The 71,337-nt window shown below is 43.0% G+C and overlaps 2 protein-coding genes, 1 long non-coding RNA gene and 5 other non-coding genes across 8 annotated transcripts; 1 reads left to right on the forward strand and 7 right to left on the reverse strand.

Moving 5' to 3' along the window:
* Positions 1 to 3,284: 3,284 nt before the first annotated feature.
* Positions 3,285 to 5,596, reverse strand: LOC115792446 (complement C1q tumor necrosis factor-related protein 3-like). Its single transcript, XM_030746982.1, has 3 exons — positions 5,357 to 5,596; positions 3,800 to 3,931; positions 3,285 to 3,720 (listed from the first exon to the last, which is right to left on the reverse strand). Exons 1-3 carry the CDS (start codon positions 5,547 to 5,549, stop codon positions 3,443 to 3,445), a joined length of 603 nt encoding a protein of 200 aa, XP_030602842.1. The 5' UTR covers positions 5,550 to 5,596; the 3' UTR covers positions 3,285 to 3,442.
* Positions 5,597 to 23,068: 17,472 nt separating this feature from the next.
* trnad-guc (transfer RNA aspartic acid (anticodon GUC)) lies at positions 23,069 to 23,140 on the reverse strand. Its single transcript has one exon. It is a non-coding gene; the product is annotated as a tRNA-Asp (tRNA).
* Positions 23,141 to 25,133: 1,993 nt separating this feature from the next.
* trnad-guc (transfer RNA aspartic acid (anticodon GUC)) lies at positions 25,134 to 25,211 on the reverse strand. Its single transcript has one exon. It is a non-coding gene; the product is annotated as a tRNA-Asp (tRNA).
* A 233-nt stretch (positions 25,212 to 25,444) lies between these two features.
* trnav-aac (transfer RNA valine (anticodon AAC)) lies at positions 25,445 to 25,517 on the reverse strand. Its single transcript has one exon. It is a non-coding gene; the product is annotated as a tRNA-Val (tRNA).
* Positions 25,518 to 30,781: 5,264 nt separating this feature from the next.
* Positions 30,782 to 30,853, reverse strand: trnad-guc (transfer RNA aspartic acid (anticodon GUC)). The gene has a single exon. It is a non-coding gene; the product is annotated as a tRNA-Asp (tRNA).
* Positions 30,854 to 31,044: 191 nt separating this feature from the next.
* trnav-aac (transfer RNA valine (anticodon AAC)) lies at positions 31,045 to 31,117 on the reverse strand. Its single transcript has one exon. It is a non-coding gene; the product is annotated as a tRNA-Val (tRNA).
* A 1,161-nt stretch (positions 31,118 to 32,278) lies between these two features.
* Positions 32,279 to 34,746, forward strand: LOC115792396 (uncharacterized). Its single transcript, XR_004021024.1, has 3 exons — positions 32,279 to 32,532; positions 33,267 to 33,416; positions 33,717 to 34,746. It is a non-coding gene; the product is annotated as an uncharacterized LOC115792396 (long non-coding RNA).
* Positions 34,747 to 45,941: 11,195 nt separating this feature from the next.
* Positions 45,942 to 59,780, reverse strand: LOC115792041 (probable E3 ubiquitin-protein ligase HERC4). The gene is made up of 23 exons (XM_030746396.1): positions 59,555 to 59,780; positions 59,331 to 59,451; positions 59,092 to 59,168; positions 58,627 to 58,848; positions 58,339 to 58,430; positions 57,880 to 58,010; positions 57,075 to 57,199; positions 55,994 to 56,067; positions 55,792 to 55,907; positions 55,623 to 55,682; positions 54,713 to 54,818; positions 53,914 to 54,109; positions 53,611 to 53,759; positions 53,381 to 53,497; positions 53,089 to 53,187; positions 52,849 to 52,980; positions 49,134 to 49,274; positions 48,796 to 48,962; positions 48,617 to 48,680; positions 48,447 to 48,517; positions 46,759 to 46,942; positions 46,539 to 46,641; positions 45,942 to 46,159 (listed from the first exon to the last, which is right to left on the reverse strand). Exons 1-23 carry the CDS (start codon positions 59,778 to 59,780, stop codon positions 45,942 to 45,944), a joined length of 2,991 nt encoding a protein of 996 aa, XP_030602256.1.
* Between the last annotated feature and the right edge of the window lie 11,557 nt (positions 59,781 to 71,337).

A 71,337-nucleotide genomic window follows, 5' to 3' on the forward strand; every position in this document is an offset into this window, starting at 1 on the left:
CCCTACTACCATCAGTGCCGAGCTGCCTCACAGAGCAGCTTTTTCTTCTTACCTGGAGAAGGAGTATGCAGAGATGGAGAGAAAGCTGAAGGCTGCGCTGAAAGAGGTCGACTTTGTGTCAACTACAGCGGGTATCTGGACTGCTAACAACAGAAGCTATATGGGAGTAACGGTCCACTGGATCAGTAGATCCACATTAGAGCGCAACAAGGCTGCATTGGCATGTAGGAGAATTCGCGGTCGACACACGTATGATGTTATTGGTGCAGAAATCGAAAACATTCACTCTTCATATGGATTACTCAACAAAGTAGTTGCAACAGTGACTGATAATGGATCCAACTTCGTGAAGGCATTTAAAGTTTATCAGCCTGCCACAGAGTACGATGATGAGATGGAGGAGGAAGCATCCATCCCCACAGATGATGATGTCACATTTTTAGATCTGTCAGAAATCCTCTCAGCTGAGAATGAAAGTGATGATGGTCAGCTGATTCTTCCCCAGCACCACAGGTGTGCTTCACACACCATCAACATCATTTCCACAAGTGATGTGGAGAAATATTTAACTTCCCATCCAGAGAGCAAGGCTGTGTATAGGAGCAGCATAGCAAAATGCACTGCTCTTTGGACCAAATCAAGTAGATCTGCCCTTGCATCAGAAGCAGTGGAGGAAGTCAACAAAAGAAAACTCCTGGTACCAACATCCACAAGGTGGAATTCCTTTTTTGAGGCTGTATATAGAATTGCAGAAATCCCCATGAGTGAGCTGAATACTCTGTGCACCAAGCTGGGGGTTAACTGCTTCAAAGACAGAGAGTACCAGTTCCTGCATGAGTACTGCACCATCATGAAGCCTCTGACTGTAGCACTAGACATTTTACAAGGTGAATGCCCTTATGGGACTTTACTACCCACACTTGAAGTTCTGATGCAGAAGACCCTGGCTGTGAAAGATACCCTCTCCAGGATGACTGCAGGCCTTCCACATGCCATAGTGCAGGTATGTTCCTTCTTTAAGCTAGTTAAAATTTCATGCATGACACTATTCATAAACATGGAGCAGAACATTCATTATCATTGCAAAGCAGATTAAAACAAATACAAATGTCAGTGAGTAACCTAAAACAAAATTAAATCCACAATATTGATCCCACATTAGGCATTTTTTTTGTTCAGTGACATAAATACTAGGCGTTTTAGGAATAAACATCAATTATATTTTTCAGGCTATCCAAACTCGTTTTGCCAGTGTGCTGGACCACAAAGATGCCCTTCTCGCAGCTGTCAGTTGTCCAAAATTCAAACTCCGATGGCTGAGAGACGCAGGTAGGAGGGAGCAAGTAAAAGAGCTGCTGACAGCAGAGTGCTGCACAACTGCTCCTGCAGCACAGAGCCCTGCCAGTGTGCCCACCACATCTACCACCCAAGGTGAGATGGATTTCTTCACTTTTGAGGCAGAGCCAGAGGAGACTTACTCTGCAGAAAAGGAAGTCATGGACTACCTAATGTCAGCCTATGACCTTCAGGTTTTGCATCAGTTTTCAAACATAAAAAACATTTTCTTGAAGTATAACACTCAAACCCCATTAAGTGCTCCTGTGGAGCGGCTTTTCAGTCTGGGGGGTTTGGTGCTCACGCCTAGAACAAATAGACTTTCTGACAAGAGATTTGAGAAACTTCTGTTAATGAGATACAACAACTGGTTTAGTCACCCCACTCCACTGTTTCACTCATAATCTGCAAATACAACATAAGATTAGACCAAAGTGTCAAAAGTAGACATGATGTCAGCCTGGTATTATACACCATACACAATGTTTTGTTCTGTAAAAAACACTCCTTGTTGCTCTAATGCTGTGAACAACAGATTCAAAGTTAAGTTTTGCCATTACAGTGTTAACAGTTAAATATGTCAGGTCAAGAGAAACTGTCTTTATTTTATTTATTATTAAAATATGTATTTTCTTTTTCAGGAAATAGTTTTTAAGTTCAAGTTTAAATGTCATGAAATACATTGTTGAAGTTACTGTTAAAAATGCACTTCCAATAAAGTGAGTACTGGAAAAACTGGTTGTCATTTTAATGCTGAGGCGGCGTGAGGTGTTGTTGGCAGCTGCGGAATGTAACTAAAAAAGTAACTTGTAATCTAACTTAGTTACTTTTAAAATTAAGTAATCAGTAAAGTAACTAAGTTACTTTTTAAAGGAGTAGTCAGTAGTCAGTAATCGGATTACTTTTTCAAGGTAACTATACCATCACTGCACACAACACACACACAGGTGGTGTACAGTGAGCTCTTCAGATGAATCTGAAAATAAGTTTTTTCCACTTCTTCATGCAGTTTTTGTTTATTGTTTCCTTCCTGCTGCTGTATGAGGTGTTTATGTAACGGCAGAGGTGGTTATTGTTCGTTCATGGTTCACCACTAGATGTAGCTGTGGTGCTGTTAAGCTATGGAGAACGTTTATATATCACTTTTTTTTTGAGTGCTTTGTTTTCTATTTTCAACATTTTCACTGCATTTATAAGAGCAAAGGATTAGTAATATTTGATATTTGGTAGTAAAAGTGGTAGTAAAACGGCAATCTTGAAAAGTTTAAAGTGACATCACTTCCGGTTCAAAAGGGCTCGGTAGACAGTTGATACAAGCAAACCCGATATGGAGCTAATTAAGAACAGCTAAGATGGAAAATAAGTGTTTCCAAGTCCACCGGTTTGTCCACTTGCAGGCCAAAGTGGTATGTTTATTCTGTGTTTTGTAAATCGTATATTTTGTATAAGCCGTGACAAGTAAGGTGTGTTTATCAGTTCTACGGTGTACTTGTGGTGTAAAAGAGAAGCAAACTGAAGATGCAAGACCACAGTAAACATCAGTTAAAGGAACTCTCGTGTCTCCCGTGTTTGTGAACAAGCCAGCATAGTTCATTGAGCTCATAATGTAACTGATGGTGAGCTCGTCACAGCCCTGATCCCAGTTCAGCTTCACTGTAGACGAGCTTTGAAAAGCAGCTCCTTGTTCTCAACACCAGGTGTGACTTTACCTGTGATAGTAACTCCCAGCATGTGCAGCCTTTGATCTCTGCTCCATGTATGAAACACATGAAGAAATCAACACTGTTCCTTCAATGATGCTTTTATTTTGAAACTAAAGACAGGATAAAATGTGAATTTAAAGAAATCCACCGAGTAAGTTTACAGTCAGTTATCTGACAATAGTCATTACTAATGGAGGAGCAGCTCTTTATACAGACCCGACTCAAAGAAAGGACACAGAGAATCACTGAGCACTGAACTGGATTTATTTAAATCACAGATAACAAGAAGAAGTCGATTATCTGAGTCAGTAGAATCAGAGGTTCCAGCAGGTGATTTACTTCCTGTTTGACTTCTAAAAATGACTAAGCTCCACCCACAGGAAGTCTTGGAGCTGTCACACCTCTCACATGGTGAAAATCAGATGACCGCTGAAGGTGGTGTGATGATTTTGATTGTCATGTATCCTTGAATTAGCCCACAGTCGTACAGACACCTGATCTCCAGCCTCTAGAAGCAGTGAGGCTGCATTAGAGGCACTCACAGCACCAGAGCTTGGATGTTCATATGCCACATAAATGTGGTCTCCATTCCTGAACAACACAGCACCTGTCTCAGTGTTTCCAAACCCATATACTTTCCACTCAAAGTGGTAGACTCCTCTCACTGGTGCAGTGAAAATACCTGTGGGACATTTGTTTTAGTCATGTTAAATCAGCTGTTAGAACATCTGGAACATCAGACTGACATTCAGAGTTGTTACCTGTGCCAGAGTTGTAGGCATTTCCAATGTTTGTGACAACATGTTTGAAGATCAGAGTGACCTGTGTGTTAAAGGGTCCAGTACCTCCATCACCTTGATCCAGCAGAGAGGCTGAGAAAGCCACCTGTTTGACTGAGACAGAGAGAAATGTCAGAAGTGACCATGACAAAAACATGAATCTCCAGTGAAAGCAATGATTGACAGTTGAAAGCATTTCATTGTGACAGAAGAAATCAAACTCTGTGACTCTGTGACTGGAAAATGAAATTTGATTGAATATTTTTGTGAAATCCCTTTTTTTTTTTTTTGCGTGGTCGTTCTCATTTCCAAATATATGTGACTTGGATGTGATCTGTGTGTGAACACCAGAGGAACCTGAAAGTGTGCCGCATGCGCAGTAGAGGACACAATAACGTCACATGTAGCGAGCGTGCTCAATGTTTGCTGAAGTCACACGTTTTCCTTCCCGCGTCCGCGTAACAGGATGCAGAATAGTGACATTTGTCGAGTATCAATGACGTGCAGGTCGGATAAATGCGACCTGGCCGTACACACTCAGGTCACATTTGAAAAGATCAGATACATATCGGATTTAGGACCACATATCCAAGTGTCCTGGGTCGCATTTGAAAAAAAATCGGATCTTTTGTTCAGACTGGCATAAAAAGATCGGATACAGGTCACAAGAGGGCAACAAAAATCAGAACTGGCAGTGTGAACATAGCCTTTGACACTCAGACCATTCTTGTTAACTTGGGGCAATAATGAGAGCATGGGCTCTACTCGGGAGAAACTCGCAGTTTCAGCACCAAAAAATAAACCACTAAAAACTCACAAAGTGTTCTAAGCTGGCTTTTATTGGTGTCTTTGAATGTTTTCCGGAAAGCATTTTGAGCTTTACTCTCAGGCCCCATTTAACGTTTCGGTGTCATTTTGAAGCGTTTCAGCCTTCCATTTACACAGTAGCGTTTCAGAAACGATCTCCGTTTACACGGTGACGCGTGAAATGATGAAAACGATGTAGTTCCCATGCCAGGCCACAAGTTGGCGTTGTTTATTGTTTTGGTTTTTTTTGCAAAGCTTGTTTACGCAAGACGCGCATGCGTGGAGGGACACAGTACACTGAAAAAAAGACCTCGTTGGATCTACACAATTCAATAGTGAACACTGGTTGCACACAGTGTTTTTGTGTTGGCAGTAATGCACTGTGTTATGTTAATGTAACACAAATCAGATATGTTAACCGAACAAAAATATTTTGTGTTTTTCCAAAATAATTGTAATGTGTTTGAATAAAGCAAATTCAGCTCTGCAATCATGTTCCTCCAATGCAATCAGAATCAGAATCAGAATCAGAATACTTTATTGATTATTACTTTATTGCAATTTGGTCACTTTACTTTAACATAACCCAATTTCTTTCACCCAACACAATTTGATCATTTAGATCTAACATTCAAATTGTATTTTCATATTTATGTTACTTTTTTCTCTGTAACACAACAGTGGGTCATATAAAGGTTTCCTGTTCTCTCACTACCTGACATAATACTGTACCTTGATTCTCTTTTTCCAGGTTTGCAATCTTCACTTTCTGTTCAGCCAATGAGGCGGTCAGCTCTCTCAGCACAGCATGGATGTCCTGTTGGTTTGAAATCTGCTGGTCAAGAGCTTTACTATCTGCCGCTGTCTGATTTGTGGGAACACAGCAGACCAGAAGCAACAGCGAGAAAAACACAATGATCTCCATCCTGGCAGTGAAAACTCAACAGTATCTGCATCCTCTGCAAACCTGAGTGAGTTTTATATGTACAGTGAAAGGGGAGGTAACTGTATCACTGGTCTCAGTAACACTATGATAGCAAAAGTAATTCTAGTAAATAAATGACTAAGGTCATTGGTTACAAGGAGAACAAGTAACTATCAATGATTGTCTGACGGTAAAACAGGTCAACACGTGTTCATTGCAAATCAGAGCAGTGTATCTCTTTAAGATCATAATAGAAAAAGTCCCCCAGACCATATCTTTACATTTCTACAGAGGAGGTATAAGGTACCAGCTTCTGTCAAATACATGTCAAGATCTTATCAGTAATAGATAAAGATCTATAGCATAGATAAGATAACAAATTTTCATGTAGATGACGTCATATTTTTAATTGAATGTAGATTATAAATTGATAATGTTGTATAAAGGGGTATATGGAAATGGATGTCAGGGTTGGTGCTTATGTGTCACTAGAGGGGTGAAAGTATATATATATATATATTTTTTATTTTTGGGGGGGGGGGGGGGGGGGGGTTCTTTTTATTCGTAATTAAATATAATAAATAAAAAGCCACAGCACTCGTCATTTAATTTTTGTGAGACATTACAGCGTGTATTTTTTCTTTTTTTTCTTTTCATTTTATGTTTCATTCAACTATGACCGAAACGTTTTGCTGTGGACCACATTGGAAATCTTTACTTAATTTTATTTGTATATGTTTAATTCCTTCTAAAGAAATAAATGAAATCAAGATTCATTTTATCCGATTTTCACAAAGAAGACAGCACCAGGACATCGTCAGTGAGCCTACTAAGACCTTTGATTACCACCAAGAATGTGAGCAAAACTAGGTCAGACAGAAAGGTCAGTAAGCATGAACTTTCACCCCTCCTCCCTTCCTCTCTCCCCACCTCTCTCTCCTCCTACCTCCTCCTCCTCCTTCTCCTCCTCCTATCCTAAACATCAGATTAGCCTCAGTCAGGGTTTTGTTTAATTCCTCTGAGAAAAAGAACAATTAAAAAATAAAAAAAAATGAAAGTAAATGAAAAAAACTGAAATTGATTTTGATGTTTCACATTTGATTGTGTCATGTAGTGTGGGGCACTGGTCTTGGTCTCGACTCGGTCTTGGACCCTAAAAGTCTTGGTCTTGTCTCGGTCTCGGGTTAGGTGGTCTTGACAACAACGCTGCCTGAAACATTGTACCAGATACTAACGGAAACGCCTTCAAACCGCGGCGAGTCGAGTCGACCGGCACTGAGTAAACGCGGCTAAACTGTGGGGTGGGCCCCACTGGTGGGGTGCAGGGTCATGGCAGGAGGGGCGCGAACAACCTGGGACAAAAGTCGTGGATCAAATGTTGAACACGTGATTAATTCTCATGGCGGAACAAGGAAAGGTTAGCAGGTACACTAGCACAGTGACTAATGAAAGTCTCCGTCACCGTCTGCTGTGTACATAAAGCCGTCGTCTCGCCGCTTTGCCACTGACCTTTGTGTGGGGCGTGAAATGAATTCATCCAGTGAAGTTGAGCATGATGGGAGAAGTCTGAGAACCAGTGATTTGGAGAGTCTTTAGAACAACCACACTCTGAACCAAATGATACATCACCCATCTCACTCATTCCTGTTTATAATAACTTTATACCTCAATAAAATTGAAAAAGATGATATAAACAGTCATAAATGGTAAATGGATGGTAAAATAATCTGTTTAGATTACACCATCATATTTACCTTTTCTGTGATATTGAGCATTTTAACCCTGGTGTCTGAGTATTGACTCACTTTTGTTTATCAAATTTGAGGAAAGAACCAAAGTACAGTTCTACAACACACTGACCCCAGGTGACCTGTGATTACTGGGAATACACACACACACTTGTGGGAAATTGTGTGTTCTGTACACACATGATTCCCATCACGCCTACACACACACACGTACACATACGCACACATCTGTTTGTATTTTATTTCATCACATTTCTGGACCTTCGACAAACTGATGGTTGAACTGTTCTTTCTGTCACAACCACAAATCAGTCGATACTTAATAGAAAAACAATTAATGGAAAAGATTCTCAGAAAAACTGAAATCAATAAGATTTGTTAACATACTATGTAACAAACTCTGTGCCAGAGCTGACAGGCTGAAGAAAAAGAAAAGAGAAAAGAAAGAAAAGAAAAGGGGAGAAAGAAAGAGAGCGAAAAAAGGAGAATAGAGAGAAAATAGAAAAAAAAAAAAAGGGAAAGAGCACAATTAAATAAACCAAATAGTTCATCACTTTTTAAACATAAAAATACTAACAATACTTGCAAAATAAATTTGTGTGGGTAAAACAAAACTAACGAAGCATGGTTACACAAACCAACAATTTTGTTGTGTTGTGATTACGTGGGTGTTTCTGTCTGTGTCATGGTATGTACTTACCAATGAGGGCAGAACGCCACAGTCCGCCCGTCAGAAGTTAGAGGTGGGTGGAGAAAGCCCCAGGAAACCCAGGCCACCAGCAACCCATCAAGAGCCATGAAGACCTGCGCCCACTCATTCCAAAGACAACCGCCCACCCACCCCAGCTGACGGGAGAGGGAAGTCCCAGATGGAGCCCCTCCAGTCGAGGAGCAAGGGCCCCCGAGAACCCGAGGCGACAAGAAGCCAGCCCCCCCCCAGAGGCCAGCCCCCTGCGCAGGCTGGCGGCAGAGTCCCAGGCACCCTAGAACTACCCAACACCCCACAGGGGGTTAACACCCAAGCCAGAACATCCAGCCCCACCCAGGAACCCCAAGGCACCCACAACCCAGGGGGGCGGGGTGCGAGGAGGACCAGCGAGGAGCGGCAGGGAGGCAAAGCACAAGGCCCAGACTCAGGTCCAGCCATACATACAAACACGCACACACACGCGCATGCATACACACATACACCTATATGCACAGATACACACATACGCACACACTCACCTATCCAAATACAATGTGACAAATACACAAAGACACACATTCATCCGAAGATGCGGTGAGTGGAAACCCCCCCAGGGATAACAGCAACCCCAAGATGCTGCCAGCCTGGTACCTGAAGAACCAGGTACCAGGTTTCGCAAATGGAATCATGATCCAAATGCATTGTGGTACCAAACATATTTGCTTCTAGAAGAAGCGCTCTATAAGTTCTCTATAGGATACTTTTGTTAATGTTTGTCATTTCTTTTATTTATTCATTCATTTTGATCATTGTCCACAAAATATGACTGTCAGGTCTGACAGGCAGGAAGGAAAGAGTTTGAGGAAGAGAGAGAGGGAAAAAAGAAGGGAAGAAAAAAGAAGAAATAAGGTGACAGACCTAGGTATACATATATACACATATACATACACATGCATGTATGCCTACACACACACACATATGCAGGCACACATATACACGCGCACACACACAGTTCTGTTGTGTTCTGTTTTAATCTATGTGTGTGTGTGTCTCTGTCATGAAACATACTCAGTAATGAGGGTGAGAAGCCGCAACAATGCCACCCCGGGATCTAGAAGTAAACGGGGAAAGACCCAGGGACATCCACAGCCCACCTGGAGGTCAGGAGACCTGCGGCCACACATCTCGATGACATCCACACGCACACCCCAGAGCAGGAAGGAGGGAGACCCTAGGCGGAGCTCCCACGGCCAAAGGGCAAGAGCCGGCCACATACCCTGGGACGCACAGGGGCCCACATCCCAGGGGAGATAGCAACGATCAGTGGGGAGCATGTGACCTTTGGCTTTCATGGATGTCACTTCCTGTAGCTTGGTGCTGTTCCCTTCAGTCCTAGAGGTCCTGCTGAGGAGATCTGAGTCAGTGTGAGTGCTCCTGTTCAGTGTTTAAATGCAGGAAAAGTGCTAAAAAGTCTTTTGGATATTTTTAATGTTAAGTGTTATGTTTTTGTTGAGTAAAGACCTTTATTAGAGTGTATTTATTTGCTGATTATAAACTCCACTGCAAAGGTGTGCAGGTGGAAGCCGCTCACATGAAGCTGCTGTACTGAATTCATTTTTATTTGAAACGGTTCTTCTGAGAGAATAAACCCACCTCAGCAGGAAAATCAGCTCCTCTCCTTCCTCCAACCACAAAGCAGTTTATGGAAACAGGAAGTTTCACTTCAGACCTGCTACATGAGCTTCTCTAAACTTTCCGCAAAACAAATGTCACTATTGAAATCCTGAGGACCAGCACATGACCAGCACTGGCTGCTCTTTTGCATTTGAGTCAGAAATCAAATGGCTGGTGTCAGAGAAGATGATACAGGACAGGACCTGAGGCTCACTGTGACATGTTGTAAGGCTAATGCTAAAGCAACGGCCTCCTTTTCAATAGCACTCAGTGAGGCTGCAGGACTCATTCTGTATACACTGTAGCAGCATCCAGAGCTCCGCTGTGCACCTCTGGCTTCAATGGAGAGTAAAATATGAAGCACAGATCACGACAGAGGAGACCTTTGGTGCTGCACGTGATGTATTTAGGAGCTGGGAAATCTGGTGTTTTCTTTGAAGGCTTTATGACATAATAAACTGTGTCCAGCAAACATGTCTGTGTTTATGAATATGAAAGACACAAAATCTGATTTAATTTGTCAGGTTTCATTTAAACTTGCAGGATAATTTGGGATTATCACGGACTAGAAAAGTCTGACACAACTCTCAACACAACAAAGTAGTTTATATACAACACAAAATCACTACTCATTTAACCCCTTAACTGGCAGCAAAAAAATCACCTGACAAAAACTACATAACGCCTTCTGGTCATTATTGGCTCTGAACAACCCATTTCATAGCCTATTAATCGGCTGCGTCTGGTCCGCGGGCCGAATGAAGTGCATTTATATGGCAGGCTAGACCCGCCCATTTTGACTGACACCTCATTCGGCCAATCATGTTAAGAAATGGGTTTCCCAGAGCCAATAATACTCAGAGGGCGTCACGTAGCTTTGTCAGGTGATTTGGTGCAGCCAGTTACATGATTGGCCGAATGACGTGTCAATAAAAATGGGAGGGTCTAGCCTGCCATATAAAAGGGACTACAAACGGCCCGTCACCGGGCCCTTGCCAGTTAAGGGGCTACAGCTTTTATGGCAAATTTTCAGAGTCAGAAGAATTTATTGTCATTATATGTCAAACATACAACGAAATTAAGAACACCCATCCAAGAAAGGACAAAAAAAAATCAAACAAACAAGGGAGATAAGTGTCTGCGGCCTTGCAGATGGAAACATAGCAAACACAATGGGGTAAGTGAGGAGAAAAAAGGCATCTCATACTTTGTCCTGTACAGAGCAATATATCAGGTTAAAAAAGACCTTCTCTGAAGAGTGGCAACATGGGAGCCTCAAAACAACTCTCAAAACAAAGATTGTCCAACATCATGGTTTAGGGGAAGGATCCAAAAAGCTCTGTCAGAGATTTCAGCTGTCAGTTTCCACTGTGAGGAACATAGTGAGGAAATGGAAGAGCAGAGGCACAGTTCTAGTTAAGGCCCGAAGTGGCAGGCCAAGAAAAACCTCAGATAGGCAGAGGCGAAGGATGGTGAGAACAGTCACAGTCAACCCACAGAGCAGCTCCAAAGACCTACAACATCATCTTGCTGCAGATGGTGTCACTGTGCATCATTCAACTATTCAGCGCACTTTGCACAAGGCTGTATGGGAGAGTAATGCAGAAGAAGCCTTTTCTGCACACACACCACAAACAGAGTGTCTGAGGTCTGCTAAAGCACATTTGGAGAAGCCAGCTTCATTTTGGAATAAGGTGCTGTGGACTGATGAAACTAAGATTGAGTTATTTGGACATAACAAGGGGCGGTATGCACGGCAGAAAAAGAACACAGCATTCCAAGACAGACACTTGGTACCCACAGTAACATTTGGTGGTGGTCCCATCATGCTGTGGGGCTGTGGGGCCAGTGCAGGTACTGGGAATCTTGTTAAAGTTGAGGGTCGCATGGATTCCAGTCAATATCAGCAGATTCTTGAGAACAATGTTCAAGAATCAGTGACAAAGTTGAAGTTGCGCCGGGGCTGGATACTTCAACAAGACAACGACCCTAAACACTGCTCAGAATCTACTGAGGCGTTCATGCAGAGGAACAAGTACAATGTTCTGGAACGGCCATCTCAGTCCCAGACCTGAATATTATCGAACATCTGTGGTGGGATTTAAAGCTGTCCATGCTCGGAAACCATCAATCCTGACTGAACTGGAGATGTTTTGGAAAGAAGAATGGTCCAGCCATCAAGGCGTTGCCGATTTTAAAAAAGATGGAAACATTACAAACACAATGGGGTAAGTGAGGAGAAAAAAAGCATTTCATACTTTGCCCCGTACCAGGGCAATATATGAGGTTAAAAAAAACCTCTGCATAGTATAGTGTGAGCACATATACTGCATGGGAGCACTAGGGTGGGGAGGGTCGGCGGTGAAGGGAGCCAGCGGAAGCGAGTGGGTTCGGGTTACTGTGGAGCTGACCCAGCTCCCCCCTCAGCTAACAGTTCCTGATAAGAGGCGCAATGTTCATCAGCAGCTTGGTCTGGGGATATCAGTTCACAGAGGTCAGAAGGGTGGTGTGGGGGGAGTAGAGCATCTGTTTACAAAACTTCCAGGAGAACAAAATGAGATTGCCGGCTGTTCAAGGCCATCGGGAAGCCAAATTACAGATAATCATAATTGTTTTGGTACAGGCTGTCACTGATTAATTTGCTGACTGCCTTACAGTCTGAATGGTGAATGTCCAATCATCCGAATTTTCTTGGTTCCTCCCTCACCAAGCTGATTCAGCTCCAGATATACTGAGTCTGAGTTTGAGTTTGTACTGCTCTGCATCCCCTCACAGGCAGCCTTACCAAGGCCCGAACGGCTCAGCAGACTTCCCGAATTTCACGATAAGCCAGGTATCCCCAAGTCCAATCAGGAGAAATCCTGGTACCAATAAGCCAAATATATATGCGTCCTCCACATCCTCAATCGACAGTACAGCCAGGCACATTATCTTCCCCCAGGAATCTATAAAGTTGCCAGCCGGGTATGTCGGTTGGACAAGAGGAAAGAGGGTTCTCCTTTCCCCTATCTCCTCGTGGTGAAAATTTGATCAAATAGCGTTGAGAGACCAACTGACCAGATCCATAAATTTAATTTCCAGTTCGGAAAATGTGTGAAGAGAGGCTCTAAAGCATAGCAAAGCAGCAAGCAGGGTAGATAAGGAAGGCTGGGGAGAGCAAAAAAAAGGCGTCCATCTCCACTGAGAGCAAGAGAGAAGATTTTGGTGGATCATAAACCCTGAAATATCCTGGTTTCTCCATTTCCTGTATCTTCTCTCTTTGCCATCTTTTTTAGTCTTGGATTTCGTCTCCTCCGTGAATCGCCACCTTATCGTGGTGGAGGGGTTTGTGTGTCCCAGTGATCCCAGGAGCTGTTGCCCGGGGGCTTGTCCCCCTGGTAGGGTCTCCCATGGCAAATTGGTCCTGGGTGAGGGTCCAGACAAAGAGCGGTTCAGAAGACCCCTATGTCTATAAAAGCAAGGGAACAGTTTACCCTGCCCAGGATAGGGTTACCGGGGCCCCCCCCTGGAGCCAGGCCTGGGGAGGGAGCTTGAGGGAGAGCGTCTGGTGGCCGGGCATTAGCCCGTGGTGCTCGGCCGGGCGCAGCCCAAAGAGGTTACATGGGCCCGCCCTCCTGTAGGCCCACCACCCGCAGGAGGTGCCATAGGGGTCGGGTGCAGTGTGTGTCGGGCGGTGGCCGAGGGCGGAGGCCCTGGCGGACCGATACCCGGCTATCAAGACTGGCTATTGGGACATGGAATGTCACCTCTCTGGTGGGGAAGGAGCCTGAGCTAGTGCGTGAGGTTGAGAGATACCAGCTAGATATAGTTGGGCTCACCTCAACGCATGGCCTGGGCTCTGGAACCAGTCTCCTGGAGAGGGGCTGGACTCTGTTCCAGTCTGCAGTTGCCCTCGGTGAGAGGCGGCGAGCTGGGGTGGGTATTCTTGTATCCCCCCAGCTTGCTGCCTGTACGTCGGAGTTTTCACCGGTGGACGAGAGGGTAGTTTCCCTGCGCCTTCGGGCCGGGGAACGGGTCCTGACTGTTGTTTGTGCTTATGCGCCGAATGACAGTTCAGAGTACCCACCCTTTTTGGAGTCACTGGGCGGGGTGCTGGAGAGTGCTCCATCTGGTGACCCCATAGTCTTGCTGGGAGACTTCAACGCTCACGTGGGCAATGACAGTGAGACCTGGAGGGGCGTGATTGGGAGGAACGGCCTGCCCGATCTGAACCCGAATGGTGTTTTGTTATTGGACTTCTGTGCAAACCACAGTTTGTCCATAACACACACCATGTTCGAACATAAGGATGTCCATAAGTGCACATGGCACCAGGACACCCTAGGTCGCAGGTCGATGATCGATTTTGTAATCGTATCATCAGATCTGCGGCCGTATGTTTTGGACACTCGGGTGAAGAGAGGAGCTGAGCTGTCAACTGATCACCACCTGGTGGTGAGTTGGATCAGGTGGCGGGGGAAGATGCTGGACAGACCTGGCACACCTAAACGTATTGTGAGGGTGTGCTGGGAACGCCTGGCAGAAGCCCCAGTCCGGGAGATCTTCAACTCCCACCTCCGGCAGAACTTCGACAGCATTCCGAGGGAGGCTGAGGACATTGAGTCCGAATGGACCATGTTCCGCACCTCCATTGTTGAGGCTGCTGCTCAGAGCTGTGGCTGCAAGGTGGTTGGTGCCTGTCGTGGTGGTAACCCCCGAACCAGATGGTGGTCACCGGAGGTGAAGGGAGCCATCAAGCTGAAGAAAGAGTCCTATCGGGCTTGGTTAGCCTGTGGGAATCCGGAGCAGCTGACAGGTATCGACAGGCCAAGCGGAACGCAGCTCGGGCTGTGGCCGACGCAAAAACTCGGGTGTGGGAGGAGTTCGGTGAGGCTATGGAACAAGACTTTTGGACGGCATCGAAGCGATTCTGGCAAACCGTCAGGCGACTCAGGAGGGGAAAGCAGTGCTCCACTCACACGGTTTATAGTGCGGGTGGGGTGCTGCTGACCTCAACTGAGGCTATAGTCGGGCGATGGAAGGAATACTTCGAGGACCTCCTGAATCCCACTGACACGCCTTCTGTAGTGGAAGCAGAGTCTGGGGACGAGGGGGATGACCTGGCCATCACTGGGGGTGAGGTCACTGAGGCAGTTAAACAACTCCTTGGTGGCAAGGCCCCTGGGGTGGACGAGATTCGCCCTGAGTTCCTGAAGGCTCTGGATGTTGCAGGGCTGTCTTGGTTGACACGCCTCTGCAATATCGCGTGGAGATCTGGGGCAGTGCCACTGGATTGGCAGACTGGGGTCGTGGTCCCCATCTTTAAGAAGGGAGACCGGAGGGTGTGCTCCAACTTTCGAGGGCTCACACTCCTCAGCCTCCCGGGTAAGGTCTATGCCAGGGTGCTGGAAAGGAGGGTCCGTCTGTTTGTCGAACCTCAGATCCAGAAGGAACAATGCGGTTTTCGCCCTGGTCGCGGAACGCTGGACCAGCTCTTTATCCTCTCAAGGATATTCGAGTGCGCATGGGAGTTTGCCCAACCAGTCTACATGTGCTTTGTGGACTTGGAGAAGGCATTCGACTGTGTCCCTCGGGGTATCCTCTGGGAGGTCCTGCGGGAGTATGGAGTGTCTGGCCCATTGTTGCGGGCCATTCAGTCTTTGTACAACCGCAGTGAGAGCTTGGTCCGTATAGCCGGTAATAAGTCGGATTCATTTCCTGTGGGTGTTGGACTCCGCCAGGGCTGCCCTTTGTCACTGATTCTGTTCATAACTTTTATGGACAGAATTTCTAGGCGTAGCCAGGTGGCGGAAGGCTCATCTCTTCTTTTTGCAGATGATGCGGTCCTGTTGGCTTCATCAGGGGGTGGCCTCCAGCTCGCAGTGGAACGGTTCGCAGCCGAGTGTGAAGCGGCCGGCATGAGAATCAGCACCTCTAAGTCTGAGGCCATGGTCCTCAGCCGGAAAAGGGTGGAGTACCCTCTCCGGCTCAGGAACGAGTTCTTGCCCCAAGTGGAGGAGTTCAAGTATCTCGGGGTCTTGTTCACGAGTGATGGGAGAAGGGAGCGGGAGATCGACAGACGGATCGGGGCTGCTTCTGCAGTAATGCGGACGCTGCACCGGTCTGTCGTGGTGAAGAGGGAGCTTAGTGTAAAAGCGAAGCTCTCGATTTACTGGTCGATCTACGTTCCTACCCTCACCTATGGTCACGAGCTTTGGGTAGTGACCGAAAGAATAAGATCGCGAATACAAGCGGCAGAAATGAGTTTCCTTCGAAGGGTGGCTGGTCTCTCCCTTAGAGATAAGGTGAGGAGTGCGGCCATCCAGGAGGGGCTCAGAGTAGAGCCACTGCTCCTCCACATCGAAAGGAGCCAGTTGAGGTGGCTCGGGCATCTGATTAGGATGCCTCCTGGCCGCCTCTTGGGTGAGGTGTTCCGGGCATGTCCCACCGGGAGGAGGCCCCGCGGCAGACCCAGGACACGCTGGAGAGATTATATCTCTCGGCTGGCCTGGGAACGTCTTGGGGTCCCCCCGGATGAGCTAAAGGAGGTGGCTGGGGAGAGGGAAGCCTGGGCTTCTCTGCTTAGGCTCCTGCCCCCGCGACCCGGCTCCGGATAAGCGGAAGAAAATGGATGGATGGATGGATGGATTTCGTCTTTTTGTCTCTTCATATTTTAGTATCAGTTCATTGGCCTTTCATCACTTCCTGTTTTATTTTGTTTTCTGATGTGTTGGTTTTTACTTCCTGTCTTTGTTTGTGTTTGCCCCGCCCTCCTTAGTTTCACCTGTTGTTTTCACCTTTTATGGATTCCTGTTTTCTCTTTGGATTTTGGTTTCTTGGGAATTCCTTCCTGTTTCCTCAGATTTCCTGTTTGTTGCTGACACCTGCCTGTGTGTCCTGGATGTGGATCTTCTCTCCTGAACATTCATGTCAAATATATTATTTTAAACCACTGACAAGTTCAAGACTCCAAACTAAACCGGTAAAGTGCTGCTGGATTTTGCTGGTACTCTGGTAAGAAGATGGTGGAGCTGTTGTGATGTCACAGCTTCTACCATCTTCAGAGGGATCAGCGTACAAACAGGCAGCAGTGTAGCTCGTTTCTCAGTTAAAAATAACTAAAATCAATAATATAAAGGGTCAGACATCAACAAGAAGAGCCTATTGAGAACCTATAGAGCTCATCTTGAAAGAGATCACAGTTCTGCTTGCAAGATCTGCCAGACATGACAGGCTTTAAAAAAAAAGTCACACAAAGAAAAGAAAGAACCCCAAAAATATACACACAGAAAATAAATATATATGCATCTGTAAACAACAATAAAGGATGGATTTTTGGTTAAAAAAAATGAAATGAAAAATGAATACTCCTCTTATGCTCTTAATTAAGCAAACATTTGAACCTGCAGTGTGGGTAAAGAGGAGACCTTTCAGATGTTAGAACCTGTTTGTAGCAGTCACCTATACCACATGGTCACATGACCTTTGAAAGTTTAATCAAAATTAATTACCAGAATTATCAGAAAACTGATAAAACCTTTAGGAACCAAAGCTTGTTTCTGTTCCTCTGTGTCAGACATTAAACTGATGAAACTGTGATATAACCCATCATATTGTTTTCAACAGAAGAACAAACGTGTCTTTAGAAAAACAGTCTGAAAAAAGTAAACCATCACTGACCAGAGGAGATGGATTACGTCACCAACCTTCCCCCGCTTGATAGTGTGGAGTGAAGTCAAAACTGGTTTCACCCAAAACCACTGATTTTAATGACTCACGCCTCTTTTCACGCCTTCAGTGAACTGAACTCTGTGTGGTTAAATGGACAGTGATGTGGGGTGGTAGCGCTGAGTGTGTGTGTGCGTTGGTGTGTGTATCGGGGCTAGATTTTTCTGTTAATTTATTATTGTGTATTGTATTTTATTAATCATATTTTTATTATTTATCGTCTGAGGCACCTAGAAAAGGAATGCATTTTAAATTTCGTTGGGCAACTTGTGTGTACAATGACAAAGATTCTGATCCTGATCTGATCCTTTGCGCATGTGATTATGCACATGAAGAGTAGAGGGTGACAACCACCTCCAGAGGCCTACACCCACTGGGGTTTAAATACCTGGGTCTCTCCACCATTTGGTTTTAGAAGTGAAGAAGCCTTTTGGATGAGAAGTGAAACGTCTTTGGGAAACAAAAAGAAGTCCACTCGCCCTTTTTTCAAGCTCCAGAGGCTACTAAGACCTGAATGACTGAGAACCTACAGACATCTGAAAGAAATATATTCTGGCTTTAGATTGTGAAAATAAATTGTTCTGTGTTTGTAACAGAGCTTAAATGTTTTTCAGCTTCTGTACTTAAGAAGTTACGAGGGATCATAAATGCTGGAGACTTCCTGACAGTTTTCATAGCGTGAAGGTAAATTTAGCATCATGTATGTTTCAGTTATTGTAAATAAAAACTGGTTCTGAGGGGAAATGATGTTTCACACAACACACACACAGGTGGTGTACAGTGAGCTCTTCAGATGAATCTGAAAATAAGTTTTTTCCACTTCTTCATGCAGTTTTTGTTTATTGTTTCCTTCCTGCTGCTGTATGAGGTGTTTATGTAACGGCAGGGGTGGTTATTGTTCGTTCATGGTTCACCACTAGATGTAGCTGTGGTGCTGTTAAGCTATGGAGAACGTTTATATATCACTTTTTTTTTCGAGTGCTTTGTTTTCTATTTTCAACATTTTCACGGCATTTATAAGAGCAAAGGATTAGTACTATTTGATATTTGGTAGTAAAAGTGGTAGTAAAACGGCAATCTTGAAAAGTTTAAAGTGACATCACTTCTGGTTCAAAAGGGCTCAGTAGACAGTTGATACAAGCAAACCCGATATGGAGCTAATTAAGAACAGCTAAGATGGAAAATAAGTGTTTCCAAGTCCACCGGTTTGTCCACTTGCAGGCCAAAGTGGTATGTTTATTCTGTGTTTTGTAAATCGTATATTTTGTATAAGCCGTGACAAGTAAGGTGTGTTTATCAGTTCTACGGTGTACTTGTGGTGTAAAAGAGAAGCAAACTGAAGATGCGAGTCCACAGTAAACATCAGTTAAAGGAACTCTCGTGTCTCCCGTGTTTGTGAACAAGCCAGCATAGTTCATTGAGCTCATAATGTAACTGATGGTGAGCCTCGTCACAGCCCTGATCCCAGTTCAGCTTCACTGTAGACGAGCTTTGAAAAGCAGCTCCTTGTTCTCAACACCAGGTGTGACTTTACCCACTCGATCCTTATTCTTAAATGCCAACTTCATTTTATTGATGCGGTTTTTCACTTCCTTAGTGATGTATGATTTATTGTTTGGAAAGTGAATAATTTCCTTGTTTGGGATCACATTATCCACACAAAATTTTATATAGTCTGTCATTGTGCCTGTGGCCTCGTTTAAGTCTAAGCTGTGGAATAAGTTCCAGTCTGTACATAGAAAACATTAATGGACTGGATTTACTACACAAAAAATGTAACAAGAATTTCTTAAGACAATATTAACAAAACAAGTGCATCCGGGCCTGATAAGAAGGAAATTCATGGAAAATTATCAAAAGAAAGATCAAATAAAATTGACATAAAAATGTATAAAATTTGCTCTCCCACCAAAATATAAAGAAATACATTTAAAACCCTACATAATAGCTATGTGTCAAACGAGTTTATAAGACAGAGATATAAAATTGACTGTGATAACTGTTATATATGTAACAAACCCCAAACAACAGAACACCTATTTTTTTTTTCTGTCAACCTGTAAAAATGTTATGGAAATCTCTCCATAATCTCCTGACCATTAAATCTATAAACATAGACCCCTTATCCTCTCATATTATTTTATATGGATATATTTCTAAGAATAAAAGAGTTGAATATCTTGTAAACAACATTATAATTATTATAAAATTCTATATACATAAATGCAAATATGGCAAATCTGTACCTTTATGGTCTATATTTAAACAGGAACTCCTTTTTTTGAATCTTTCTTTGGACAAAGTCGATAAACCTCAAGTAAACCTGTCACCTCTGTTAATTTAGCCCACTCTAATTTATTTATGCATGAATGCCCTCTCTTAATTTATTTTCTATTTTGTTTTATTTATTTATTTTATTGTATTTGATATTGTTTCTATTTTATTTTCCTTATGCTTTAAGTGACTTTATTGGCTAAGTATTGTTCTACTTGTCAAATCCACATAGGTTATATATTGTATATTGTTATCGGGCAGCAGGATTATGTACATGAATTTTTTGTACATGTTTTGTGTTCTTTGAGATTGCTGTCTGTTATTGATTTGATTTTAAAAAAAATAAGAGACTGCAGTTCAGGTCATTTCCTCTTACTCTCTCCCTGCTTTCCAACAAATGAAATCATTGTTGGTGGTCATGTTTCCTCTGTGAATGAACTAAAGATGTTCTAACACAGTAGCGCCACCTTGTGGACACATTAAGAGCAAATTTTGAGTAAAATATTTTCAGCTGTCCAGTGAGTAAGCAGAGTTTGTGAGTTTATATCTCCAGGTAGAGAGATAACACAACCACAAACACAGACTCTGAATGATGTTAGAATTGTTGGATCAGCACAGAAAATAGTGTTTAAGTAAATGTTGAAATCTTTTGATTGAAGTGTTTGCCATGAAGAGGAGCTGTGAGCTGTTTCATTATAAAAACACACTCCAGTCACTTCCTGATGCTGAGATAAAAAGAGACGTTTTTTGGCTCCAATATCTGATATTACGATTAAATGTTATACAAATATATTTCTGCAGCAATGATCAGAGCCATGATGATTTCCACACAGTACCTTGGGACTGCAGCTGGTCAGTCTCAGTCATCTGTCGCTCTGCTTCTTTCAGCTTTGCTGCCTGCTCTGAAATAAAGGCAAAATAAACTTTTTATTTCTCTGCACCATCAATTTATCTCAACACCAATATTTTTGTAATAAAAATATTAATTTTAACAAGCAAACACATAACCATGAAGTGACATTGAAATCTCTGTAACACAACAGTGGGTCCTATGAAGGTTTCCTGTTTCTTCTCTCCCTGCCTCACATAATACTGCACCTTGATTCTCCTGCTTTAAGATCCTGATCTCCACCTTCTGTTCAGCCAGTGAGGCGGTCAGCTGTCTCAGCACAGCATGGATGTCCTGTAAACAGGGCTGCTGTGCTGCAATCTGCTGACCGGAGAGTTCCTTTTCTGCCTCTGTCTGATCTGCTGAGACAGAGCAGACCAGAAGCAACAGTGAGAAAAACATGCTGATCTCCATCCTGTCAGTGAAACCTCAACAGTATCTGCATCCTCTGCAAACCTGAGTGAGTTTTATATGCACTGTGAAAGGAGAGGTAACTGTATCACTGGTCTCAGTAGCATTATAGTCGCGTTTCCATTAGTACCTGCTCAGTGCAGGTTGCCTCGACTCGGCACAACTCGCCACGGTCGGAGTCGATATGGCAACATGGGCAGTAGTCTCTTTACATAATTTGTATGAAGACACAACACAACAATGGATGAGATAGAGCTAAGCTAACATAGCTAATGCCAGTTTAATATCATCATCATGCATAAGTCCCCCGTACACTGTTTTAATCTCAGTGTACTTCAAAAGTGCTGCTGTTCACAGACTTCAGGCAACAATTAGAGTAATAATACCACAGTAATACCCTGTGTTGGTTGTGAAGCGCAGTTTCTCAGCTTTCAGAAACCTTTTGAATTTTTCCAATAGGACAAACGGTCACGTAATTACAGTAATTCAAAGTTCCTTTGATCAGCCACCTCAGCCAGCTGTTCACAGCTTGTAGGGCAGTATAGGGTTATAATATGTATGCTATGTGTGCGTCTCTTGCTGCAAAACTACTGCTGCAAACCGTCTGTCTCTGCATTCAACCGATGCTTTGTGTGCCTCCATTTTCTTGCTGTCAGGTTTTAAAAATGGCAGGCTTGATTCTGGTGAAGGAGTCGCCCTCATGACTCCGCTAGCAACGACACTCCCTGACCAATCAATGGCATGCTGTTCTTCTGCACCACATTTTAGGATCACCTCGAATCGCTTGGAACCCCCGGTTGAGTAAGTACGAAAAAATGGGCACACCTTTATACTGCGGCGTGTCGAGTCGGCCAGCGCTGAGTAGATACTTAGGGAAATGCAGCTTATGGTAACTGAGAGCAAAAGTAATTCTAGTAAATTAATGGCTAAAGTGATCTTTGTGACTTCAAAATAGGCTACAAGGAGAACAACAAGTAACTATCAATGACTGTCTGACAGTAAAACAGGTCAACACGTATTCACTGCACCTAAAAGCAGTTTAAATGATCTTCATGAAATGTATTTCATTAATTCAGAAGAAACGTAATTAACCTGGAAACACAAATTATTAATAAATAAAAGTCCTCTGTACATATAGGAATACTTATTATTCATCATTGATGATAAATTAATTACAAAAATGAGCAAAGTCTAACCAGATACTCACTCTGGATGGCATTAACTTGGCCTCCAGTAATACTGAGAGGAATCGTGGAGACATTATCAGTCATTATCTAAAAGCTCCCTGAAAAGTCTTCAGCTGATCCAAAATGCTGCAGCTGGAGTACTGACAGGGACTAGAAAGAGAGAGCATATAGATAGATAGATAGATGGATAGATACTTTATGATCCCACAAGGGAAATTATTGTGTAACAGCAGCGAGAAAAATACAATCTACAGTAACTAAACATCAAAGTGAGAGTGCCAACGATGAGTACTAAACCATACATATAGAAAAGAAATAGATAAAAAAATACAAACATAAAAAACATACGTACAAGAGAGTAGTGCAAACCGCATTGATAAATAATATAATGTGTAATATAAACACATGACTTTCGCGATGTCATTGTAATGTTGTATATGAACAAAGGTGAAAAATCAGACTGTTCGAACTATTGGGGGATCACTTTACTCTCCATTGCAGGTAAAATCCTAGCAAGGATCCTCCTAAACAGATTGGTCTCATCCATCGCCAAAGAAAGTCAACTAGAAACCAGTGTGGCTCCAGGGTAAACAGGGGCACAACTGACATGGTGTTCATCATTAGGCAGTTTAAGGAAAAGTGTCGCGAGCAGAACAAGGGCCTGTACGTGACCTTCGTGGATTTGAAGCCTTCGACACCGTGAGCAGGCAGGGACTCTGGCAAATCATGGAACGTCTAGGCTGCCCCCCAGAATTCCTGTGGATGATCATGCAGTTCCACGAGGGACGGGAAAGGTGAGCAACAATGGTGACCTCTCCAAGCCCTTTCCCATCCTGAAATAAAAGCCACCCTTGACTAAGGTTCAAAGAACGTTCTCCTGTCCACTCTCGAGACCTGAACAAAGAAATGGAGCCATATGATTGGCCAAGGAAAAAAGATGCCTCCCCGTCGGGGAATCGAACCCCGGTCTCCCGCGTGACAGGCGGGGATACTCACCACTATACTAACGAGGAGTGCGGTGACCTCCGTGCAGTACCCAGCTGAGCCACAACATAGGACGGTGGCGCTGCAGGGTGCTGCTCATACTTCTCTAAGGGGTCTGTCCCGTGTTAGCCGGGAAACAGAAGGTCGCTGGTTCGAGACCAGCGGGGCGCAAGCATAAAAACTAACTCTAAACAGAGTGAGGTGCTAACACAAAAACAAAAGGATTGATTCAGGCTGAAGAAGCTGACCATCTTCACTTTCTGCACTGATCCTGCTGCAGTAACCAGTTACCTACAAACTAGATGAAGACTGCTGCTAACCAAAATGATATAAAACTCACTATTTTTAGCTGCATGATTTCAGAGTGTTAATGTAGACTAATGTAGGAATATTCATGATATATGCCACATATATATCTTATGTACATTTACTTCCTTGAGAAATTTGTTTTTGATTGGAAGATAAACATAACTGACTAAAAATACCGAAGCTTCTAATGTTCCGTGTCATCATGAACTTTGTGTCCCGACTGTACAATGAACCACACCGATGAAGACTACACAATGATAGAAACGGACACTTTGAGGTCACCCTGTTGTTGAAATTTTCTGTTTTCCACATTCTGTTTTCTAAATGATGTAACCAAGACTGATAAGCTGTGACTACATGAAACTGTAAGCTGAATTAGAAAGTGCCATCTCACATGGCACGGCATGCAGTCTGACCCAGATATCTGTAAACTGTTTGAAATGGTTTTATTAAATGTAATAATTGCACTACTTATTCTTGTTTTGTGTCATTCCTGTTCGATAAACGAACACGCAGAAACCTAAAGGCTTAAGCAGCACACACACTTATTATTTAAATTCCTTCAATTGGTGACGCCCGACGTGATCGAACAGGAATGTTTTTGATTTTCAGATGTTTTTATTTGTGTTTCTTGAGTTTCTTGGGAATAAGGAGTGAATCTGGCCACCGATAATCGCCGCTTCGAGGTTCCTCGTGACAGTGCTGACTTCCAGATGCTATCAGTGACCAGGAGATCTCCACCTAAAGGTTGGCAGAGACCTTTTCTAAATATCTGCATATTGAATTGTATCAAATTATAATGGTCACTGGTGGTAAGGCAGGTGGGAGGTGTAATTCGAGCCATTTCACACAGGTGTAAGAGTTTTTTTTAAAAAAGAGAGAGTTTAAGAGAAAAAAGTTGAAAAGAAAAAGAGTTTAAAAGAGTAAAGAAAAATATATGATCAACGGTCCAAATTAATGCCCTTTTCAGGGGGTTTTCACGTTTAGAGGGCCTTTGGTTTTTCTGAAATCTAAAGCAGAACATTTGTCTTTTACTTATATCCTTTGGAAAGTTGAGCGGCGTAAACAGTGACGCGTCTGTTCACGGCTCCCGGGAGAAAAGTTGATAGCGTAAACACTGGTGGTCTTTGCGGTTCTTTTCACGAACCTTGATCTCAGAAATCCATAAAAGCAACTAAAACCCTTTAAACGCCTCAAAAGATAAGACATAAAGAATAAAAAGAATAAAGACAATAAAGAAAAAGTAAAAGAATACAGAGAAATGACGCGAATCGACGTAACACCGGTGTGTTAGCTAAGCACCGTAAAACAACTAACTCACAAAGTCCGGAAAAAAGCAGCACGTTAGCTCAGCGAGCCACGCGCGAGTCTGAAACAATGTATTTGTAACAGGTTTTTACGTTAAAATAAAGCAAAGAAAGGATGAAAGAATCGTTACCAGTCAGCTCCGGTGTTACGTCGAGTCGCGTTTCCCCATCAGATACGGTTTCCCCAGCGTCTTTGCGCCGCCCACGCGGCAAAAATCGCGCGTGCTTGTTCAGCGCTCGTTTAGATGTTGGGGAAACGCGACTCGACGTAACACCTGGCTCTCTGTCGGTGGGAGGGTCAAAGAAGACACGGGAACATATCCGGTCCTCCCATTGGATGCAAAAAGTCTGCTCCTCGAAATTGGAGGAAATAGAGCGATATGATTGGCCAAGAATAAAAAGATGCCTCCCCGTCGGGGAATCGAACCCCGGTCTCCGGCCCCCGCGTGACAGGCGGGGATACTCACCACTATACTAACGAGGAACGGCTGATCACCTTGGGCGTCTCGTACGCTGTTTAATTCGGGTTGAGGTTAAGAGAATAAAGTGCGTCAGTGGTTCTAACCAAGTAAACTCATACTCAGAAAAAGTTTACAGTCTATAACAAGACAAAACGAGTTTCATATAATCCCGGACACGTCACGCGGTGCCGTATTAATAGAACGAAGTACAGTTGTACGTCTGTGGTCACCAGAGGTCAGTTCGAGGTTAAAGGAATGTTTCCGCCCGGTTTCGAACCGGGGACCTTTCGCGTGTTAGGCGAACGTGATAACCACTACACTACGGAAACGCTGACAACGAAGAAAACCGAGGACTGTCAGGTGACAGGACGTGAGGCAATCCGTACACAGAGATCCATGGATTGAGTCCAGGTGATGCTTCAAACTGCTGCTTCAGTCTTTTGGAGACAGAAGCTGCAATCAGCATCGGTGTTATGGACCTCAGAGGTCCAGTAAAGTCACAGGGCTGGACTGGGACACAAAAATCGGCCCTGGCATTTTTGACTTAGACCGGCCACAACTATGTCTTAAAGCATTTGGCACGATCTTTCTCTTATTCAATGTGGGCATACCTTTTGCTAATAATACTTTTTTACACTTAGTTTACTAATGCTTAAATTACAAAGCTTTTACTTATCATTTAGCTTTTTAAAAATCTGTTATTTCACTTGTTTGAGTGCTTTTTAGAACATGTTTAACCAGCACAGAGGCTACAAATTCAAACTACTGTGCAGCCTTTCAGCACACCTTTAACCTAATTATCTAAAATGCTGTGATGCAGCCTAAAATGGACACATGCTGCTCAGCCAACACTTCTGGCCTTGACCGTTTGCTATTTTATCAGATTAAGGTGCCATGACCACTAGACCACTGCTACTGCTAGGTGCCACTAGACCACTGCTACAGCACGATAAGCGGGGCTTATCACGCAGTGCCCCGCGCTGCACTCGGCCTCTCTGACCACGACATGATCCACCTGATCCCCGCGTACAGACAGAGGCTGAAGCTCTCAAAACCTGTGGTGAGGACAACAAAGCAGTGGACCCGTGAGGCTGTGGAGGAGCTCCGCACATGCTTCGAAACTACAGACTGGGACTCAATGAGGGCTGCCTGTGACAGTCTGGATGACTACACGGACACTGTAACCTCGTATATCCACTTCTGCGAGGACAGCATTGTGCCATCACGCACCAGGGTGTGTTATAACAGTGACAAACCCTGGTTTACTCCCAAACTGAAGCAGCTGTGGATAGAGAAGAGGGAGGCTTTTAAAAGTGGGGACAAAGACTGCTACAAAGAGGCCAAGTACAGGTTTAGCAAGGAAGTGGCCACTGCTAGATCACATCACTCTGAGAATATACAGCAGCAGATCTCAGAGAACGACGCGGCCTCTGTATGGAAAGGTTTTAGGCAGATTACCAACTACAAGCCTAAAACCCCCCACTCCACAGACGACCTACAAACTGCAAATAGACTGAACGAGTTCTATTGTCGTTTTGATGGTCAGTTCAGCAGCCTTCACACCTCCACCAGTCCCAACTACAATACAGCCAACACAAATATTCACCCCCCAACCTCCCCCACTCCCCACACCTCAGAGAAGCCCACATCATCAAGGACTCCCACCCCAGAGTCCCCCTCCTCCCCCACCCCCACAGTCTTTTGTATTCAGGAGGACCAGGTGCTAAAGCAGTTCAGGAGTGTCAAAGCTCGCAAAGCTCCAGGTCCAGATGGTGTCTCACCTGCCACACTGAGACACTGTGCTAACGAGCTTGCCCCATTGTTCACGAACATCTTCAACTCCTCACTGGAGGCTTGCCACGTGCCTGTCTGCTTTAAAACCGCTACCATTGTTCCTGTCCCCAAGAAGCCAAGGATCACTGGACTAAATGACTACAGACCTGTGGCACTGACTTCTGTGGTCATGAAGTCATTTGAGCGTCTGGTGCTGTCCCACCTCAAGTCCCTCACAGCCCCCCTTCTGGACCCCCTGCAGTTTGCCTACAGAGCCAACAGGTCTGTGGACGACGCCATCAACCTGACTCTGCACTTCATCCTACAGCATCTGGACTCCCAGGGAACCTACGCCAGGATCCTGTTTGTGGACTTCAGCTCTGCCTTCAACACCATCATCCCTGATCTCCTCCAAGAAAAGCTGTCCCAGATGAACGTGCCTGATCCCATCTGCAGGTGGATCACTGACTTCCTGACGAACAGGAAGCAGCACGTGAGGCTGGGGAAGAATGTCTCGGACTCCCGGACCATCAGCACTGGCACTCCTCAGGGCTGTGTCCTCTCTCCTCTGCTCTTCTCCCTGTACACCAACTGCTGCACCTCTGACCACCAGTCTGTCAAGCTTATTAAGTTTGCAGACGACATGACTCTCATCGGACTCATCTCAGACGGGGACGAGTCGGCCTACAGGATGGAGGTCAAACGTCTGGCGTCCTGGTGCAGCCACAATAACCTGGTACTGAACGCCCAGAAGACAGTGGAGATTATAGTGGACTTTAGGAAGCACACAGCCCCTCTACCCTCCATCATCCTGACTGACACCCCCATCACCACAGTGGACTCTTCTCGCTTCCTGGGAACTACCATCACCCAGGACCTCAAGTGGGAGCCCACCATCACCTCTGTCATCAAAAAGGCCCAGCAGAGGATGTACTTCCTGCGGCAGTTGAAGAAATTCAACTTGCCAGCAAGGACCATGGTGCAGTTCTATACTGCCATCATTGAGTCCATCCTCACCTCCTCCATCACTGTGTGGTACGCTGGAGCCACCACTAGGGACAAACAGAGACTACAGCGCGTTGTGCACTCTGCTGAGAAGGTGATTGGCTGTAACCTCCCATCTCTCCAGGACCTGTACACCTCCAGGACACTGGGGCGTGCAGGTCGGATCACAGCCGACCACTCTCACCCTGGGCACAGACTTTTTGACCCTCTCCCCTCAGGCAGGAGGCTACGGTCCATACGGACCAGAACCTCCCGCCATAAGAACAGTTTCTTCCCCTCTGCTGTTGGACTCATGAACAATTACCCTAAGACTGTTACCACCACCCTCCACAAACGCTGATGACCCCATGTCTATGCACCTGTCTGATTGCACTGATGTACATATTAGTGGAATATAGTCTACATTCTTTTATCTTTTAATTAGTCTCTGCACTGTATATTTTGTAATTTTGTAATATTGTGCTATAGTTATAGCTCTAATATCTCTGTATATTTGCAATTTGTATACTTGTATATTGTCTTATAGTTTTTATACTTATTTGTTTTTTTCTGTAAGCACGAAGTACCGCAGCAATTTCCTAATGCTGTGAACCTGTTCACCCATATGGCAATAAAAACCTTCTGATTCTGATTCTGATTCTGATGACTGCCAGATTTTGGGAAGTATGCAAATACCAATAAATATTGATACTAATCAATCGCCATTGCTCATCATTCTCATGTAATAGAGCTCACGTTACCTCCATCACCTCAAAGTCCCTGTATTATCCTAACATTACTACCTGCTTCGTACTACACTTCCCCGCTCACTCCCTCGGTTCCCAAAGCCTGCATCTCTGGCTGCTCCTCCCCGTGTCCGCTGCTGCTGTCTTCACCTACAGCAGAGGGGCCCAAGCCTTGAAGGGGCCCTAAGCAAGATTTGATTTGGGACCCCCTTCATACCACTTCATTGTCCCCTGAACTTAACCGTTATTAATGCTGGAGGGTTAAAATTGATTATTAATTTTTTAGGATGCATCACTGTTTCAGCTTTTTCAATTCAATTTTTTAATTCAATTTTATTTATACAGCACCAACTCAACAAACAGGGGCCTCAAGGCACTTTATACTGTAAAGTAAAAACCCTAAAATAATTACAGAGAAAACCCAACAGTCATCCTAATCTTAAAAATAGAGAGGGTGTCTGCCTCCTGAATCCAGCTGGGAGCTGATCAATCCAGAAGCTGTTGTAAGCCTCTGAAACTGATATCTTGGACCACGCATAGCAGCTGATACCAGCTGGTACCTGGAAACCTCTGATTTAAATTACACCAGAAATTGTTGTCTTAACTGGGGGGGGATTAACTTAAAGTGCCAAATTGTATTGTATTTTTGACATCAATTCACAGGCCGGAAGTGCAAGGGGAGGGGCGGGGGGGGGTGTGTGATTGCGGTTCAGCATTTAATACCATCATCCCTGGTTTACTGGTACACAATCTGCATTGCCATCCCCATGTGTTTGCATCTGGATAAGAGACTTCTCCTCAGATAGCCCACAATTATGGAGGACCAAAACTGACATAATCAGAAATAAAAGCAGAAATATATATATAGTGTATATATCTTGTTTTTCCTTTTCCTTATACATGCATTTTCATCAAGAAATGTAAATATAGTGTTTTTCCTTTTCTTTACACACACGTTTTCATCAAGAAATGTATAAATTTTCTTTTTCCTTTTCCTTACACATGCATTTTCATCAGGAAATGTATATATTTGTTTTGCCTTTTCCTTATACAAGCCTTTGTTCTTTTTACATTTCCTCGTCCGCTTTTCCTTTACCACATGTATTTCTGCTTGCTCTTTTTCCTTTTCCGTATGCATTTCTGCCTCATTATGCAAATGAGGAGGGTTGTCTTCTTGCTCCAGTTCCTCTACTATTGGTCAATAAACAGGAAGGAGCAGGATCCATGTGCCGATCGATTGTGCATGCCTGCGCCTTTGGCCATGTCTATGGCCATGGAGTTTACACAGTCTAATATGGTTTTAGGATATACTATGACATGCAGACAATCAGTTAAGATCAGCCCCCACAGCTCCTCGACCGTCACACTGCCTCCCCACGAGGGGGAGATGAGGCTGTGTACAGAGATGAGGTCAGAGGACTGTCCAAGGGGTGTGGAAACAACCTGGCATTGAACATCAGCAAATCAAAGCAGATGGTGGTAGGGTTCAGGAGAAACAGAGCAGATCCTGCCCCACTGCTCGCAAATGGAGAAGAAGTGGAACGGGTCCAGGACCTCTCCTGGACTGCCAAAACCACGGCAGTGGTGAGAAAGTCCCAGCAGCACCTACACTTTTTAAGACTGCTCCAAAGACATAATATTAAAGAATCTGCTGGTGATGTTTTATCACATAATGGCATAGGTGATGGAAAAAGTGATGGAGGCATCCACAGTCAAAAAACACAAGACATAAAAATAAATATTAACACTGGTTTGGAAAAAAAAACACTGAGGGGAAAGCACAGCTCCCTGGATATCTTTTTTTTTTGTTTGTTTAATATTATAATTACATGAAAAAGACTCAGAACTTCTCGGAGACATTAGCCTCTCTGGAGTGCCTCGGGATCCTTCCACTAGGAGGAGAGGAAAGTGTTGCTGGAGAGAAGGACATCTGGAATGACTGATTGCAGCTACAGCCCACCTTCATGTTGTCTCCCAAAGTTTTAAGCGGACAGAGGGTGCTTCACAAACCTTTTGAAGGTCAGATTGAGGAGTGTGATCTTTGCTACAGTAGGCTGGTGTTTCTCTGTGAGGAAAAGTGAAAACGAAGCCTCCCCGTCGGGGAATCGAACCCCGGTCTCCCGCGTGACAGGCGGGGATACTAACCACTATACTAACGAGGAACGCGACATGCTAGCGTACGGATTGCAGCCTCGGTTTACACGAGGACCTGTTACGGTGAAAAAAGTAAACAGTGAACGTTACCGTTTGAAAACAGAAGACACTGGCGCATGCGCACTAAGGTTCCTACTCCTACTTATTAGTCATGCAAAGACAACAATGTCATTTCATTATGTTTTCAAAAAGCAAGAAGTGTTTCCGCCCGGTTTCGAACCGGGGACCTTTCGCGTGTTAGGCGAACGTGATAACCACTACACTACGGAAACCACGTGGCTTTATCACCACGGTAATACTACACCTACAGCCCCAACCTGCACCCTCTGACCTTTGTCTCCCTACATCTTGGAAGCTTCCTCTGGTGGCGCGGACTTCATGTTTTCAAAAAGCGAATGAACGTTCCTCAGTTTCATGTCAGTTCAACAAAGAAAAGCATACAAATGAGAACAACCTCACTGAGTGCTCTTTTGTATTAAAATATAATCGCTGTGAGTTGTTGCTGAAATGCGGAGTTTGACACAAACGCAACAGTGTTTTCAGCGCTGCAGCAAATTACTGATAAAATGACTGGGACGATCAGCCTGGCTCTGGAGATAGGAGGGACTTTCTGAACGCACCGTGGGCGTGGCTTGGAGTCGTAGTCAGGTGGGTGTTGATGTGATTAAATGCACCATTGCGTGTTGTGCATCGTTAAATAATTTGTGTGTAATATTCAAGCAGGGGGGAACCAACATGTTTCCGCCCGGTTTCGGGGACCTTTCGCGTGTTAGGCGAACGTGATAACCACTACACTACGGAAACCGCACTGCGGTGCCGGTACAGCAACTGTCACGTGACTGAGCAGTTTGCTGTTTGACGGCTAGCCTGGACAAAAGTCTTCATAACCCTTACCGAGAGATGTTGACCTCTCTGACGTAAGTCTGGCTCATTTTTGTGAAGAGGAAAATTTAAGTTCCTGCCGAACACTCCTGATCTTTCACAGATGTAACTTTTTCATCGGCAGGTTTAGCTAGGTTTAGGGTTAGCTAACGTTAGCGCATCAAAGCGTCCATCAGTTCAGTGTGAACGTGTTTCTGCGGTCTGGTCGAGCCCACGCTGGTGCATAAATATTGTACTTACACTTTATTGCTAAAAGTCTTCACTCGTCCATCTGAATCATTGAATTCAGGTGTTCCAGTCTCTTCCATGGCCACAGGTGTATAAACCAAAGCACCTAAGCAAGCAGTTCTACAAACATCAGTGAAAGAATGGGTCGCTCTCAGGGGCTCAGTGAGCTCCAGCGTGGTACCGTGATAGGATGATACCTGCACAACAAGTCCAGCTGTGAAATTTCTTCACTACTAAATATTCCACAGTCAGCTGTTAATGGGATTATAACAAAGTTGAAGCGACTGGGAACAACAGCAACTCAGTCACTACAGACCTCCAAACTTCATGTGGCCTTCAGATCAGCTCAAGAACAGTACACTGAGCTTCATGGAATGGGTGTCCAACCCTTACGTCACCAAGAACAATGCAAAGTGGATGCAGTGGTGTAAAGCACGCCGCCTGTAAAAGAAGACCCTCTGGTGGCCGCCTTGCACCTGAGGCCCCCAAGCCTACCTGTCCTGTTGACCAAGCAGGAGTCGCCCGGGCTCGTGAACAGCCTGCTCCGTAGCCGTTTGGTTGGATGCGTCTATTTAAAGTAAGGACCGTACTCTGTGGTTAGTCCCTGTTCTTGACTTCTTTATGTTGCTAAACTGTTAGCTCTGGTATTTCTGTCATTGCCGTGTTCATGCTCATTATGTTAGTTCTACTTGCATAATAATATAACCTGGTCTTTGTAATATTAGTAGTTCGTTGGCACCCTCTGTACTCAATGTAAATGTGAGGCTCACGCAATTTCGCTCGTTAATTATGGTAATTAGCCGAGCACGGACGTAACTCCCAGCGTGGCCTCAGGCGGCCATGTTTGTCTTTTCTTTAGAGACCAGCAGAGGGTGCTGTTTCATTCCTGTGGGAACTGTTAACACTGTTCATCGTGAACGCTGGTGTTATCTTTTGGGTAATGTTTGTTCCTTTGTACCAGTGTCAATACAAATTCATTTTATTATGCTCAGATTACAAGCATTTAAGATGCAGTAAAATGACAATACAGTGTATTTTATATTAATCTGACATGAAACCAGAAGATACAGCAGTGATAGTTAAGCTGTGAGTCAGAACTGAGCCTAAATATTTATCCAACAATAACATTAACCATGATAGAAGAGGGATAACGCCAGCCTAGTCATTTCTGTTTGTTTCTGTTTACAGTCAGCCACCTGATAGGTAAGCACAGGTAAGCCAGAGATGAGGCTGCTGAAGAAATCAAATGACTGAAGAACTCTTAATGCCACTATAACACACCATAAACACTAATCAACTCTTTGTGTACAGTCAGTAGGATGAAGGTCAAGGGGATCTTCCCAAAAGTCAAAGTGTGCTTCAGGAAAGGACCAGCTGGATATCTGAAGCAGCATCCTTCAGATGAAGCCCAGAGAATTAAAGACAAACCGGATCTCCAGGACAAGTCGGTCGAAGACAGCAGTAAGAAAAATGTCCTAAATATTATGCAGCCATCTGTCAGCAGATGGAGCTGCAGCCCTGACATCATTAGAGAAAAATGCCATAATCTCTGTTAATCTGTTAAATTTTTATTAGGCGTTATCTTATTAATTATTTTGAAGTTTTATGTAACCTGATGTACACTGACGTTACTCGATCCATCCTGCAGAATCTACAGCCAGATATATGATGATGATGATAATGATTGATATGTTTATGTAATCTGAAGCGTGTTCTGTCCTTTCTTTCCCTGCTGCTCTGTTATCCTCCTCCTCTCTGCAGAACAAAGCTTTGCAGTGGCGTTCGAGGATCGCTGAGACCTTCTTCTGCATGAGTCTGAACTTTTGTGGAGCAGTAGAAATATTTCACCTCTTCTCAAGAAGTGAATGGAGGAACCATCAACATGGCAGCGCAACTTCAACCGGCTACAAGCAAGACAACTCTTAGTTAGAGGAGGCCTCTGGGGCTTAATGCTGGGGGGGGGGTTACTGGAGCAGATGGGAGGGTCACCACTGGAACATGTGCAGTTTCACTGTCCTCTGTAAGATGATGCTACAGTTTCTGGTTTCGTGGATCATTGTTTTTGATCCATGAGACGCTGCAAAGATGTGATCCTGCAGCACAGAGGGTTACAGTCAGTGACTACATGATTGCATTGATTTAAGTAAGTGAGGATGTTTCAGAGGTCAAGCTTACCTGAGCAGGCTGTTCCTTCCTCTCCTCCTCAGATGGGTCATCTGTGACTCTCTCACTGAAAGCAGATGGCTCAGAGGAGTGAGGCTCTCCCTGTCCTTCTGCAGGAACCTTCAGGGACTTCTTCTTGTCCCAGTCCAGATGGGGTGACAGCCTGTCTCCAAGGACTGCAGTCCAAACCTTTCTCCAGTGTCTGTCTGTGAGATAACTAAGGCTGGGTACTTAGCCTGGCCAGTTTCCATCACTGACAACTTGTTTAGTTCTGAGATTAAGAGGGGATCAAACACTACAGGAAGCTTCATCTCAGGCTGCTTCAGGTCCACGAGGTGCTGAAAAGCTCTGTGGAAACCTGAGTGCCTGTGACCCATTTCGCCTGGTGGAAATGAAAGCCCTCCTGCTGAGAGGTGCCTCTCACAGGGATCCACAGAGGTACAGCTGCCTCCTCTCCCTTGACATGGTTTAGTTGGACCATTCCACCATGTCTGTAGAGGATGCCCCCTGCAACCTTCGGGTCACTGAGGCAGCCTCTGAGGATGTGGACCCGCTGAATCCTCCACACCTTCAACATTGAAGGTTTAAACAGCAGCTCACCATCAGGATCACATTCTAAAAAGAATTTTTCCAGAACGCTTTCCACTCTCTCCTGCAGCTCTCTGGGCTGTGGGACTCTGGTGCAGCAGTGCTGTCTGATGTGCTGCTTTGTTGGATTAGCAGGTACTATGCCACAGAAGACGTAGGCCTGCTTCAGCCTTTGAAGGTCAGTCTGGTCCACAACACTGAAAGCTGCAGAGAGGAACTTACAGAACGAGCTGTGCAGGGGATGGTGCTCTGACACACACTCTCTGGTGAAGCGTCGCATGCAGTGAATCAGTCCAGCTTGATGTTGAGGTTGCCGTTATACTTTCTGCGTGACGCACAACTGTTGGTGAGCTGCCCAGAGGTTCCTCAGCCACTGCAGCCTCTGTAGACTTCCAGGAATCCCAGACAAGATGCTCGTGGGGCTCAGGGTCTGGGATCCTGAACGCAGCACAGCAGTCCCTGTCAATAAAGACAGACAGCAAGTAAGCGAGAGAAATCTATTTATTTATTTAACAAATATGAAATAAGTTGGAATGGAGGTTTTTAATTTCTTACCTGTCCACCCACTGGTAGTTGGCTTTTGGTAGCCCTGCAGAAACATAACGATGAGAGCCCCTCATACATTGGCTCAAGGGATCTGTCACTTTCAGACTGCAGCATCACCCATGACAAGATCATCCAGTGAGGAGGTCTTTCTGCCCATGGTGCTTTATAAGCAAGTTATCAATGGCATCTCTCATGGGCTGCATCCACCGAGAATGGTCCAGGACATACAGCAGACCTCCTGCTTTGATGGGACCTGTACGTGCAGCTCGTGGAGAGACGCTAAGGGGCAGTGGTGACTGTGCTGTCATTCGGATGTCTGAACGAGAGGAAGTGTAAAAAAAAAGTTATTTCACTCTGATCTCTATGAATGTAACAATAATAGAAATAATAACTGAAGCATGAAGAGGTGAGCTGAATGACCTTTTACTCTGGCAGGCTGGATCATTGTCTTTGATCCATGAGCAGCTGCAAAGATGTGATCCTGCAGCACAGAGGGTTACAGTCAGTGACTACATGATTGCACTGATTTAAGTAAGTGAGGATGTTTCAGAGGACAAGCTTACCTGAGCAATCTGTTCCTTCCTCTCCTCCTCAGATGGGTCATCTGTGACTCTCTCATTGAAAGCAGACAGCTCAGAGGAGTGAGGCTCTCCCTGTCCTTCTGCAGGAACCTTCAGGGACTTGTGCTTGTCCCAGTCCAGGGGGATGGGGCGACAGCCTGGCTCCAAGTACTGCAGTCCAAACCTTTCTTTCTGCTTTAGTTGGACCTTTCCACCATGTCTGTAGAGGATGCCCCCTGCAACCTTCGGGTCACTGAGGCAGCCTCTGAGGATGGGGACCTGCTGAATCCTCCACACCTTCAACATTGAAGGTTTAAACAGCAGCTCACCATCAGGATCACATTCTAAAAAGAATTTTTCAGGAACTCTTTCCACTCTCTCCTGCAGCTCTCTGGGCTGTGGGACTCTGGTGCAGCAGTGCTGTCTGATGTGCTGCTTTGTTGGATTAGCAGGTACTATGCCACAGAAGACACAGGCCTGCTTCAGCCTTTGAAGGTCAGTCTGGTCCACAACACTGAAAGCTGCAGAGAGGAACTTACAGAGGGCTGTGCAGGGGATGGTGCTCTGACACACACACACACACACTCTGGTGAAGTGGTGCATGTAGTGAATCAGTCCAGCTTGATGTTGAGGTTGTCGTTATATTTTCTGCATGACGCACAACTGTTGGTGAGCTGCCCAGAGGTTCCTCAGCCACTGCAGCCTCTGTAGACTTCCAGCAATCCCAGACAAGGTGCTCGTGGGGCTCAGGGTCTGCGATCCTGAACGCAGCACAGCAGTCCCTGTCATTAAAGACAGACAGCAAGTAAGCGAGAGAAATCTATTTATTTATTTAACAAATAAGAAATAAGTTGGAATGGAGGTTTTCTTTTTATTTCTCACCTCTGCTAGTTGGCTTTTGGTAGCCCTGCAGAAACGTAACGATGAGAGCCCCTCATACATTGGCTCAAGGGATCTGTCACTTTCTGACTGCAGCATCACCCACGACAAGATCATCCAGTTCTCATTCATTACGGCATATGATGACATAGTGCCTGATGCAAACACCACCTTCCGGGCCACTTTGCGGGTATGGTCTGCCCTCAGTGCCTGTCCAAACGTGCCTCGCAGGAGCAGATTGAGTGCGCCCTCTTGCCTACAGTATTCTTGAACAAGGCAGTCGACCAGGTAATGAGCAGTGATGGTTACTCCATACCAGCCATCCACATCACCATAGTCACCAAAAGGAGCAGGAGTATTTGTTGCTCTCACAGCTGATGTGATGGTCCTCTGACCATCAACCCCGCTGTCTCCATCCAACACACTCTTGACAGCAGACAAGTAAGCCAGATGTGCACGATCATACATGAGGATGAGTGCGCTGCAGCTCATCCAACACAGTTTTTCATATGGCCTTCTTGTGTGTCAGAAAAGCTGGCGAAATGTTGCAGAACCGGCTCGGCAGCATGTCCAACCACTGAGGTCTGTCTGCAAACCAGTACTTTTTGCAGGCTTTACAGACAGATTGATCCTTTATTAATCCTTTAAAGGGGGAAAAAAAAAAACATACTAAGCATCACACCCACACAATTAGCCACCATCAAGTTTAAAATTGAGGTCCCAATAAATAATTAAAATATTTAAAATATGATGCAGAATTAAAAATGAAGGTCTGCATGATACAGTCTTACAGCAGCTGGGGTAAAACACTTCCTAAAGCACACTGATGCCATCAGTCTTTGGCTGAAGGTGCTGCTTTGGTCACCCCAGGGGCCTGGAGTGGGTGTGCAGAGCTGCTCAGTACTGGCTTCAGCTTGGTGAGTGCTCTCTGCTGCCACCTGCTGGGCTATTTCCATTTTACCCCCAGCGACTGAGCCAGGCTTTTGATCAGTTTGTCTGCTCGGTTTCTGTCTGCTCTGCAGATGCTTTCTCCTCAGCAGAACGCTGCATGGCCACCACTGTGCGTCAGAAATCACACAGCAGTAGTCGGCAGACGTTAAATGACCTTAGTCTCTTTAAGAAATAAAATCGGCTCTGACCCTTGCTCCATGTGCCCCCCCCCAATCCAGCTGTCCAGCTGCCCACCAAGGGGCCTGTGATTGGTTGGGTCTTTCCCTTTCCTCTCCTGAAATCCACAACCAGCTCCTTCATTTATGTAATGAGATGGTTGAAGGTGAGCTGATATGCAGTCCTGGTCAACTGGAATGGATGGAGATGAAAGTATATGGGGAACAGCAGCTCACAGACAGTATCGATGAGCTCAGGCTGAGGTGAAAAAGACCACAAAGAAATCACGTTTGTTGCATGTCTCACTGGCTGAGAGCCCGGCCACAGTCCCAAAGCCTCCATCTCTGTGTTCATCCAGATCCTCTGCTGGTGAGAGCAGCTCCATCGGCTCACGCCCTGCTCGTAGCTGGGCGAGCTTTTCTTCCAGTGGAGCTGAAGGATGTCGCCATGCTCGTTATTACTATTAACTGGAGCTTCTAAACTGGTCTTTAAGATAAGATGAGAAATCCCTTTATTAGCCCCATCCATCCATCCATTCACTTCCGCTTATCCTGTTGGGGGGGGGGGGGGGGGGGGGGGGGGGGCTGGATCCTATCCCTGCTGACATAGGGTGAGAGGCGGGGTACACCCTGTACAGGTTGCCAGCCTGCCGCAGGGCCAACACAGAGACAGACAACATCCACACTCACATTCACACCTGTGGGCAGTTTAGAGTTTCCAATTAACCTAACCCCAGTATTATTCCCATGATGGGGAAATTCAGTGTAGCAGCAGCAAAGGTGTTACACAGAGAACAAACTGTAACCAGGGTACAATAAGATAAAGTGGAAAGAATGATGATAAAATCTGTATAGACAGTATGTGCAGTATAAATAATATGTACATGATGGAGGACAGAACATACTATATGATTATATTACAAAATGGATTATTATACTGCATCTGTTTATTGCACTAAATAAATACTGAACCTATTTTGTACAGTGATGTGAACTCAGTAGACCACTTCTTTGTCTGGGAGCAGTGCTGGTTAAAAAGCCTCAAACATCTGGGGTGCAGCTGTCTGTCAACCTGAGAAGCTCAGATGGATTCCAGTTATCTACAAAGATTAGAAAAACTGATTCATTTTCTTTCTGCATTCCCCAAACTGCTTCTCTTTTAATTAAAACACAGTTTAACTGAAAGAAGTCCTGCCTGTTACGTCACACAGAAACTTTACAGCACGTTGTTCCTCTTCATCTCTGTCAGTGTGTCCTTCATGAAAGAGGTTTATCTTAGAAAACAAAGTCAATTTTTACTCATAATTCATAAACTGACAAATTACTTCAAATGAAACATTTTTACCTAAAATAAGTTATAGGGGTAATACTGTCAAGGTCCTGGACACGCAGTCCTCCCAGCCTCACTTAGACCACTCACAGCTGTACACAGTGAGAGGCGGGGATGCTAACCGCTATGCTAACGAGGAGTTCAGTGTATCTGTGCGCTGTAGTGCAGTTTTTAACCCCAACAGTGGACACTTTGGGATGCTGTTGGCTAGTTCAACCATAATTATAAATGTTAAATACTCCACCTTTGTTTAGTGTGCAGCATCAAACCAGTGTATGTATTTCTAATGTTTGTAACATTGTTACTGTGATGATGTGTACAATAACCAGATCCTGACATGTAGATGTAACATCTGCAGGTTTCTGAATTTAAAAAGTCATTTTTGTATTCAGTGTTTTTTTTTTTTTTTTTTATCAATTTAAGTGTTAATCAATCAGTCTGTTTGGAGGCTGCGCCTCGGTCTACAGAGCATCACTGTAACATTTGCAAGTTATGTTTTCAAAATGTTGTAATGGCCAAATACGATTAAAAATATTGTTCACACTCACCTGTGAAAGGTAAGCCCATGTGATCCAGTTTCGTCTGTAAAACGGTTTGAACATCTACATGCAGCACCCCTGTTTATGTTTGCCAATCCAATATGGCGGCGACGTTGACGCACGAGTCAGCGTTCAATGCTGCGTCTGCGCATTGAGCTACTCTCTATGCCCCGCCCACAGAGCTTACTTTTGAGACAGCTGAGTTTTGTTGGAAACAGTGGCCCGGATAAAGGAGGAGGATTTAATGTAGAGCTAGCATCTCACATAGTGTTTTCTTAAATTTGATATTCTAACATTAAACAAATATTAAACAAAATTGATTTATGTAATGTGGGTCTAAGCAAAGCAATAAAGTCATGAAGTTGTTTTATAAAGTTCATTTGTATTTCTGAACATATTTAGGGTGTTTTTTCTTCAATTTTTGTCTCTCCAAAGATGTTATTCCTCTCCTGCAGCCTCCCTCACCTATCACAGGTGTTCCAGGGATGCTGAGATTGGTGGATATTTAGTGGCATATATATATATATATATATATATATATATATATATATATATATATATATATATATATATATATATATATGTGTGTGTGTGTGTGTTAAAGCTTTATAAACCCTTCCCACACTCCTATAAACTCTTCCCACTCTCTTACTACAATTTGAGTGATGAAAATGATGAAGCTGTGCAGTACTGATGGTGATGAGGATGGTGCAGTACCTTCATCCTCGGTAAATACTTGTATTTCTGCTAAAGGCGCAGGTGTAACTTACCTCTTTGTCCCAGTGATGAACATAGTTATAGGATGTTACAGAAATACTTATATACTGAAAAATCTCGCAATATAGTGAAAACTCCATGAAATAATTAGCAATATTTCGTTAGCCTCATAGCATAAGGGTCTAAGGATCGATAAGAGAATCAATAAGGAGTCGAATCAATAAGTGATACTGATGTTGAAATCAGAATTGCTAAATTCTTACCAATTCCCATCCGTAATCCTGAGAACCAAAGAATCATCTCATCTTAATTTTGTATAGCTATCACTAGAATTTTGCAGTGAATATGTGAAAAAGCGATCAGTTAACTAATAGCAGTGTCCACTGTGGCCTTCATTAGTGAGGAAGAAAATATGCTGAAAAGTGGTAATAATGTTCCTAAAATAGAACAGGCTAAAGAATAAAGTAAACTTGTAATTTAATACCTACTGAAAAAGTGCTGAACAGTGACGGCATTAACGGCATCATTGGACCCAAGTGGGAAAGAAACAATGAGAAGAAGAAGGAGGCCGGATGACAACCTGACAAAGATGCATGATGGTGTACAAGAGGCAATGTGGGATACATTTAGTGCACTACATAGTGTATAATGGAGCAAGTCACTTTATAATCCACTGAGTAATCAGTGATTTTGGACACTGCCAGAGACTAAACAGAAGTAGCCTTGAAAATAAAACAGGAAAAACCTCAGCAAACAGGAGCAGTATATGTAATTAAGTTACTAGGCAGCTCATTCTTGGCAATACCATCTTTAAAGATAGAACAGTCAACTTAAAAGAAAGGCAGTTGTGAAATCTAAAAGTGAGGTTAGAGGTCAAATGTAACGATGCTTGGATGCAAACTAAATAAATATGTAGAATCCTCATATACCACTATCATTTCCTAAATGTTGCCAATACAAACAAAGCCAGTAGAATTTTAGGCAAAGTTTTAAAGATAAAAGGCATTTTATGGATTTGACCTTATTTGACCTTGAAGAAGGGGTCAGAGGTCCAAAGTAATGTGATATTTAGAATCATTCCTTATATCCTTATATGTCGCCAATACAAACAATGTCAATTCAGTTCAATTCCATTCAATTTTATTTATATAAATTTAAATCATAGTCAGCCATTTAAATGTTTGCTTGTCGTCCTGGTGGTCAAACAACACGAGACTGTTATGGACTCACCTTTGTCAGGACGGCAGTGCGGTCCCTCCCACAGGAAACGGAAACAGTTTTCTTCATGTTTGGGTAATGAAGGAGAGTCGGCGTATGTCTGTCTATAAGACAGATATAATACTGAGCTTTGTGCATTTTTTTTCATGCCCACATCTAGAATATATACAAGCAACTCATTCTCACAACAACCTTTCAGTATGATGTTGCCAGTTATCAAAATAAATAAGAAAAATCAACAACATTGTAGTTCCTCTTGTGCCACCCAGTCCGAGCTGTCCACAGTCATTTCTGCCCCAGCTGAACACACCTCCAGAGACGGAGAGGGCGAAGCTCTGCTCTCCTCCTGCAGCCACCTGGACCACAGGGATCGCTGACAGAGATCTGACGTGCTGAGGACAGTCAACCCTGGACTTGTTTGTGCCCACCCCCAGCTGGCCCCTGGAGCCCTGGCCCCATGTATGGAGCTGACCATCTATGGGGACATCACCAAAGCAGCTTTCTCACATCCTGCAGTAAACCTCTGTGTAATCAAGTGCTGCATAAATTAGGAAATAATTATCAGTATCACCTGAACTTTGGACTTGGAGAATACTTTTACCACTCAGTCATCTTATCCTATTGTCTTACTAATATGACAATTATTATAAGGGTTTACAAAATAATATCAAGTGTACAAATAAACTAATAAGAAAATAAACTAAACAGTTACATTTACTTCAACAGTGGCAGTAAGAGAAGATAAAAAAAATCACTTGCTACCTAAACACAAAGTGAGGGGTTTTTTTTTTTGGTTTTTTTTGCACTACCACAGCATCAGGAGCCTTTCAGTGCAGTGCAAACTTCACTCTACCTTTTGTCAGAGCGACTGAATGCTGACTCCCACAAGTGACCTGAGACACCCGTATGTTACGCAAACCTTCTGGAGTCCTGAAACAAAACAAACAAGAGGCGATCAAACAATTCTGTGATCATGGGAATCAGATATCATGAAATGAAATTGAGATTTATGAACAGATCCTTAAAAAAGGAAGATGCAAAACTTCTGCCTCACCTGGTGCGAAAGGCGTGCGAGCTGGATCCACACAGAAACCTCGGCCTCTTGCAGACAGCAGTGTGACCACATCATCACCACAACTCACAGCCTCAATCTTCTCCTCACAATTCACAAACTCTGCAGATTTACGAGCCACAAACACAGCATGTGAGAGTGGATCAACAGAGGCGAGAGCAGAAACTGAGACAGGAACACGAGGCCAATACTCCGTTTGCTCTGTTTCCCTCATCTTTGCTCTCAACTGTGCGAATAATGTCAGCATCCCCACTACTTTTAACAAAGGTGAGCACACTGTGACCAGCTGAAAGATCCACAGTGTGAAAACTGAGATTTAAAAAGTGCACTCCATCAGCACTTTGAACATTTGAGACTTTTATCCAGGCGAAAGCCCTGCTGCCAGTCCTCTCCCCATGAAAACATGTTGGTAAAGTGACTCAGCCTTACAAGCGGCTGCTTTTTATAGCTCTGCTGGAAGCATGAACTGGAACCTAATTGGTTTATTCAGCAAAGTCAGCTGTGAGGAAAGGAAAACAAAACTTACAAACATTAGAAATACCACAGTGAGTGAGTCAGCGGGGAGTGGTTTATTATCCTCACTGCAAGATGGAAAACTAAAGTGAAACTGGAGTTGATGAGTGCAGATTTTGCTTGGCAGCAACAGTATTTGCATAGGGAAAAATAACCACATTTCCCTCCTTTTTTTGTATGGAAGAGAGGTATGTAAATACCAGAGTGTTTACATTTATCATAATGGTATTATTACTATCAGTCATTTTCACACAATTAAATATCTAAAAACGACTTCTTTCAAACACCTGTAAATTAAAAAGGAGGCAAAATTTTGTGAAAGGGGGTCAAGAAGTGTGTCTAATCGGATTCCAGTGGTGGGTACCATTAACAGGTCTGGGATTTTTCCGCCTAACAGCACGGTTAACAGCTGCACAGTAAATGGAAGAAAGTGTTTTCCAATGAAACAGCTCTTTATGTTGCTCTGCAGTTGGTGTTTTACTTTTTCACAAGGCCCTCAGGAAAATATTGACAGGTACAATATTAGCCAACAGCTACAGGTTGACATACCTGTTACCTGTATCCATTTGATACATCATTAGCCCTTTGTATGTGTGTGTGTGTGTGTTTGTTTATGTGGACATGTGAGGACATGCATGTGATATTTCCCAAATCCCTTCAAAAATGCATTTAAGTGAAACCCAGTGACCAAACACGGAAACGATAAAGAAGCTAGCAGGACTCAAACCATGCAGTGTGGTGATTGTGCGGACGCCCCCACCCTGATCAGAGTCACCAGAATCTAAAGATCATGACACAGAGTGGGGATAAGAACACACATAATCCCAGAAACCCTGAGTGGACACAACCTACAGCAAAGACCAAGAAGCAGTGGGCGCCTGTGTAACACGCCAGAAACATAATAGCCAAGACCCCACAGAGGCCAGACAGCACATCTGCATTTGGTGTTTTCTGGAGATGGGTGGTTTTCAAATATGGTCATCTTGGGCGGACGGCTGTAGCTGTGAGCACAGAGGCCTCACCAATCTGACATTGAAATCTGATGTTTGTGGAGGCAGCCACCCAGAAAAACCTTGGTTTAAAGGGAAAGGGCTGGATTATTTTAAACTGTGAATCATGCAAAGCTACTTAAGCCGAGTCCAAGAATAACAATACGAAGTTGGAAATAAGCCAAGTACAAGTTTTAATGGTAAATCCACATTTGAAACACACAACAATGTATATTTTCTCAGATTTAACACTTGGAAAAAAAAAGAAAAAACAAACACAAACAGACTTCTTCCAAACTATATAAGCATATATTACTTTTTTATTTTTTAAAATATATTCCACATCATCATTATTGTCACAGGCTGGCTCATGGCCCATAACAAAGAATGAGGGGAGGCAAAGGTACAGGCCAATCAGATTAGTTTTATTTAAAAATATACTCAAAACCCAAACAAAGATAAATATGAGACGTGGATATGTCAGTGTGTGCAGTGTATGTGTGAGTCAGTGACGTGCAGTCAGGGGAGGCAGGTGAGGCACGGCCTCACCTGTCATCGTGGAAATATAAAATTAAAAAATAAATTAAATGGTTATATTCATTCAGTGATTTGTATTTTAAAGTTCTTTTCCATTTAACTACACCATTTTTAGATTAGTTTTTTCAAAATCGCTGAATTTTTGCATTTGCCGGTCAAATACTAAGAGACGAACGGTGAGGCACCAGCCCGGCGAGCCGCACCACGGATTGCGCAATCCGTGGTGCGGCTCAGTATAGTCATTGCCAATGACTACTAACTGTGCTGGCATGCTATGCAGTGAGACCGGATTACTTTCCCTTTGCATGTGGCTATTAAAATGTTCTAACACTTTTACTATATGAACTAAATTTCTATATTTTAGCTGGTGTATATAATGCACAGGTTTTTTTTGTTGTTTTTTTCATTAACAACTGTATGTGTGTGTAATGCATTCTTGTGTTGAGCGATCATGAAACTGCTGCGAAGAGACACTAGGTGAGGCACGCAGTTCTCGTGCCTCATGGTAGGGGGCGCTGGTGATCCCAGGGACTCTACGACTCCTCGGCGGCAAGCTACCATAAACAGTTAGCAAGGCCAGTTAGTTTTTCCTGTTGCTTGGCCTTATGTTCAACATGGAAGATTACATAACTCAACTGAAAGAATTTTCTAAACTGGACTTTCAATCGAAGCAGAAGATAATAATTAAAGGAAGACCAACACCGGAGCTAAAAGGTTTGCTTCAGACTATGTTAATGTTAAACAAAACAACTGTTGCCAATCAAATGGTGAATAAGCTATATGTTTGTAAATCTGATGTGATGACGTCAGTGCCTCACCAGTCACGACCCTCACCGCACGTCACTGGTGTGAGTGGATATGTATGTGGAAATCTGGATGAATATTGCAACCCAAAACCAAACTAAAACAAAAGACAAACCAGGTTTACCTGGAGGAGCAGAGAGGGGAGAACAGTTAGTCGAGCTCTGCTTAAATTACTGAGCCCAGGTGGCTCCAATAACTCAAAGCCCGCCTGTGCCTGCAGGTCAGAGGAGGGGCCGTGACATTATCATCATAAACCTTTATGTTCCCTGATACTCTGATCAGTAACATAATCGGTAACTCTGCTGATTGGTCAGCCATTCACAAAGTAACTTCTGTTACTTTGTTACTCTTAAGTAACAAAATGCATTACTGCAATGTTAAGTCTTCTGCTCAGTACAGTAAAAAGTCAGTGTGTATGATGCTGATCACTTGCAGATCCTCTTATTCTTGCTCAGGGCCTCTGTCAGTTTGGTTCGCATTATCTCCTTAGCTGAGTATAGCGGCAGCTCCAAGATTGAGAAACATGTGTGTGTCTGCGGATAGTACCGGTCAGGGGAAAGGTCCGTGACTTCTTTAACTTTGATTTCCATATTGATTTCGTCTATACCAAGAATAGGTACCCGGTCAAATCCTGTCACAAACCCTACAGGAGGAAAAAGTGGAACTCAGTTAATTTCTTGGTTTTTAATGTGTTTATTTATTTATTTATTTATTTATTTGCATGGTGTTGAGAAGTGTCCACCACCTCAGCTGCTGTGTAATTGATTTTTCCTACCAAAGACCAGATACAGACTGCATAGACCAGCAAATGTAAAAACATTCCTGAACAATCTAAACTTCACTAGTTTCAGGTGATAAAGAAATATTGTGAATTTGTATTGTTAAATTCCTGCAACTGATTACTCTGTTGTAACTCTGGATAAACTGTATAGAAAGTCTAATAAGGCAGATTAGTAACATAGTTTCAATTTATGTGTAAAAATTAGACTTTTGTTCATGTTAAAACCAGGTACAGTACTCACACAGGAAAGCTTGCTTCTGAGTCTCAGTCAGTTCATCAAAAACCTCCCAAAACATCTGTATGGTGGGATGGTCAGCATCATAGCCACCTTCATAATCTGTGTTCTAATCACAAAGAGGCTATTATGTTTATTACAGATAATCCATCAATTACTGATAGTAATCTAAGCATACACAAGGATGTTATAAAAATAACTGCAGAGAAAATCATTTGGACTGTACCTGCTTCAGCTTTTCCCAGTCATTGAAGTCTTTACCCACCAAAACTTCTTGTAGCTCCTTTGGCTTGAAGAGTCTCACCAAATCCTGCTCACACACCAGGAAGAAGCCTCTTCTGAACTCCTGAAACACGCTCTCCACTGACGTGTTGAAGGCGTGATTCACATAGGCATCCACGTACTCCTTCCTGTTTGGCAAAGTAGCGATTCAAAAAACACTTTACTTACTTTATTCATTTTTAAAGCACTTTAAAAGCAGAAACTGCAACAAAGTGCTCTACAATAAAACAAGAAAAACATCAAAAACACAAACAAAAAGCAATAAAAACAAACAATAAGAATCTCAATGTGTATTAAAAGCCAAAGAATAAAAATGTGTCTTAAGAAGGGTTTTGAAGGAATGAAGGGGCACTCCTAATATGTAATGGCAAGTCATTCTATAATTTAGGGGCAACAGTAATAAAAGCTCTGTCTCCTCTGTGCTTCAATTTTGACCTCGGTACCTCTAAGAACAGCTGATCAGCTGATCTGAGGCAGCGAGTTGGGAGATATGGATTAAGTAGCTCAGAAAAATAGCAATCTTAAAATGCACAGGCAGCCAATGTAGGGAAGCTAGGATAGGAGTAATATGCTCGCTTCTCCTAACGCCAGTCAGAAGCCGAGCAGCAGCATTCTGAACTAACTGGAGACGCTTAAGGGAGGACTGGCTAATTCCAAAGTAAAGAGCATTACAATAATCAAGCCTAGTTGTAACAAAGGCATGAATCACCATCTCAAAATGCTGCTTTAAAAGAATTGGCTTAACCTTTGCTAACTGCCGTAAGTGATAAAAACAAGACTGAACCATTGCCCCAACCTGGCGGTCTAATTTCAGATCTCTATCAGTTTTAAAGCCCAGGTTAGAAACAGTCTGCTTCGAGCAGGACGCCAGAGGCCCCAGATCAATTGTGGATGTATCATGTGCACTACTTGGACTAAACACCATCACTTCTGTTATCATTGAAATTTAAAAAATGTAAGGCCATCCATGTTTTGATGTCCTCAAGACATCGCAATAATGGCTCAATCGAGAGGGCACCTTTCTATAGGGGCATATATATTTGACTGTCGTCAGCATAGCAGTGGAAAGAAATCCCATGCTTTCTGAGTATTGAGCCCAAGGAAAGCAGATAGAGAGAAAAAAGTAGTGGACCAAGGATTGAGCCCTGCAGAACCCTGCAAAGAAAAGGGGTGGATGAAGATTCAGCGTCAGCTATTTTTACAGAATACTCTGGCTTATACATCTACACTTTTGTCATATCATGAACTAATTTGTTCCATTTTATTTAAAGAGTGATCTCCGTCTATCGCTGTCACTGATATCTCCCCATGATTGTTTAAATTCCTTGACTACAAACTTGCAAACTTGTGGTGTACCTCAAGGATATGCACTAGACCTTGCTGCTTTTTCTTTTAGATGCTTCCCCTTGGTCACAAAATAGTATATGTAATAGACCTCTGTTTCTTTGCAGATGATATTCAGTTATAGCTTTCTGTGAGCTACAGTGGTATAAACAGTTTGGTTAAGCTATTAGATTGTTTTGATCATATTAAGTGATGGATTGTTTTTCCTTTAGCTCCTTTTCTGCAGGAGAATACATGTTTGCTTCATAAAAAAATAATTAAAAAAAAAAAAGTGTTGATAGTCCTCACTTATTCTGACTTGTCACCAACTTTTCAGGATTTTGTGGGTCAAGGTCAATATCCTTCCCATCCCAGCTGATCTGTTGAGAAAAACATATAAATATTACTGCTTTAAGAACTGAGTCAGGTATCCAAGACCATTTCTGAGTGAAAGTTATCAACCTTGTGCAAACTCCTACCGAAAAATATGTGTCCAAGTTTTCCAAGTCATCATCTTTGTAGTCCAGGATGTACTTCAGACTCCTTTAAACACAACATAGTTTAAGACAATTTGTGAAACCATGTAACACCTAAAACTACAAATTTGTGTGAAATAAATATAACTCTTATTAACCACCCCACCCCCCACCCCACTTACTCTCCAACACTTGGGCTGAATTCGATCAAATCCTCCAGGGAAGGTCTTACACCAAGCAGCTTCTTGAACAGAACCAGCGGGAAGGGTAAGTGAATGATGCAGTGGTTGTACAAAGCCAGTCCACACAGAACCCCAAACAGGAAGTAACGCTGGTCTTCCTGAGTTCCCTGATGATGATGGGGGAAACAAATCAAATCAGAAATCAGTTCTCGAATACTGGATCAATAAATATGATCTGAACTGAATATTGCCAGTTTTATGGCACTATGAGGAACCCATTAACAGCTGTGACTTCTTGGTCTATTCTAATTCTATTTCCAGTGAGCAGGAAGACTTACATTGGAGGAGAACCATGCCAGTGTTTTAGAGTCGTTGAACATGAACATCCCAGATTCAGCTGACATCAAGTCATGAAAGACTTCATAAAAAAAGTCTTTCTTGTAGACATCATCGGTCTCATAATTTTCATCAAAGAAGACCTACAACAAGACAATGGGGCAAAAAAAAAAAAAGTTTATATCAAAAGTTGTGGCTTATAACAGCTGATCGACCGACGGCGATCAGCTGTTGCTTTTGTTTTTATTTTGATGTTGATATGCTTTCCGGTCTACGATGGTCTTGCAGCCCGTTGGGTGTATGATCGACAGGCTTTGTTGAACATCCGCACTTATATGGGGTACTATGATGCTCCTTTTTTGTGTCTTGGTGGTGCAGCCTCTTATTCGCCTCCATTTACCCCGCTAACCAAAGCGGCTGGTGCCGGTCAGCACTGCCGGTGCCTCGGTGGACGTAGGCGGAGGAAGAGGGGATGTAGAGCCGGAGTCCAGGTGAGACTGCGGTTGTTCTGGAAGCGGGGAATTGCTGGAAAATATCGACCCTCCTTTATGTTTAGCCTGACGTCTCCTGGTGCCTGGAGTTATGATTCTTTTCCACTTCTGAACGTACGCGGGAGGACATGTTGTCTTCGCCAAGTTTTTCCGGACTCTCCTGCGGCTGTGGTAGCCTCTCCGGTGGTGAGTGAACTTTATAGGCACAGTGGATCAACTTCACGAGTCCTGCGCTCCTTACCCCGGCTGTCTTCAGTAGGGTCCCCAGCTTCAACTCCTCTCAGGATGGCGCTCATGAATGTGCGCTCCGTTTCAAATAAGTCTTTTATTTTGAATGACTATATTCTGTCCAAGGATTTGGATTTCCTGTTTCTGACTGAAACCTGGCAGAGGGAGATGGATCACACTCCGCTTATAGAACTGTGTCCTACTAAATACAGATTCTTCAGCTCCCCTCGCTCGTCAGGACGTGGTGGAGGACTGGCTGCAATTTTTAAGAGCAGCTTTATGTGCCGTGGGGTGAGCTCGGAAACTTTTTCATCTTTTGAGTCGCAGATCTTAAAGGTTGGAAGAGATAATTCATTTTATTGTGTTTTAATCTACCGTCCACCTGGCCCAGGGACATCCTTCTTGAAGGAATTTAGTGACTTTTTGTCCTCCACATTGAAACTAGCAAGACTCCTTATTATTGGAGATTTTAACTTTCACGTTGATGATACTTCAGATAAACATGCTGAAAAATTTATCAATCTGATGGAATCTTTTAATCTGACCCAACATGTGTCTTGCCCTACACATAACAAAGGAGATGTTTTAGATCTTGTTTTTACTCTTGGTTTAAATATTGATTCTCTTTATTCTGAGGATATTTTTATTTCTGATCATGTTTGTGTTCTTTTTAATTTGTCTCTTAATTTTGATTATCTATCTGTGCCTCATGTGTTTTGTTCACGCATTTTCAATCACCTTTCTGCAGATAAATTTACTGCTGCTTTTAATCATGAGGTTTCTACTTCAAATGATGTAAATCTTTTAGTAGACTCTTTTAACCTTCAGTGTCTCTCTATTTTAGATAGAATAGCTCCTTTTAAAATGAGGAAGGCCACTTTTAGCAAATCCTCCCCTTGGATGAACGACAGTATTCGCTTTTTGAAACGTAGCTGTCGGAAAGTGGAGCGTCTATGGAAATCAACAAAGCTCCAAGTCCACCTAATTCACTTAAAGGAACTTATATTTTCTTTTAATAACATGGTGAAGGATGCAAGAGCTGCTTATTTCTCTCGGCTGATTTCTAACAGTAGACGAAATCCAAAAATGCTATTTGACACAATCAAACAGATTGTTACACCTGCTTCTCCTACTTCACCCATTCAGTCTAATGAAGACTGTGAAAACTTTTTATCCTTTTTTATTGGTAAAGTTAACAATATTAGAGCAAACATAAATCCCTCTGTATCTTCTTCTGCCTTACTTCCCACTCGGCCTTCAATCCTGGAGAACTTTTCACCAATATCATTAAAAGATCTCCTAAGTGTGGTTGATAGCATGAAACCCTCCTCTAGCTCCATTGATGTTTTACCGACATTTTTATTTAAGAAAATTTTTTGCACCATTGGGCCATGTGTGTTAACAATAATTAACAGGTCACTGGTTACTGGCTCTGTCCCCCGATATTTTAAACAAGCTGTTATTCATCCCCTATTGAAAAAACCTGATGCTGATCCTTCACTTCCTCAAAGTTTTAGACCAATTTCAAAGCTTTCTTTTGTATCAAAAGTCTTAGAAAAAGTTGTGGTCAAACAGCTAAATGTTATGTTAGCTAAATATAACATACTCGATAAGTTTCAGTCTGGATTTCGTAACCTGCACTCCACTGAAACTGCTCTCCTAAGAGTCTCTAATGATATTCTAATGAAAAGGGATGCAGGTGAATACTCTGTTCTTGTACTCCTGGACTTATCGGCAGCATTTGACACAGTAGATCACAACATTTTAATTGACAGGTTAAGGACATGGGTGGGCATCTCTGGATCAGCCTTAGATTGGTTCCGCTCTTACCTCTCAGACAGAAGCTTCTCAGTGGCTGCTGATAGTTTTACATCCTCATCTGCTGCTCTGTCCTGTGGTGTGCCCCAAGGCTCTGTGTTGGGTCCTATCTTGTTCACTTTGTATTTACTACCTCTCAGAGACATTTTGGGCGCATTTAAAGAGGTCTCATATCATTGTTACGCTGATGATATTCAGCTGTATATCTCCTTTTCTCCACAGAATGTTAAAAAACTATCTATTCTTCAGAACTGTGTTGAGGCTGTAAGGAACTGGATGGCTGCTAACTACCTTTCACTTAATACCGGGAAAACTGAAGTTCTTGTCTGTGCACCCGATAGCTTTGTTCCCACTGTGATAAACAATCTTGGTTTTTTATCATCAATGGTTCAGTCAAATGTTCGAAACCTAGGAGTTACATTTGACCAAGCTCTTAGCTTTGAGAAACATGTTAATAGCCTTGTGCGATCCTGCTTTTTTCATTTGCGAAATATTGCCCGCCTCAGTCGAATGGTGTCCAAGCCGGAATTGGAAATTATTGTTCATGCTTTTGTCTCCTCTCGGTTGGACTACTGTAATTCTTTATACATTGGTCTCAGCAAATAGTCTTTGAATCGCCTCCAGTTGGTCCAAAATGCTGCTGCCAGGCTACTTAAAGGATCCTCTAAGTGGTCTCATGTGACACCTATCTTGTCATCTCTGCACTGGCTTCCCATAAAGTTCAGATCCCAGTTTAAGATCTTGGTGATGACTTTCAGAGCTCTGCATGGTCAAATGCCTGAATACATTAGTGAGCTCTTACACCCATACATAACGCACAGACTGCTGAGGTCTTCTGACCAAAATCTGTTGGTGGTTCCTCGCTCTAGGCTAAAAACTAAGGGAGACTGTGCTTTCGAGGTTGCAGCTCCTAAACTGTGGAATGCACTACCATCACACCTGAGATCTGTGGACTCTATTGAATCATTTAAAGAACAGCTCAAGACTCATTTGTACAGGCTTGCTTTTAACTAGTGGTTTGTGTGTGTTTTATTGTGTATTATTGTTTTCTTTTAAATGCTGTAAAGCACTTTGTGATTTTATCTAGAAAAGTGCTATATAAATAAAATTTTACTTTACTTTTACTTTACTTATAATAATGTACAGATTTTTAATATTATTTGCGTCTTGCTGTGTTTACCATGAGGGGTCTCTTGTAGTCCCTGTGATCAGTGTCACCCAGATTTTTGATGGTGTCCTCCAAAACTGATGCTCGCCTCAGGTTCACAACAAAGCAAACTTCAGGAACTTGGGGATCGTCGCCAAATGTCTCCTAAAAATTCAAAAAGACATCCTTCACTTCTCAATCTGAAAAAACTTTTTTCAGTTGACAGAAGTGTTCTAATTTATATAAAGGCCGCTTCTGTGAGGCTTCAGTTACCTTGGTTTGGGAAGCATTCATGTCAAAAACAGTCTTCTTTGATTGCAGATCCATCACAATTGGGAAGTTACAAAGGAGAAGTGGCTCAGCATGTGCATGCTAAAAGAAAAAAAAACCCATACAGCTCTTTTAGGTTTAACAACACATGAAAATCACACATTTCTTCTTGTTGGTTATATGAACACTGGACACTGACTGAAAGTCACAGAACCAAAGGTCAGAAAAAGGGGATAACAAAGCACGACAAAGTGGACTACACACAGACACACGGCTGTAGACCAGAACATTTTACCTTCCGTTGTGACTGTAAATGCCAATGATGCAGATCCTCGGAAAGAAATGTTTCGTCAGTTCTCAAACAAAAATCACTCTCTGGTATCCTTCGAGACTCTGCAACCCTGCTGTTGGCCTTCAGAAGAGAACATTTTATCAGTTATGTATTATAATTTAAAAGGTCAAGAAAAGGCAACATTTTTAACTTAGAAATGAGTAAAATAAGTGGTTTAGGATATTAATACTGACATTGTACATGTATTGGAGGACTAGCAGCAGATTTCTGACTCCAGAGTTGCGAGGAACAGGCTGGAAGGACAGGATCTCTGAGAGGGCCGTCGTCCAGACTTTAACATGTCGAATCATGACGGAGGGGGACAGCGAGCACCACCAGTCACCTCAAGGAAACAACAGGGAAGAAAACATCAGTGTCAGTGGGCATTTTACAACACAACAGATAAAAAGGGGCACACCATAAAACTTTCAACACTTTGTTCCCTTCCAGATTGAAAAAGAGCATTCTGATATTACACAAGACAGTGGCAACAGTACCTATAATCTGGAGGCTTTCCTTCGACAAGCTTGTCACTGCACCAGCTACCAGCTCAGCGAGCTTCGTGCTCCATTGCTCTGTGTGTTTCTGGATTGCATGCAGAAGCTCATTGAGAAGCAGGTAGATTCTCAGCCCCTCCACTCCAACTGGTTTTTTATCAAGCAAAGGAAGCAGGTGCAGCACAGCGGCCTCAATCTGTTAGTTTGAAAAGGATGGCAAGGATCACTCAGCAGCAGCAGTTGGGTCCACATATGTTGAATGTTAGGATGGTGTTCAGAAGAAAAGCATCAGGATTATTAAGTCATTCTATAAAAGACAGGAAGCTTATCTTGTTAACACAGACTAGTGCAGTGCACAGTCACAAAGATTGTAACCAGTTACAATCTGCTAAATGAGTCACATGCAGGTATTTTGTAAAGGGTGCAGCTGTGAGGATGCTTTTACTAAATTTGTGTGCGCTCAGAACGAGGCCACACAGAACGAGTAGATAATGGGTTGCAGCTTTTGAAAAACTCCTTCAAACACGAGTGACTGACTTAAGTTATTTACCCCAGGATACCAAAGACAATATATAAATAAATCGTAAAAATAAAAATGTAAGCAAAAATCCTGATACGTGTAAAAACTGTTTTAGCCTGTATAGATAGTGTGGATGAATTTTTGAATAACTGTTGCTAGGCGGAAGAACAGTCAGTCATAACCTATGGACAGATACAGATTTCTAGAATTATTAGAAAGATATTAAAAAAAAAAAAAAAAAGACTTTTTCTACAGATTACATGTATTCTAGTAGCATACCTCTGCCCGAACACTGTCCTCCTTTACCAGCTTCCTGAAAGCAAGCTGTGCATGTTTCAGGTTCAAACCAGGATACTTTGGAGAGGTTTGGAAGTGTCTATCACTGCTAAGAAGACAAAGGGAAAAGTCCACATGAAAGCATGGCACTGAGGCAGAGGCAAATATATAGCAGCTGTAACAATGTTTCAGTTATTTCAGTCCTGAACTAACAACCTGTCATGGTCCTGGGCCGTCTGCACAGTGTTTTGTGTTTAGCTTTGTTTTCACTGAGTTTTTTTCCTAGTTTTTTTTGGTTTTCTAGCTCCCTTTGTCCCTGTGTCCCCTGTGTCTCTGTCTTGTGCCTGTTTTGTCCTTTTGTCATGACACTGACCTCCTGTGTTTTTGTACTGAGTTTTATTCCCAGTGTTGTGACTAGTCTGCATTTCTGTCCCATGTCTGTTTCCCTGTGCCGTGGTCCCTGTTTAGTTTCCTGTGTGCCAGTTCCCTGTATCAAGTCTGCGCGTACCTTGTTTAGTCACTTCCTGTTTTATTTTGACAGTCTTGTGTTCCCCGTGCTTTGTATTTAGTTTTGCTTCCCCTGTTATTAGTTTCATTTGCTTCACCTGCTGTGCCCTGCTGTTTCCTCTTGCCCTGATTACCTGTTGTGTACTTTCTTCTGTTCGTTGTTGCGTTGTTGTCGCTGACCCTGGTTGTGTGTCTTCCTGGTCCTTTAGTTTTAGTTCTGGCTTCTGTTCCAGCCCAGTTTATTTGTACCTATTTTCTCTTTTTCAATAAACCTCATTTAAGTTCATTTCACCGTTTCTGAGTCCTGCATTTGGGGTCCGCCTTTTCCTGCCTGCCACAGCCAACGTGGCACAACCAGTTTTAGAATGAGAAAAAGGAAGAAGATGGACAGAAACTCGGTGTTTACCTTTGGTCGAGGAAGCTGCTGTTCAGACAGGATGCAGAGGAAAATGCCCCGTAGATTTCCCTGTGAACATTTAATGCTTTCATTCCATTGCAAAAAAAAAAAACCCTTTGCTTTTAATCATGTAATTTGAATCATAAACCAAAAAACTAACTCTGTGCATCATACTTACTGTTTCATCTTTTTCCATGATTTTGAATCACATTCAGAGGTCCATTTATCAACACTGTCATCAAGACCGTGCTGTGTTACAGAGCCACAGTCAGGGTTTGAACCTTCGTGAGCATCCTGTGAAAGAAAGTCGTCAGCGTTCACATGTTTACACCTCCTCCCATCACGGTCTCGGTCTGTACTTTATGCGTTAGTGTCTGTACCTCATCAGATGAGCATGTTGCAAATGAGCAGTTTTCTCCTGCATAGATATTTTTAATTTTGGGCTCACTGGTGTCTGAAATGATGAGTAAACACATTATTTCTTTCTCAAATTATTTATTTATACCAGTGTTAATTTCATTGACGAAATATTTTTGTCATAGTTTTCATCAACGACCCTTTTGTTCATGACAATAACGAGACGATAACTATATTAAAACCACCTAAAAGGATAAAAACGATGACAAAATTAATTGACACTTTCATCACCGAATGAAAACGGGACGAAAATGCTTGGCAGGGAGGACATCCAATCAGAACTGATTTAATTTTGTGACAGGGCGGGACAAGTTAGGAAAACGTCCAATCAAATGCACAGTTGCGCAAATTTGTTCTAAACCCGGGAAGACCAAACTAGCCTGTGATTTGTCATTACTTCCGATAGAACTAAGTTATGTAACCAATGTGAGCAGGGAGAAAGAGAAGAGCCGATGTATGGACACATTTGTCCTTTGACGTCGTGACAAACAAAACGATGTGTAAACCATGTGGGGCGACTATCTCGAGTAAAAACACGACAAATCTTAAAGGACATCTGCAAACCAGTCACCCAGATCTCCATGCAAAGGTAAGAATTTTAATGTCATACAGGGTAAAGTGTTTTTCCCAGTTTGTGTTTAGAGAAAATCTCCACACCGCGGTGGATTAGCCTTTATAATCTTAGTCCTGAACACTGCCCTGTACCTTCCAGAGAGCGTCCTGCTGTAAAACGGTAAATCGGATTATCTCAGTAAGGTGGTGTTAATGATCAGGTGTGTGGGAAGCAGGTGAAACGCTAATGTTAATATTATTAATAATATTCCATAAATTTTGTGTAAGTGTGTATAATGACTAATTCAAGGGAACTGAAGAAAAAGCATTTACATTTTACACCCTTTATATTTTAGTCGACTATATTCTTACGATAATTCGTCGACTAAAACTAGACTAAAACTAAAACTATTCAGATACTAAATTATGACTAAAACTAAATCAAAATTTGCTGTCAAAATTAACACTGATTTATACCATAAGTATGGTTACCTTGTGACAGCTGAACAGGTAGCGGCACAGTTGGAGGATTTGACTCTCCATGTCCCAGCTGCCCCTGCTCCCCACAGCCAAAGGAGTAGACCCTCTTTGAGTCGGTCAGAACTAAAGTGTGATTCCTGAGTAAATAATATATCAAACCAACATTTTTAGAACTCAAAACCACATACACACTTTACTAACTGCTTTTCTTTGAGAAGCTTGGTGCTGTTTGTTATTCTCTTCAATGATTAAGTAATGAAATACTTCAGTACCAGCTTTCAAAACAAACTGCATCATAGGATCAAGAAATATAGGAAATATGTTTTTAAAATCTTACAAATAAATAAACTGTTCATTAAAAAAAATGCAAAGAAATTGAATAAAATTTTCAACAATAAAAATAAATAAATAAATGAAATGAGGAAGCTTTCTTAAAGGATGCGACTGATTCTGCAGCTTCAGATTTGGAGCAGGATGCTGCCTGTTCACATTAAGTCATAATTCCTGTAATTTTTAGGTCTGACTGTTAACATTTCACTCTTAAAGTGACTGTTAATGACAACAGCCAGTGAAATGGCCTTACTTGTGGCTTGTTGACCCTTACTGTGTCAGATATTAGCATGCTTATGTAACCATATAAATAATGAACTTTACATTAATGGGTTTTTTCTATACTTTTTTTACTTTGTATTAGCGGCTAGGAATAAATTGAAATAGATTTAAAACTTTTAGTTGCTGTAATTTTGGTGTAAAAACAAACAACAACAACAAAAAAACAGCCCAACAGATCATGAAATAAACAGTATGTGTACCATACCTTCCACATGCAATCTTGGTGACCTTTGCCCCCCAGAGCTCTGCAACAAGCCGAGGATGCAGTTCGTTCCGTTGTGAGTTGTGACCGAGCTGCCCGTACTGACCAGAGCCAAATGTAAACACTGCACCGTGCTGAGGACGAAACCAACAAACTGCAGCGTAAAGTCCCACAGTCATTTTGTACATTTGCACAGAAACTGTTTTAAGTTTGTGTTTTTTCAAAAAATAAAAAAATCTATAAAGAGTAATAAGTACTACATTAGAATCATCCTCTATAGAGCTTCTCAGCCTCTTTCAATTTTTTTGGGATGTTTACAAATGTTTTAAAGTAATGTTTGGAAACAACATCCAAAATCCTTCCGTTGTGGTTCGGGGAATAATGTTGTTTATTCATTCGCTCTTTCTAGTAATTTGTTGTAAGATGAGAAATCAGAGCATCAAAAAGCTCCTGCTGACTAACCTTGGTCAAAATGGCCGTGTGGTCCTGTCCACAGGAAATGTGATGAGCTTTCTTCCTGTTCAAACAATGAACAGAAACTGGTGTGTGTCTGTCTATAAGGAAAAGATTTGTTAGTGTTATCATGTTACCAGATTATAACGCTTTCCAATGCACATTTATATACAATAAAGTTAGCATGACTGTGATGTCTGGTGGTAAAACAGACTGCAGTATTATCCTTACATAAATACATTTAACATATTCCTATTAAAAGGAACAAAAAAGATATTAAACATTTAGCCACAGTACCTTTTGTGTCTCCCAGCCCGAGCTGTCCACAGTCATTTCTGCCCCAGCTGAAGACGCCTCCAGAGACCGAGAGGGCAAAACTCTGGTCTCCGCCTGCAGCGACCTGGATCAGCGGGATCGCTGACAACGATCGGACATGTTTAGGTGATCTGCAGCCAGACTTCCTCGTACCCAGACCCAGCTGGCCCCTGCAGTCCTGTCCCCATGTATACAGCTGACCATCTGTGGGTGAGATAAGCAGATCTCTCTTTTAATTTGAGTTTATATTTAATGTCATAACAAGCCCACCAATGGGTTGGCCACAGTCTGAAGCTGTGCATTAAAAACGTTTTCAAACCCATAAAATGAAAAAGTACAAACACAATTTTATGTTCTGGTGGTAGATCACAAAGCTTCTAAATATAAATATGTCAGGCTGAAGGCTGATGATGGATGGATAGATGGATAGATGGATAGATGGCGTACCTTTGGTCAGAGCAACTGAGTGCTGACTCCCACAAGCAATCTGAGAAACCTGTTTATTAGAAAAAGCTTCCAGTGGCCTAAAAGAGAGCAGGAAACAGAAGAGAACAGGGCTGAAGCATTTGCTGAAGCATTATACACACTGTAGGGTTTTAGGACTAACACTACTACTAATAATAATAGATGTTATTTTGCACATTTCTAATGCCAGCCTAAGGACCAAAAACTGTGTTTCTCCTTACCTGGGAATGAAAGGAGATTGTGTTGTGTCCACACAGAGAACCTTCCCACTCTCAGACAGCAGTGCAACAACATCATCACCACAACTCACAGCTTCAATCTTTTCTTTGTATTTCACAAACTCTGCAGCCACACAAGCCACAAACAGATACAAATGTATGCAGTGCAGTTAAATATGTGGTTAAATGTAACTAAGAGTGAACTTGTTAGTCAGGCTGATACTCACTCTGCCTGCCTCTCTCTCTTCTCCCATCCCTGCTCTCGTTTGTGCGGATGATGAAGGCGTTTCCATTACTTTTGACAAAAGCCAACACGTTGAGACCTGCAGACAGATCCGTGATGTTACAACTGATGTTCAAATAATGAACTCCACCATCAGCGGTCCCGCTGTCAGAACTGGAGCCGTCTTTCAAGTAAAACCCGCGCTGACAGTCCTCTCCCCAGGAAAACATGCTGTCTGACTCTGTTTTGGACTGACAGCTGATTCTTATTGTGTCACTCTGCAGTCCGTGAGTCACAAACGAAACTTAACATGGAAAACAAAACTTAAACATGCCGCTGAGCATTGTGACGAAAAGAAACAACAACACAAAACACAGCTGATCTGTAACAAAACAAAAGTGAAACTGCTGCCAGATAGTGATCATGTCAGAGTAACAGCAAAGAAAGGATGATTGTGTAGCTTTTCAGTGTGTTTCGTTTCACATGCAGAGGAGGAGGATGGAGGACTGGTGAGCAGGGATGGGAATCCAGAACTGGTTCTTGTAGAGAACCAGTTCCCAGTATTTCATTTCCGTAGAATCGTTAGTCTGCTTGCTTAACGATTCCGCTTATCAATTCCATTGATGTGAGGCCGCATTTACGTGATTACATCACAAACTCGCTTTATTTGGTTCAGAATATATCCAACAACGTGAAGACAGAAGCATCAAGATAAAAAGCATTACAAAATTACCTTCACAGTGTTTCAACAGCAGCAGCAGCTGTTTTACGTGCAGTCTGTGCACACGCAGCAAGCGCAAAAAGGCGGAGCCGTTACTGAGACGGTGAGCTCAGATGGAGCGAAAGGAAATGTTTTTCTAGCATCCAAAACAGCAGCACTTTTCCCTGTAACAGCTGGAGGTCCTTCATCAACCACCTAATCAGTAAGTGCCAACGTGAAGAAAAGAGAACTTTGTAGCTGCTGGGTCATGGGGGCAGGAGCCTAAGCAGAGAAGCCCAGGCTTCCCTCTCCCAAGCCACCTCCTCCAGCTCATCCAGAGGGACCCCAAGGCGTTCCCAGGCCAGCCGAGAAGTATAATCTCCCCAGCGTGTCCTGGGTCTACCACGGGGCCTCCTCCCGGTGGGACATGCCCGGAACACCTCACCCAAGAGGCGGCCAGGAGGCATCCTAATCAGATGCCCGAGCCACCTCAACTGACTCCTTACGATGTGGAGGAGCAGCGGCTCTACGCTGAGAACCTCCCGAATAGCCACACTCCTCACCTTATCTGTAAGGGAGAGGCCAGCCACCCTTCGAAGGAAATTCATTTCTGCTGCTTGTATTTGTGATCTTATTCTTTCGGTCACTACCCAAAGCTCGTGACCATAGGTGAGGGTAGGAACGTAGATCAACCGGTAAATTGAGAGCTTCGCTTTTACACTAAGCTCCCTCTTCACCACGACAGACCGGTGCAGCGTCCGCATCACTGCAGAAGCAGCCCCGATCTGTCTTTCGACTCCCTTCTCCCGTCACTTGTGAACAAGACCCCGAGATACTTGAACTCCTCCACTTGGGGCAAGAACTTGTCCCTGAACAAGAGAGGGCACTCCACCCTTTTCCAGCTGAGGACCATGGCCTCAGACTTAGAGCTACTGATTCTCGTGCCAGCCGCTTCACACTCTGCTGCGCACTGTTCCACTGCAAGCTGGAGACCACCACCTGATGAAGCCAACAGAACCGCATCATCTGCAAAGAGCAGAGATGAGACTCTGAGGCCACCAAGGAAGAAGCCTTCTGCCACCTGGCTATGCCTAGAAATTCTGTCCATAAAAATTATGAACAGAATCAGTGACAAAAGGCAGCCCTGTCGGAGTCCAACACCCACAGGAAACGAATCCGACGTATTACCGGCTATACGGACCAAGCTCTTACTGCGGTTGTACAGAGACTATATATATATATATATTATATATAATTAGGGGAGGGACTTTAACACATTAATTTCGATTAATTAATTACAGGGAAAATAACGAATTATAATTTTTAACGCATTTTAATCACACTTTGCACCGTGGAACGTTTCTCAGTGCACGAGTTCCAGGCATACAGATTATATTGACGCACAATGTCCAAATTCAGGGGCCGCATTCTTCGAAGGACCCGGCCCACGTCCTTCAGAGCCCACGTAGACTGCAAAGGCCGGAAGTGAGCAGCTAGCCTTCATATCAGCGTCACCTGCCCTCACCTCTGCGTAGCTCATGTCGCCTAGCAACGTGAGTGCGAAGAACAGCTGTGTAAAAACAGCTGGTTAATTCTTTCATTCAAAATAAGCTGTTAAAACAAGCATAACACATTTCAACATCAAGGAATACAGCTGAGAGAATGATTAATTTCCAACTATATTAAGTGAGACATTAATGTTGAATAAAACTTCCGCCCTTCGTTGGTCTGTGTAGTAGACTGGTGGGAAAATAAACAAAATTTTGAAGTTTAAGCTTATGTATATTGATTCATTCATCAACCAAACTTAAATTAATATTTCTCATGTTAAATATTGAAATGTGATTAAAATGCCATTAATTTCGATTAATTAATTAATTACAAAGCTTCTAATTAATTCGATTAATTTTTTTAATTGAGTCCCACCCCTAATATATATATATAGTTTATAAATGCTTCCCACACTCCTATAAACTCTTCCCAATCTCTAACTACAACTTGAATGATGAAAATGATGAATTGTGTAGTGTGCAGTACTGATGGCGATGAGGATGGTGCAGTATCTTTATCCTTGGCCGTTAGGTGTAACTTATCTCTTCATCCCAATGATGAATATAGTTATGGGATGTTACAGAAATACATATATACTGCAAAATATTGCAATGTAGTGAAAAATTTGTAATATTTGTTTAAAAAAATCTGCGATATAGTGAAGCAGCAACGAGTGAACCGCGATATAGTGACGGACACTAGCAAATTTTAGAACAGCCAACAGCTGCTTTCCTTACTGAGGAGTCTGACCATTGTTTACAGAAACCCTCAAAGCTTCTGGCATGTGAGTTTACTTTATGTATGCAAAAAGCAAATTAACGTTTATTACATTTTATAATCCCCGTTAATCGCCTACTGACGGGTAGTAACTCGGTTTGTTCTGAGCTGTCAACATTGATTTTATATTTACGTATTTTGGGTGCTAACCTTAAAACTCGCAGGCTGCTGGTTTTATTTTTACCTGATAAATAAAAGAGGTTCATTGATGTTGGAAAATGGCTTGAAAATAAAGTCTGGCTGACAGTCTTGTTGGACGGTGTTTGTTTCTCACGCTCATGTCAGTACAGAAATGGAAAGCGTGCAAATGAGAGCAGCTTCACTGAGAGTTCCTATTTATTAAAATATAATCCCGCAGGTTGTTGCTGACACAAATGCGACTGATAAGATCTGCGCCTGCGCCGTTTCACGATAAATCTGATTCTTCAGCGTCAGTGTTGCTGGTTCCTGGTGGCCGTTACTCCCGCGGCCCGGGTTCGTTTCCCCGTGAAGACGCTTTTAGGAAAAATACAATTGAATATGCAAACTAAGCAATACAATACTAAAAGTATTGTATTGGAAATGAAGTGTATTTATTGTCATTATGTATCGCACAGGTGAGTGAATGAAGTAAGAGCACAGCAGAGACGTTTCTCATGTGTTCAGGCTGCTGCAGAGATGCACAACAAGTTACTGCGATAAAAGCCTCACTACTCACCTTATTACTGAGACCTTCAAAATAAAAATGCAGTTCTGTATTATTTGGACTTCAGGAAGCACCAACAAAAACCAGACCCCTCTTGAAATAAATGGTGAACATTGGAAATTGCCACCACCTTCAGGTTCCTGGGCACCTACACCTCAGCTGATCTGTCCTGCAGGGCCCTACTGAAGGAGGCTCAGCAGCGGCTTCACTTCCTTTGTGTACTCAGAGAAACGTTCTGGACAAGAAGCTGCTGCTGGCTTTCTATCGCACCCACAGTTTTGTTGTACCATGACCAATAACAATAAAAGCCAATTCTACTCTATTCTATTCTAAGCCACTTTCATCTGTCAGAAGAGCGGGGTCACCAGCAGACCATATGAACTGGATAAGTAACCAGCTTTGATAAGTGTGGCATTGCTATTCCACAATAAATAAAATGCTGTTTACAGCCATATACTCTCATTGAGAAATGTACCCACGCTTTAAAAATATCTGTCTTAGATTGCAAAGGAAAAGCAGGAAACAACAGGAGAGATGTTTTCTGCAGGTGTGGAAGTGGATCAGTGACTTCACCACACGCAGCTGACTGAGCGCACAAGATCCTCACTCAACACATCTGCATTTGTGTTGCAGTTCTGGAGCAGGGTGATTCTTTAAAAACTAAAAAGCTGAAATGACCTTTTTTTTTTTTAGTTTCAAGGAGATCTGCAGGGTACTGAACAATATCTATCACTCCTACACTGTAATATCCAATATTCATTCACAGAGTGCAATACTCACCATCTTCATTATTATATGGACATTTTTAGAAGTTCTATTTTATATTTAGAAAGTATGACTTCCTACTGCATGGTACTGAGTGGCCCTCCAATCTCATTGTACATTCTGTATAATGACAATAAAGGTTTTCTATTCTAAAACACAGTGGTTATGCTGAGCAATGAAATTCTTCCTTTGTGAGTACCCTACACACAGCTGAAATAAATAACTAAGTTAAAATAAAATGAAAGAATAAGTATATTGAAAAATAAAAAATAAAGCAGTTAGCGTATTTTTCGGACTATACGTCGCTCCGGAGTATAGGTCGCACCCCCAGCCAAACTATGAAAAAAAGTGCGACTTATACTCCGGAAAATACGGTAATTATATACAGATGAAAAAAGGCCGGTAATCAGTTTGTTAATCAGTCAGTGGTTCAGTAGCCTGATGGCCTGTGGATAGAAACTGTCTTTTAGTCTGGTAGTTCTTGTGTTTACACTCGTGTATCATCTGCCAGACATCAGGAGAGTGAACAGCGTGTGCTGTGGGTGGGTGCGGTCCTTGGTGATGTTGTGTGCTCTCTTTATTACCCGGGTATCATAAGTGTCCTGTAGTGACGGGAAGGCAGCTCCACAGAGGACTTGTGCCGCTTTGACGACACGCTGTAGAGTCTTCCTGTCCTGCAGGTCCCACAGCACACTGTGATGGAGTTTGTCAGGATGCTCTCCATCCTTTTTTGTTCTAGTTCAGTGTTTTTGTTTCTGTTCTGTTCTGTTTTGTTTTTGCCTCCAATGAAAATATAAAGCTTAGATGATCATATAAAATGTAACTATAATAGCACTAAGAATTGATTACTAATTTGGTAAACTCCTGACCTTTAGTTCCTTTTTATTTTTAACTGTTACTTTAACTGTAGTTAAGTACCAGCATAGTACCCGTCCTGTGGATGGTTGTCAGTTGATGCTGTCAGTAATGATAGTAAATGGGCAGAAACCTACATCAGTGTAACTGGGGGCCCAGGTCATCTCCTTGGCCATGCCCATAACTCGGTACCCAGAACTGTCATTTATTCAGATATGTTGAAATATTGAAAATGATAAAATCCATGTTTTAAAATGTAAAATAAATATGGTCAAAGTATTTGGAAATATTTAAAAGGGTATTTCTTTTAGCAAGAATTAAGTTAATTGAGTTAATTAAGTTTTAAAAAGAGTGTTTATGGTTCATGTTCATGAGCATCCTGTTTTATTGTGACGAGCTCAGGATCGTAAGCGGAAATAGTTTTCATGAGTAGAGTGATGCTGCTCTGCTATTGGTTGAAATACTTAACACCTAAAGAGAGGCGGAGTTAAAGCGGCGTGATTGGCAGTTGACTGATAGAAGTTGCGACAGGGCGTGTGGTTTGTATGGCAAGCCAAAGTTTTGGACTCTTTGCTGCGTTTTTGTGGACACACACACATTTTGAAGACTGTGGGAAGCTGCGAACATCTGATGATATCACTGATTTACGACTGTTTCACGACAGACATCCTGGGAGTTAACTCTGGCGGGAGGGGCTGTGAGCTCACTGGTCTGTAGCTTTGGCAGAGCGCGCTGGTGTTAGCCCGCTGTGACAGTTTTACATGCAGCAGCCTTAAAGCCTTTGTTATTCATCCTCCTGCTAGGTAAAAATGATGTCTTATTTGTATATTATTCCTGTTTATATGTTATAAAGTTATCACGTTGCAGTGTACTCTGTTAATTGTTATTAGCGTGCTAACCGCCAATCGCGGGAAAGCTAGTAAACATGAGAATTAGTCGCCATGTTAAGCGCGCTTTGTTTGGATGGTTTACACTGAATTACGGTGGATGTTAAGAATGATCCTTTAACTCAGTGAACGAGGTGTGAGCGTTTGAATTAGCACGCTATACTTCCAGATAAATGAGCTCGCTCGGTCTGCGGCTTTGGCAGAGAAAGCTTGTGTGAGCCCGCTGTGACATTTTTACATGCTTTTCTAACATTGTCTTTCATTCCCCTGCTAGTGAGGAGATCTTCTTTTCGGGTCTCGGTGAGGGGCTGCCATCCTGCTGGTGCCACTGAGAGGAGAGAGCAGCTACTGCTACGTATTCCTCTGAACCACCGAGTATTTGGATCAAAGTACTCAGACACACTTCATATACAGACCTCCATGTATCCCTTTTTTTCATATTGCTGCTCAGCTACTTTACTCTATTCAAAAGATTACTCAGACCTGCTATCTCCTGTTATTTGTTACGGACACTGTGGTTTATGTTGCATGGACTGAGGAAAGAGACTGAGAGAAAGGACACATTCACATGTCCCCAGGTTAAGCAAAAATGAGCAGTGTGGTGTCAATGGAAGTGTTGTAACTGATGAAACAATTTATTTTTGCTTGTTTTTGAGGCAAAGGGCATAAATAAATGCCCAGTGAACTTTGATTATTGTTAAGTTTCCTTTGAGTTACACATTCATGGCAGATGTGAGAAAGGTGGGGATGATGTCCTGCCATCAAACCCTGAATATTTTATCCCCTGTTATGGATATTGTGTCAGCTGTTGTCCTTTAACAACCGGCGTTAAGTCATCTTAAATACTTTGAGCTTTGCTCCAAATTTTCACTAAGTATTGCTTCAGGCTGGACTGTGTGTGTGCAGTGTGTGGGCCCACCTTTGGTTTATGGAGGTGGAATTTGAGTTGCCTAAATTACTGCAACAAGCTCAAAGGGACATTTCAGCAAAACTGTAATCTAATGTTTTATTTGTTAAACTTTTGAGTAATTTAAGTTCATTTTATATATATATATATATATATATATATATATATATATATATATATATATATATATATATATACACACATAAAAATACAAATAAGTAATTCACACTATACACAGTTTACGTGGAATTATAGAATATTATAATATTTACATTGTGCAATGATAGTCCAGTTAGGGCTCAGAGTTGAGCAGACGGATGGCTTGTGGGTAAAAACTCTTCTTCAACCTTTCAGTCTTAGCCCTCAGGCAGCGGTAACGCCGGCCTGATGGGAGCAGGGAGAAGAGAGAGTGTCCGGGGTGGCTGGGCTGTTTTAGGATCTTCATGGCCCTCAGCCTGCACTGCTTGGTGTAAATGTCCTGCAGGTTGGGGAGGGTGGTTCTGATGGTCCGTTCAGCTGAACGAACCACCCTTTTTAGGGCCATGAAGTCCTGCTTGGTGCAGTTTCCCATCCAGGTGGTGATGCTCCTGCGCATGATGCTCTCAATGGTGCAGGTGTAAAAGTTCCTGAGCACCTTGAGTGTGAGCTTGAAGTAATGAAGGTAGTTTGGTTTAACACAGTGAGCACAGGTGAGTTACAGCTCTGTACTGAGTCACATCAGAAGGGCACTAAATGTATTTCCCTGCCACTCCAGGGAAGCCTGTATGAATGTGTGGGCTGTTTGGTCCCTGTTTCAGGTCCATGTGGCAGAATCTGCACAGGTGGCCTGTTTGTTAGGATCCTGGCTTTTGTATTGCTTTTTCTCCATCCTCTCCTCCACCCGTTTCTCAGTAGCTTCCTGTTCCAGATTCTTAAAAGGCCGTTTTGGGGTAACAGATTCCCTCAGCAGCATAACTTTGATGCACCTTAGAACAATAACAGCACACAGGTCCTTTAGCTGGTTTAAAAAAAAAAGTGGGTGGAAGATCCATCAGTCTCATATTGGGATTTGGGCTGTCCACAGGAAAGACAGGTCTTTGTCTACCTTCTGTTTCACTCAGGCTCCTGCTGTTGTTGCTTCTCTAAGATGCCTTCCACAATCTTCTCTATTGAGCCTTGTGTTAGATCTGTAGCCAGGGCAGGAGGAGGTGGGCTGAAGACAGCTGGCTCCTTGGTGACCACAGGAACCTGAGCTGTTAGAGTGCCAGAGCTGCTGAGTCTGCACAAGTTTTTCTGGACTTGTGTTCAAAGAAGAACTGGTGTTCAGAAGCTTGGCCAAGTGCTTCACATAGCAGGATACATATTCAGCTTGGATGTGTGGTGCAGTGAGCTGTTGGGATCTGTAGCAGAACAATGAAGTTGTTGCTTTTGCAACAAGTCATCTGTTGCCTCTGTCATGGTTGATGTCCAGCACAAAAACCATCCCCCTGTCTTTATTGGTCCGGTGAGGGCTGCACGAGCAGAGGTAGGGCATCAGAGTTTTCTGGAAAACAATAAGGACATAATAGTTAACTATGATCATTTATCATGTAATGAATTAGTAATAGCGATTATCCAGAATTATTAATTAACCAATATCTTAATTTACCTATAGGTTCCTGGATGTTTTCAACAGTGCCCCAGCAGAGTGTGGGTGGGTGACAGGTGGTGTTGGTCCAGGGGCTGCTATGCCTGGCGCTGCCCAGCTGGAGGAGCATTCCTCTACTGGAACTTGAAGTTGGGCAGACGCACGTTTTTGTACAGAGGGTGGAGGTTCATCTCTGTCCTGGGTTCTGTTTGTCCCGGTTCAGAGGGACTGGACGGCAGCCTGGCTCTGTGTTTGAGTCCAAATCTCTCTCCAGTGTCTCTGTAAGAGGGTTATGCTGAAGAGTCCCACCATATCTATACATTACACCCTAAGAAAGTTCAGGGTCACTGAAGCAACCACGCAGAATGTGCACTCTTATACACCACGCCTTCAGCATGGATGGCTTGAAGAGTGGGACATTGTTGTTGTCTGTCAGGTGAAAATGTTTCTGGACTTTTTCCTCTCTGTTCAGCTGCTCTGTGTTATTTTTCTCTCGTGTGTGTGTGTGTGTGGCTTAGTGGCATTAGTTGGATGGATGGAACTCAAAGACATCCTGGAGCTTCTTGAGGTCCTCCTGATCAACCACAGAAAAAGCAGCACAGAGGGTGATGCTCAGAGGTGCATTCTTAGGAAAATCGCCTCAGGCAGTGGAAGTTTCAGTTTCACAACAATGTTGGGACTGAAACGGCTTTAAGAGGCACAAATGTCCAGATGTGGCAGCAGGAGTGGGTTTCCTGGCCTGATACTTTTATTAGGTCTGTTTATTTTTTAAGTTTTACAACCTGTGTAAAACACTGGGACACAACTGAAAAGTAATTAACAAAAGCAACGCATCAGCACAGGCAGAAATGTGGCAACAACGTCGGTTACTTGCGTAGGTTACCTCGTAGTTGAATCACAGGTAAGATGGAGGAGGCTGGGGGAGAGGGAGGTCTGGGCTTCACTGTTCAGGCTGCGACCTGACCCCGGATAAGCAGAAGAAAACTTATTTGTATTGTCCTGATGTGTGTCATGAATTATAGAATGAGCATCGTTCACAATAATCTACACTTTTAAGTTGCAGTTAATTCCTTTTTTGAGTTTTACTTTATCATATTTTAATGATGCAAAAACATTGTTTGCACTAATTTTTGCATTATGTTAACATCAATTTTAATTTTTTTTTCTTCTTTTTCTGTTTGCCGTATGTTTTAATGTGTGTTCATAATGCCACACAATTAAGCACCATTTAAAGTGACTCATTATGGAAGAACATGGTTAATGGTTTCAGATGCCTTTGTTTACAGTTTTTGACATTGTACATTGGGGCCGGGTGATGTTCTGACCTGTCCACCTGACTTTTCCACATCACTGCACCTTGTGGTCATTCTCTGGTACATGGGCTCTAAGGAGTTTTCTGCCTCAGACTGAACCATCACTCAGAAACAAACAGCCAGTTCTCATTCATAACGACATAACTGGACATGACCCCAGATGTCAGAGTGACTTCCTGCGACCTTCCTGGTGAGGTCAGACCTGAAGACCTGCCCAAAAGTGCCTTGAAGGAGTTTGGATCTGGCTGCCAGTCAGTCAGGTAGTAGCTGGACACAGAGACTCCACACCAGCCATCTGGATCATCATAAGACCTGAACTCCTGTGGTGTGTTTTCCTTCCTCAGGAATTATTCAGCTGTACTCTGTCCATGTATCAGAATCCCAGACACATGCTTGCAGGTATGCCAGGTGAGCTCATTCGTACTTGAGGTGCATGAGTTCATTTATTTGATTTGCCATGTCTGCTGGAGCTTTTCCAGTGCACCTCAGCTCATCCATAACAGACTTGCAGATGGATGTAAGGTAGAAAGGCAGGGAGAAGGTTGGTAAACCCTTTGGGCAGTTTCTCCAGCCAGTGATCATCAGCAGACAGTTCCTGTGACAAGCCCTGCAGCAGAGTCATGAGGACAGGATGTAGTACTGACCACTGGTGCCAACAATCACTCCAGGCCTGCCCACACCAGCAGAGACCACTTGTGGATGAGCACAACCGTGAAGACCTGGCAGCATGTAATTGTTCCTCAACCTGGCCATAATGCCACGCCCAGGTTTCCATTTGAAGAAGGGGTGATGCTTGAAGAAATGTGGTGATGGGATCTCAGCCCATGAGCTCAGGTTGTGCAGGGAGACTCTGTGAACTCACGTTCCCTGGATTATGAACTGGACCGGACCCAGACCACAGCCCACGATCCTGAAGCTCAGCCTTCTGGTGTTGAGAGCAGTTCCAGTTGCTCAGCTCATGCTCATAACCAACCACTGGAGCAGGAATGGCTGCTTGAACTGAAGGAGCTGGGACTTTAAAAACAAAGATGGAGTTTCTTCTCTGATCAGTATTGTAGATTCCATTGTTACTGTTGGAATACACTGAATAAATAGAATATATTTTTAGTGTCAATAGTTCTTAAAATCTGGGGTTTTCCAAATGCTGTAATCTCACCATCTTCACTGCTGTCCTCAAAAGCGAGTGTTTTTTTCCACACAGATGTGCAGCAGTTCTCTAATGCTCAGGTTCTGAGCATCATAACATGATGCCAAAATGTAACGTGGCTCTGTATTATTATACTGACATTAATGATCTGTGCATGAAGCAGATGTTTACTTGAACATTAACCTGACATTAAAACTGAGATGTACTTGGATTTGACCAGGAAGCTTCTGTTTGTGTCTGATCTGTGGTCTCCTTCAGTAGAAATGGTAGCGGCAGGAGCACAGGTGCCTTCCTCTTCACACCTGTTGAAGCTGCAGGTACAGGGAAACCAAAGGAACAGTTTTTATTTAGACAAAGAAGAGTTAGTTAAATGAAAAAGTGTTTTTACCATCAGCTGATGTCCAAAGTTCAACAGCACAAGGGGGCCTGGACAGTGCTGCAGATGGAACTACGACAGTCACTTCATAATTTGTGGTTGGTATCAGTTCATGATGGTAGTTATAAGTTCAGTTAGTATGATGCCAGCAGACAGCCATATACAGAGGAACATCACCAGAACACAGGAAAAACAAGAACACAAAAGTTCAGGTTCAG

Source organism: Archocentrus centrarchus, chromosome 14 (genome assembly GCF_007364275.1).
Source record: "Archocentrus centrarchus isolate MPI-CPG fArcCen1 chromosome 14, fArcCen1, whole genome shotgun sequence".
Taxonomy (NCBI): domain Eukaryota; kingdom Metazoa; phylum Chordata; class Actinopteri; order Cichliformes; family Cichlidae; genus Archocentrus; species Archocentrus centrarchus.

Coding starts and splice junctions, on each gene's coding strand:
- LOC115792446 (XM_030746982.1), bottom strand. CDS start 5,549: ATGGAGATCATTGTGTTTTTCTCGCTGTTGCTTCTGGTCTGCTGTGTT. Junction 3,932..5,356: donor CCTGGAAAAAGAGAATCAAG/GTACAGTATTAT, acceptor TCTCTGTCTCAG/TCAAACAGGTGGCTTTCTCA. Junction 3,721..3,799: donor TGCCTACAACTCTGGCACAG/GTAACAACTCTG, acceptor AATGTCCCACAG/GTATTTTCACTGCACCAGTG.
- LOC115792041 (XM_030746396.1), bottom strand. CDS start 59,780: ATGTTTTCCTGGGGAGAGGACTGTCAGCGCGGGTTTTACTTGAAAGAC. Junction 55,683..55,791: donor TCATGGAAAAAGATGAAACA/GTAAGTATGATG, acceptor AAATGTTCACAG/GGAAATCTACGGGGCATTTT. Junction 48,681..48,795: donor TTCAGCCCAAGTGTTGGAGA/GTAAGTGGGGTG, acceptor TTGTGTTTAAAG/GAGTCTGAAGTACATCCTGG.